Source organism: Colias eurytheme, chromosome 14, assembly GCF_061535395.1.
Source record: "Colias eurytheme isolate Ceu_HAF_F1 chromosome 14, ilColEury1 Martin Lab GWU primary, whole genome shotgun sequence".
NCBI classification, from domain to species: Eukaryota; Metazoa; Arthropoda; class Insecta; order Lepidoptera; family Pieridae; genus Colias; species Colias eurytheme.
In genome coordinates this window covers 6,491,098-6,548,676 of record NC_142993.1, presented here as the reverse complement: position 1 = coordinate 6,548,676, position 57,579 = coordinate 6,491,098, and the positions used below count along the sequence as shown (strand labels likewise).

The window sequence follows — 57,579 nt, the reverse complement described above, 5'->3', positions numbered from 1 at the left end:
AAATATATATAAAACAGTATATCCCTGAGTTTTAATTCTGCTACCATGGCAGTCGATAAAATTACGATAAGGTTCCCATCACTATTTTTGAGAAAATAGTTGCAATATCCCGCCCCACAGCTAAAAAGTATTTTTTTGCGAAATTGGTCTTTATTTCAAGAGCCTAGATATCATAATCCTATGAATATGTTTCAAAGCTTGTTATTAAAATACACGCGCAGAAAACACACATAGAAAAATAAGTAAAACAAGCAATTAGTTGCAATTACCCGCCAGGACGGGTAATTGCAACTATTGCTGTCTTTTTAAGAACTTTTGGAAATACTTTTTTATTCTTCACAGTTTTTCGTGATTATGACGGTGAAATAATATCCGCATTAAATTTACTTATTCACAAATTTTTAAGAAATATTTTTTTCCGTATATTTATAGAATTATGTTGAGATGAAGTAATGACTCCAATATTTTTAGTTGCAATTACAAGACTCCACCTTAAACAAAACGCTTAAAGAAAATTAAAATCACTAAGTATACTTATAAATGCGAGAAATCATAAAAAATGCAGTATTCCTTAAAAAAGCAAGAAATGGTTATAGTAATAAATTTTGTGCTTGTATTTATAATGGGAATGATAAATTAAATCAGAAGCAAATTTATAATAATTCAATTATAGGATGTATTTTTTATCACCAACTGTCGTTTCTTGGTGGTGGGGGCCTGAAAAGACAAATATCACAATTTTAACGCATTGAATTAAATAATAATCTAGTAAGTAACATTTATAACTACAATTACTAATGTAATACAAATTCTTATTTATATCGTTTTATCTCATGATGATAATTCCCTAAATGTGCTACTAGGGAAATACGAAAGACCAGATTATTATGTAAACACAATACAAAGAAAAGAGCTTTTTTCAGAATCTTTTATAAAAAGTCGAAAATGCTAAATATTTAATGCGATGCCGTAAGAAGGTATACAAATTTCAACACTTTATATCCATATAATACGATTACTATTATAATCATTATATTATGTAGTATGAATTTAAACGCATAAACACAATACAAACCCTGGAGCAGTCCAATTGCCGTCGTCGCAAACAGCTGTGGCCGGTGTTCCTTGCTGGCTGTTAAATAAATCAATCTTTTTATGGTCCTTCACTTTCTCTATGTTTTCCCCATGATTTACTTCTATGAGTTATTTCTTTTAGCAAAGGCGTGCGAATCAAGTGTGTGTCACATGTTATTTACTGGAATAAGCCTTTTCGCTCTGTTTTGTATAGGTTGTTGTATAGGTTACCTACAAGATTTGTATACTTTTCCATGACAGTTAAATTTTTATTTCATTATTTCAGCTTTTTATTCTTAGTTTAAAAAATTAATTTGTAATTAAAATAGTTAAATAGTTGATTGATTTCTCAAATTCAAGGAAAAGAAATATAAGACTGCTTAATCCCGATCTATTATACATCGCGCATCGTTATAAAATAATGGATTTACAAAATGAAATTAATTTGTAACAATTATTTAATCTACCGAGCCCACTGACAGTGCTCGTTGTAATGTTTGACACATCAATGTAAATATCGTCGTTGGTAAATATGATAAATATTTGATAATCGCATCGTTGTATGAATAAATCCATTGCATTATCCCTTATTTACAAATAAACAGATCAGTCAAATAGATTTAATTCGTTAAAATAAATTTTTTAAATAGTTAAAATTGGAAATTACTTTCCCTATTTTAATGTCAATTCTGTGTTGGCAATGCCATCTCGGCTTTTATCGCGTGTAATTACATCAATTATTTATGATATTGCCAATGCTATTTAACTTAGGAATTCCATGTATTATTAATTTTTTAATAACACATACATTCAGTAATATAAGTTATTCCACATAACTACATTATTGCTAAAGAATACGAGTAGGCGCGAAGGTTCTTATTACTTTTGAATGACTTTCGTAAATATATCGCAAAATAAATGTCCTATTAATAAATTGCAAGACGTATATGTTATATTATGTAAAATAGATTTCTTGTGATTAATACTATATTGATTAATTTGAAATTATTTCAAATTATTACTTTTATTTTTAAAACGTATCACTTCCTGATTTGATCATTATCCAGATACCCAGGTCTTATTTAATAAACAAAATATAAAATGAATAAATTTAAAACTTAAAGGTTCAAATTTAAAGTATAGACTATACGTACAATAAGACGTCTTACCTCAAATTGGTGAGGTTCAAAGTTTCCATTGCTCTGATCTTTTTGCCAAACGATCTCCAGAGTTTCACACAGAGCGGTGTGAGTGTGGTGAACCAGAATATTCCCAAAAGAACGCCACAAAACCACCAGCCGTGCTGAAAAAAATTACATTCAATTTCTATAGACGTTTTATTAATAATATTATATACTTCTATATAAAATCAAATTAAAAACATATACACAATGATATTATAAGAAGAAAGGTGTAGATAGGTTACAAGCACTCCGGGAGTGGCACGTCAAGATGTGGCTAATTAGCTATCTACATTCTACTTCGGTTGCCTCTTTTTTGCTGACGATAGTTAAAATACTAATCGTGTGTGAAAATCGAATGCTGTGTTGGACAGTGGGTGACCTATCTACGCCTTTTTACCAAAAATATCGTTGCAAATACATAGTATAATATACCAATCATGCTTATTTAATAAATATATTAATTTGGAAATGAAGGGTAAAGGATATAAAACACAATTTATTCCCGTGGTCACCAGCACTTGACCCTTAACTCTTTGGTTAAGTGTTCGCACCTTTGGGGTGAAATAATATAATTAATTAAGCGTGTTTTAAAACCTTTGGTTATTTGTAGTACCTATATTAGAATAGAAAATTAACAGTACGCAGTGGCTTAACTCTGTTTGGTCTCACATGTTGCTCTATATACTTAGAGCTTTCTTTTTTCCAGGTAATGCTTACAAAAATTTATAAGTATATAATTTGGGAGAAATAATAGTAATGTAATATAATAAGAAGGAGACGATATATTCCCTTTGTTTCTTTATATGAATTAACCTTTGATAGTAGTTGCTTTATATTTTACTCACGCATGATGCTACACGCTATTGTATACTTTTATGATATAGTATTATAAATACACATTGGATAGATTGTCGTTGCAGAAATTTCTAATATAAATTACTTCTACAAAATTTAGTAATTTAATTACCAACTGAATGCCACACAATTTATTACATTCACTACGCAACGAAAGTTCCAGATTTAGTAAAGTTAAGTGAAAATCATCAATTACTCTTGACACGTTCATCTAAGGACCTATATTATTAGGATATCGAAATCAATATTGACAAAATGCCACGTTCAAAATAATATTATAAGAAACTGTTTATCAATAAGTTTTGTAACTTTCCAATTTGGTCTAATTGGTCATATAGGTGGTGTAATTTATTAATAAAGGAATTAATAATAATGTAATACCTGGTATGTATTTGATGCACTAAAAACAATCAGAACTACCAAAATAAAGCTTATTATTGAAATATCGAAGTAAGTATTCATTTGACAGACGAATCATTTTCAGAAAGCTCGCTCTACCTTCCCTGGAATTGCGTCCTAATTTCTTATCGTATGTAATGCGTATTTTTAATGTTCATAAATTCAAAAAAGAGAAAAATTGCAAATTACTGTATACAAACACAGAGAAAGATAGACAGAGTATTTACTATGGTATGTATGTATACATAGTTCAAACTATAAAGAAAACGAGATTCAATCCTTAGAAAAACATCAGGGCTACTTTTTCATGATAGCCAAATTATATATAAAAAATACACTTAAAACCATACCTATAATCGTATGGTATAACCACCTCACCAATAAAACAACATCTCTTTCAACCTGTGTTCGTCCACTGTTGGACGTAAGTCTCACCCATGGACCACATGGACCCATCACCACGCCCTATATTGTTGGTTTCTTGCCGTAAAACAACATATTCAATATAGACATATTATCTATAAAATATCTACCTATAACTATAGTCTTATTTCGCCGGGCTCAATCGCGTGCCATGTCTGAGGCCTATGTCCAGCAGTGGACAAGCATGGGCTGATAATGATGATGATAGTCACATACTCACCAAAGAAGCAACATATTTAGTACACAGCAGGGACCGTACAGCGGAGTACACGGTGAAGAGCGGTCTACATCTTCCCGCGTGTTTCCCCGCGGAGGTGAGCACGTGTGTCCGCCAGCCGGCCGTGTGCGACACCAGCCGCGATACGAACGTCGCCGCTTTCTGTGGTAAATGGTGTTTTTGGGTGACGGAGGTAGTTCTTGTATTGTATGCTTTTTCAAACTCAAACTCAAACATTCATTTATTCAATTAGACTACTATTTAGTAGCACTTTCGGATCGTCATTACATTAGTATTTTTAACATTTACCACCGATTCGGAAAGCAGTATCTATGTTATTTTTTGAACGAAATTCTTGGACAATGAAGGTGGTTCTTGTATTGTAGGTATTTAGGAAAAAAACAAAATTTTAACTACGGCTCAACAACTGTACGAACACTGCCAAAGAACACAGGTCCAATAACGCAATAACACATTCGTATTCAATTTTAAGTAAAAATTACCGATCTTATCGGTAAAATGTATATATGCTGACAATACATTTTATAATTAAATTTTTGGAATATTGGAATGGCCAATTTTAGTCAAAATTTTATAGTTTTATGACAAGAAATGAAGATCCTTATTATCCAAGTTTCCACCTTGGTGAGAAAAATTAACATTTTTAAGAAATATTAAAAAAAATATGAAATGTTTTTATTTTTTATTAAAGACCTTAAAATGAGCTAAGTATAATTCTTACAATATCACAAGATTCTCCAAATATCCATAGACTTTGTTGATGTGTGTAGGTACTTTCAGGGATTCAAAAGATAATTTTAAAATATATTTAAGTACTCAGAAGACAGATTTGAATTTGTATACTATTGTCACAGAATACTTAATATTAGCTAAGGCGCTGACTCCACGAGCGAGAGAATCGCGACGAGTCCGCCCTTATATCGTCGGATAATCTCCACGAACGAGCGATAATTCCGCCGCGTATCGTCACGAGTCGTAACGGAATCGCAGCGTTTCCGCGGCGACTCGTAACGGTATCTGTCACGTTTCCTTGAAGAGAACTACGAGAAGACCAGAGGCAACGCTGAAATGACGCTGCGTTTGACAGCGGGCCCGCCGCGCGCTCGTCGCTAGCCCGCTGCTAGTCGCGGCGGGCTAGCGACGATGTAATGACGTTTCGCGCGCTCATTGCCACTCGTCCTATCGCGGCGATAATATCGCCGTGTGGAGACGGTTCCATAGAGAGTGTATAGAAATACGTGGCACGACGATAATATCGCCGCGATTCTCTCGCTCGTGGAGTCAGCGACGCAACTACAATAGTAACGAGTATTAAAGTGGTTCATCGTTATGCAATTCCAAAAGTATTAATAATCGCGATCCACTATCACATTCATATCAATGTCGCACAACGAAATGTGGTTAAATAAATCTCGGTTAAAATTTGATAAAATTTAGCTCTATTCGAGAGTGGACCACAAAAATGTCGTTTCAACTGCGAATAATAGTCGGCACGTATGAGCTTAATTACTTTGGCAGTGCTATCTCTGTTTATTGTATGAGGGAAAGAAAATGCAGTTCCTGCATTTGTGATACGGAATTTTGTTCTTTTAGAAACGCTAAGTTGGAAATTACTTACCTGATGAAAATACGAGTAAAATGTGCCGTTACTTTCTGGGTCTATTATTGTGATTTATAAACTTTATTTTTAATGTTATTGTTGAGTTTGCGAATAAAATCTTGGAATATGTTTTTTTTTTTTTAATTTTGATTATTAATATTAGGTACCTAACTAGTTATCTACTAAAGATACATTTAAATAAAAAATTTAAGCTTACAATATCTATTCGTTTTATAAATTTAAGTGTTTAATAGCTTTTGTATTATGAGTTATGACCTAGATATTCAAATACAACATGTAGAATGAAATAGCACTACGTCCATGTAGTCGGTAAGTGTCTGTTTTTGTTTTAAAAGGCTAAAATTGAAATGTTGGATATTTGTATGTACTTGGGCAGCAAGCCATTCGAACACACAGTTTCTATTTGCTTTAAATTGGAACCCTTCAAATTCACAACCCTCAAAAACTATTTTTGTAGTTCTAAACCAATATTATTTTTAACTCCTCTATGATATATCTGAGCAAAGCTCCTACGAACAAATTTTGCTTGTGTTATTTTTAAATCAAGTTTTTATCGTTCCTTTTATTTTCCTTGGAAGATAACTTAACTATTTTTAAATATCCGTTCTGTGCGCCGCGACAACCGGATCTTAGTAAAGTTTGTTTTATTACCCTGGTTTTCCGTTTGCATCGCTCTTTTAAAAGTTAAGTCGTTTCTCACCACGCTTCTTGTATATTAATATGAATGGGAAAAAAAGTAAATTCATTAATATCATACATACTGTTGATTCAATTTTTATCTCATTTTAATTTAGGTTGAACAAGTTATTTGGCTGTTAAAGAATATGATTAGATATTATGAAGGCACGTTTTTCAAATTGATTTTCCGAATGTACCAAAATCTTATGTTCTAATTATGTATGTGTGTGGAAAAATTAAAAAAAAGTATTCAAAACAATGTGTAATCGGTATGAATAGGGATGATTTTTTTAATGGTTATTTTTACGTTTTAGCCTTTAGGTATAATCGAGATACAAAACTACCTACTATTTACTAATACTATGCATAATACACAAAAGCTTACCCACTATTAACATTCGCATTCGCATACCTTCTGAGCAATAACATCCCCTTGGTTATTGATATAAAACTGAGCTGTATGAATGTGGCTTAGTGATATATTTAATTTTCTTCTAAACGGTATCAATTGTAACTCCAACTCAGTGAGTCTGAACACTAAGTTGGCACGAAGTTGTTCCAGTGGTTTTATATTCGCGGTGTGTAATTTTTGGGTTCTTGAAGCTGAAAGAAAACGCTTTGTTGTTGTAATCAACGTTTGTGTTGCCGACTGAGAACACATGTTAGATGTGTTGTGTGTATTTAGAAGTCGCTTTTGGAAAAGCCAAACAGGAAGGCGTGAAAACTGTATATTTAAATTTTCTTTGATCTTTCTTTGAATAATATTTTTCTTTGTTTGGATAGTTGTTCGATTGTTTTTAAAACAGTCTTCATTTTATTTCTTTATAATTGTCATGTAATTTTCAGTTATTTACATTGAGATATACATATGGAGACGACACCGCCTACATCACTTATGTTCCGCTCAACATACGCCATATGGCGTAACTGTACGCTCATTTTTTATTTGTTTTAAAGTGAAACGCATCAAATATGCCTTCGTGTGTGTTACGATATTGCACAAATAATACAAATAATACGGAAAAGTGCAAAGGAATAACTTTCATCGGTAAGTAGGTACCTAACTAGATAATAATTTTTAAAACTTAGTTAGAGCAAAAAAATGGCGCACAGATTTTGTTCGTGGTGTCTCCTCCATACGTAGTAATATTATCTCAATGTTTATTTAGGGGAACTATATTTTCTATCACCAAAATTTATATTTGTCATCAAGTTGTATCACCTAATAAATAGATCTATCACCACGAATAATTTTCGTTCTCAGATAAACAAAAATTGTTCCCAGGTATGAATTATCAAATTAATGTTAATATATGTGTAAAATAAGAGATCGATAACCAATAAAATTATATTGAATAACATGAATATAAACTTCGTTCTTATAATAACAGTTTTGTTACTTAAATAATAGCTCTGTGCTCAGAATGGTAGATCTGTCACCAAATAAATCGATTATCAATCCCTGACTGCGACTCCTTTTTATTTGATATTTTGTCACCAATACAGTAGTAACATTTTATTTCGTTCAGATATTAAATTAATAGTATTCGTTACCAATTTAATACATCAATTTATAATTTTAATGAAAACATGATCAAAGGGGCGGAGACAAATTGGCGCGCTTTAAAAATTGGTAATTTTAACTTTAATTAAGTGTTTTATCTACAATTATGCTAGCCATATAATAAGCCAGCTTTTAAACCAGAGCTGATTGTTCAGTGGTAATTATTTTAAACAATAAAAATTGATTATTTTGACTTTAATTGTTTTATTTAAGAACTACTCTGCTAAAATTTTTATTTAAATATAATTTAGTGGAAATTTAGAACCTTGGGAGTCTAGTAAAGTAGCAGAATCTTTTTAGTTGAAACGATGATGACAACCCTAATTTTTTATTTGAACTTAATGCAATTTTCTAGTAACATAATATGATTTATTGGTGATCTCTTTAAATTAGTTTGCTTAAATACTTATTAGGACACACCTATTATAATACATACAAAAACATTTATTTGGTACTAGACCTTATATCTCAGGATTTTATTTGATTTATTGTGGAACTGATTTTGCATTGTTTGGTGACTACATTTTGGTGACAGATCTACTATTTTGAGGACAAACCCTATTATTTAAGAAACACAAAACTAATTTAATTGGTGATAGCTTAAATGATACCCTTTATTTAGGGTTATTCGTAATCTATGTTATTACAAAAAGAAAATCATCAACTACACTAACGTAACTACACTAACCTACTAACGCAAATATACCTCAAATACTCTATAATCGTAAAAAGTTCACTTTTATTATTTTTTTTAAGTTTACCTAATGTTTCCAACCTTCCCGCAGTGGACAAGTCGGTGACTTGAGCCGCTACGTTTTCCAACTGGTCCAGTAGTGAAGGCAAATCCTTCCCTACGACAGGTCCGTCGTATTCTAACCTTGAACAAGTACGAGTTTTTCTTTATTAAATTACTGGGTATGAAAATGGGGGAAAAAGTTAAGATATATTAAAATGTGGAATAATAAAAAATATCAAATAAATTGATAATGTAGTAAACAACTGAATTTTGTTAATAAAGATCAGTAGTTTAAGCCACTTCTTCAATTATCGTAGAAGATAAAATCAATTGTAAATTAAAATTAACAAACACATAGATCATGAATTTTGCTTTTATATCTGGACAGGCTAAAATTATCTTTCTATAAACTACTAGCGGTCCGCCCCGGCTTCGCCCGTGGTACATAATATTTACGTTTTCTCTACATAAGAACCATCCTCGTACTTCAAGGAATATAATAAAAAAAGAATTATCGAAATCGGTTCAGCCGTTCTCGAGTTATGCGCTTACCAACACATTTTGCGATTCATCCATACTAATATTATAAATGCGAAAGTAACTCTGTCTGTCTGTCTGTCTGTTACTCAATCACGCCTAAACTACTGAACCAATTTGCATGAAATTTGGTATGGAGATATTTTGATACCCGAGAAAGGACATAGGCTACCTTTTATTGCGAAATATGTACCACGGGCGATGCCGGGGCGGACCTCTAGTTTTTATATATAAGATAGAAACGAACATTACATTAAAACTCAATATTCTTAATACAAGCCCCAATATAACATACCTGTATTTGGTCATATTAACATCGGATATAACAAGTATATCGTGCAATAACCGATTAAAGTTAGTCGATATCGTCTTCAAGAAGCCGACATCGATAGAAGCGGATAATCTGTCCAGATCTACTTGCAGCTCCTCCCACTCGAAGTATGACGTCTCTTTGTTAACGTCTAACATTTTGTCTAGTTGAAATACTACGTACGCGGGATGATTTTTTTCGCAATCCCTGTAATATATTTTTTAGATATTTCAACAGCTAAAATGACCCTTATAATTATAGATGTTTTAATATAATTTGTAGGTAGTTAGATACATTTGTTATTAACATTGTCCATAATTTGTGAACATTTTCAGTATTTTTTGTAACATTAATTAGGTACCTATTACACTTTCATTCATATGTAGTAGGTATACCTTAAATAAACCTCGTTTGCTTCATGCAAGCAAATAAGTTAAGTTCTCCTTATAATAAAAACTAAAGTTCATAAGCCAAACACATAACCGTTAACTGATAAAATCACAAAACACAATAACTGACCTCAAAACATCCCTGACGGAGACCTCAATCGTGACATTTTCTAGTTCACGCAGTAGCACATCGAAAATACCCTCATTATGTGGCAAAAGAGGTGAGGGTCGGTCCAACAGTGAGGACAGAGTGCTATACTGCGGGGAGTCCCATAACGCATGACATATGAATACCTGCGAATTTTTGATGGACCTTTTGACCGGAACGTATTATTTTGTACACGTAGTGTAGAGTTTTTGTGGTTGGATTTATATACTATAGTTGTAAACTATAGGTAGCGTTTCATAACGATTTCACATTGCCTAATAAATTTGATTGTTTGATAAGAAACGAATAATTAGTAATTATTACTAGGTATACTTATTAAACAAATCACTTTTGTCTCTTTAGAACACTATTGTATAATCTTTCCATGACAATGAATAATTAATCACGTTTGAAATCCGTTGGAAATCATTAATTTCTATACCGAATTATATTGTAGTGTTGATATAAAGTTATTAGAATTTTTAATGTACGAGATGGATCGATTTATATTTCTCATTAATTCTCACAAGCAACAGAAGATAAAAATAATGTTTGGCATACAACGTATCTATAGGAGACATATTTTGGAACACGTAATGATCAATTACCTACAATATTGCTGCTTTTAGGTACACGTACAAAACATCTTTTATCAAAAATAAATCGAAGTAATTTTCGTACTCAGCACATTATCATTATCTCACCAAAGATTCACCTAAATTAGACGCCAAAAGAATATTGAATAAACATTTCTTCGGAAATAAAAAGCATAACTTTACCTCAGCGTGTCCTGCGATAAGGAATGTGGCGGATATCACGCACCATAAAACAAGGGAAACGAAGCACAGCCACAATGAAGATCTGTAAATGTCATTTGAATTATATCAAGACTTTCCAAGTGTGTCTTTTTTCGTTTTTTTCCTTCTTTATAATAATTTTTTCTTGCGTTAGAGAAGTCAATGGACGCCTAATTTCATTTTTTCGTAATGATAAAGGTTAGTTATAGACACAATAATATAATATAATTATTATGTACATAGATATGTAGAAATATAAGTAACATAAAAAATTCCATCGTTGATTCGAAACTTTAACATCAATAAAACCACACTACACCACAGATATAATAATTATAATACTATATTAACTATACGAAAATAAATTCGCCTGACAAAAACCGTAGCAAATATTATTTTCTATGTAACAACTAAACACAAGCAAAAGCCAAAAATACAGCTGCTACAAGCACTTATACAAACTTTGAATTAAAAAAGAAAACAACATAACGCGCGTAATTTAAATTTAGAATAATAATGCATAGACATTATTTTCGTTTTATCGGTACTGTATATGTAATCTATATCACAGACAATAAATATCAATGAACATTAAAAAAATATGACGATGACTTATTTACTTTTAAAATAAAAAATTATAAGTATAGACAATAATTATAAAGTTGCCACTTACATTTGCAATGTTCTCTTTGCATGGATTTTTGCGTTCCCACAACCACAGAGCAAAGCAAGGAATATGAGGACCATTACAAAACCGAAAGCCACAGTGCATGCTGAAATTAATCAAGAAATGTATTCAAATCTTATAGTTGAATACGTAATCATTTATAATATTAATTAATAGGTATGGAATTTTACAATGTACGTACTTACAGTAATCTTATTATAATATTTAAATCAGTTTAGTGGTTAGTGCGTAATGAAAAATGTAGATATACAATTTTTTTTGCACTATTAGGTAAGTTTATTTGTATTTTTTTAATTAAGCGTTTTATTATGTGTTAATTATATGTTAATGATGTATTCAAAAGATTAAAATTTTAATGACAGCATATTTTAACAATGCGGAATCTGAAATTATTACGATTAGGTACGGTAACGAACAATTAAGCACAATTGACTCATTTTAAAACGTTTACACCTTCCAATAATTTATTACTGATTAATATTTAATATACTTAAAATTAATGTTTTATTTTTTCTTACCCAACATTAAAATCCATCTCCAATAATCATATCTTTCTAATCTCTCCAATCCACGCTCCAATTTTCTTGACAAACTATGCAATCCAGATGTTAAATGTCGAACTATATTTTTTAATATTTTTGCTGAATTATGAACCATAAGCCGTCGTATTTCAATATCTCGAATAACATCTGAAATAATTAAATTTAAAACACGCACGCAGTGAAATATTCGCTTTTTATTTTTTTTACAATTTTTTTTTAATTCAACCCACACCGCCATTATTTCCAGCCAGCTTCATTTTTTTTTAAATTTCGCTTCGGTCAGTTGTGACAGAAAAATAATGGTTGCCATTCATGGGTCTTAAATAGACTCATTTAAAAAATGTAATTTATACTAAATTAATTTTATATTAAGTTGACTATAAACTGGTGTTCCTGTTATAAACTCCATACTTTTAGTATTAAAGTTAATAGACTCATAGACTAGCGTAGTCGCGAGAACTTGCTGTATTATATCAGATTATATTATATAATACTGATAAGCTAAGTGCCTTTCTAAAAGTCCTAATGAGAAAAGTGCTTCACTTTCATGGTACTTGCCAGCGTATAGTTTTAAACACTGGATATGTTTTTATTTTATTTTATTGTTACATTGCAATATTATGGAACTAGTTTTGAAAGACATAATAAAGTGAAATAATAACAAAACGTAATATTTAGCAATGTAATGAGTTTAATAGTAGAACGTGGCAAGGGCTACCTCAATAATTACGCAAAGCCCTTTATTTTGACATACTTTATGTTAATAATTCTTGACATGTAGTTATGCAATATGTATATTGTATATCTTAAATTAACTATTTCTTTACCGTCGCGTTGTAATATCGTATATAAAATATAGAAACGAATACACATGAATCTTCTTTAATTATAACTATGTGCGCTATAGAACTTCATAATTGTAACTCGTTAAATCACTATCCTCATAAACAAATAATTACCGTCTCGAACGCTTTCCGTCTGTGAGAGTATCGCGGAAGGTAAAGTTTCGAACTCCTGTCTCGCCTGCGCTATCGCTTGTGTCAAGTTTTCTACGCCGAGTGTTCTAAGCTCCAATAATTGAGGCTCTTGTAGTATCTGTGGAAGAGATAACTACGCGTTTACTTGTAGTAGACTAGAGTAACATCGTAAATTGAGTATCTGTGCTTCTGGCACGGCTTCCTTCATACAACTAAACTGACTGCTATGGAAAGTTATGGAAAAGGAGCGAATTAGGTGACATGTAAGACAGTGTTATGGCACTTAGTACGTAAGTATAATCTTACCAGTAAACACACATGCAAAAAACAAAGTGAGGTAAGATCGGGGATGCAGGATATTGAATAAAGTTTAGATCGTTATGTCAGCCCCTTTAACACCATAATAATATATTATGATGCTACACTATATTACTTTCAAAAACATTATGAATTTAAACTTTCTGGGATATATTGTGTTCTCAAAGTTTGTTCAAACGTCTCAAAATAGTTCAATCACAAACTGCAGAAGTGACCAGTTGTTCACGTAGGTACTTATTATATTTATGGGATATAACAAAAACTCGGAAAATATTATTCTAGTTCAAAAAAGACCTTTATGCAGTATAAAACAATGTTATTATTGAGTGAGTGAGACTTGAAAGATTAAGTATATGTTATCTGAATTCTAACATGTTTTATAAGCCGTAAGATTTACCACAATTGCTCTAAACTTAATACAATTACTGCATAAACCAATGAAAGCCCACAAAATGGCGCGTTAGTTTAATCTGAGCTTAGCACGATTCTCAGTTAAATTCAATTTGACAGTTATCTTTCATATCGAAGCAAAATATTTAAAATTGGATCATGTTCCATTACTTTTCTTAATTCCAAAAGTAAAAAAATATTATAATTTGAATTGCTACATTGAAAATATTCTAACATTATTATTTATTAACGACTAGCAAACCGGGCGAACTCCGTTTCGCCACCAGAGACACCTTTTCTTTGCTATAAACCTCACGGAGCCCGAGACCTTTCCAACAAATTCAAAACCGTGGAAATCGGTTCGTGCGTTTTGGAGTTATAGCGTCAGGAAGGAAAACCCGACTTATTTTTATATAGTAGATTTATTTATTATTACACTATTATAAATTACATACCCGTATAGACCCAAGCTCCTAATATCTCCTAATGTTTAATTTAATTATAGCCTCATTGTTTCTAAAATAAATGGATAATCTTTACCGAATCAAACTGCATCTGCAGTTTCAACGTATTGGTGTTGATCGTATCACAAAGGGGCGCGTCCTTGCTGGAGCACAGTTTCTTCAGATTGTCTATTTGTCGCTTCAGCTCCTGTATTCTGTCCGCGGCCATTGTGGCTAGCGTCCTCGCCTTCATTGTGTAGTTCCGGAGGGAAGTTATTTTCGTCGATATTTCTTTGCTTTCTGGAATGTTCCGTTCATTTTATTTCTCATAATAATAAAGAACAATTAATTATCTCTAATCGTACATTAAGTTTGTGTTTGTTTTTTGTTTGTACCTGATAAGGTATTAGCGTATTGAATTTGAACATGTAGAATGTTATTTTTTTTGTTACATAGATGTTTTAGAAGGTGTAACTAATTTTCTTTACTACTTAATACATTCTGGCAATCAAGGTTTGAGTACCGTTGCAGATTGAATAGGATATATTTTATGTTATAAAGTAAAATATATATGATTATACTTTATAAATACAAACTGTTGTACCTATCACAATATCCATTAAAGAATCCAGGACGAAATCGATGCCGCTCTCTGAAGAAATCGCTTGTTGTATGGGATCTCCCAATAGCGTGTCCACGTCTGAAAATAATTAAGATTAATTTATTATTCATTTTAAAATAGAAGTACTAAGGAATCGTATTGCTAAACATTTTCAGTTGCTAGTAGAAGATTAAAAGCATACTTCAATTGGTAAATCATGCTTATCGGATGTGAAAATACGTTGTCTACGATTTTAACAAAGAATGCGGTTTACTTCCATTTCCGTATTTTTCTATTCTTTTATAAATTATTGACTTATTATTAATTATAGGTTATTTAATTAGCTGATTCAAATTCTGTTCTCTTATTTTAATTAGATTTTATTTTAATAGCATTTTTTGGCCATTAATTTTACATTATACAAAACACTCACGTTTCAAATCATTCCTATAAGCATACAGCACCATGTCAATCGGTGGTACAAGACCCTGGTGCAGCTCCCTGGCTGCAGCTGAAAGCCATGCAGCAATGTCGGCACACGCACAACTAACTACGTTCCGACTATCAGACGCAGCTATTCTAGATTGTTCGCTGCTTAGCACCATACCTGATATGAGAGATCTGAAAAGAATTTGTTATAACTCTAAATAAGTCCAAAGTAGAAGGTAATAATAGATAGTTTGTAGGTATGGAAAGTCAGTGTATGATAAAAATAATAAGCGTAAATTCAATGTTCGCCTCAAAATTTAAAAATTAAAAGTTGTTCGGTACTCTTTCGACATATCGAAACGAACGTAATTAGCTGTTAATATGACCATTATTTTGCAATATCTGAAAATTTTTGACTATTTTTTTTACTTAATATTCAGTTTAAATTGGCACATAAACAATGCATAAAATTGCGGTCACGACGATTAAGTGAAAGAATTTTATGTCGGAGCAAAATGTGCAAAATCAAATTAACAGGGTTTGACCTACTGCCCGCTGATTGCAAGGGTTGTCACTAAGAGGGTTCTCTTTAATGGTTTGCGTTTCAATGAATTTCACCTGCGGTCCAATCGCGTTAAAAGCTCTCAATCGGATCGAAGGTAAAGTGCCGCTTTCGGTGTGTTGAATTCGCTTTCTATTGTAAAGTAAAGCGTATGTGTCAACGATTTTTGGTAGCCCTATTGTGAAAAAATTTCGAACGTGAAAAAATTTTTGGTAGTAAATATAAATTGTTTTATAAAAAATGGTGAGCCATAATTGTTATAAATAAGGAAATAAAGCCTATTCCATCTCTTAGCTAGTTGTAATAAAATATAATATAATTTTATATGTTTACTGTGCTTTTGTTATTGTGGCATAATTTACTAAAGTATAAATGTTAAATTTATGTATTCTAGTGAAAAAATAAATGGTTAAATAATTTATCGCATATGTACAATGTCCAAATTACGAATATAAGTCTACCATTTTAATGAAAAAAAAAATACGTTAACAGCGTACAGTAAAATAAATGTAATTCTAGGAAGACGATAATATAACAAGTTTTTAAAAAATTTTAATTGCCCTATTTGTTGTACTTACCATGTATTTTTGTCCGGAAATATAATATTTCCCAGAATACAACAACACCTTGACAAAGTACGTATAAGGATTTGCCGCGTTGTGATATAAAAAAAGAGATCTTTTTAAGATTTTTTTTTATAGATAGATTAACAATTAATTTAATCAGTTCGTTTCCTTACATTCGTTTACTATTATAATTAAAACCTACTACAGCCAGCAGATCGATGAAAGCTAAAATATACCAACTATATTCGGGACAAAAACTGATTAGCTTTTGTCCAAATGCTTGAAAATGAAATCACATTTCCCTTAGTACTGTACGGGAAGGAAGCACGTATTATTTTTTAAAAGACTACCTTTGCCCTAGCGGACTATCCTATACTTATCCTATCTAGCGACATAATGAAAAGTTAAATTCACTCTAATTTTTCTAGTCAGCTTCATTATTTATTTCCTTTCAAACATTAAAAAAGCTTAGTGATAATCAGTCTATGCTCTTGTTTATATTTAGTACAATCACGCACTATCAAATTCACTCAATTAAACAATATAATATTTATTACTAGGTTTCCGCCCGCGGCTTCGCCCGCGCAGATAAAGAAAAACCCGCATAGTTCCCGTTCCCGTGGGATTTCCGGGATTGCGTCATTTTCCCGGGATAAAAAGTAGCGTATGTCCTTTCTCGGGTATCAAAATATCTCCATACCAAATTTCATGAAAATTGGTTCGGTAGTTTAGGCGTGATTGAGTAACAGACAGACAGACAGAGTTACTTTCGCATTTATAATATTAGTATGGATAATATAGCATGACTGTTGGCTACACCAGTCTTGGAATTTCCCTGATAAGTTAAAAATAACCTGTGGTAGAGAAGTCCCGAAGAAACCATAGCCTGAAGCAAAATACCAAGTTCCATTTCGCTCTTAATACTAATTTAATTTTAATGGCATATGTACTTACCCACACAACAAAACAACCAGAAACGTCACGATCACCAGACTCTTATCATTGCAGTCTGGCTCAGCGTCAGGGAACAGGGCACCAGACTCCAGCTCGTCCTCACGGTTGGTGCTCGACAGCAGGGATAGCAGACCCAGGATCAGAAGGTACATGGGTATGACTAGCGCGAAACACGCGAAGATGATGACGAAGGCTAGGAATGTTGACTCCATTTTGATTGACTGCGGAATAGTATACGTTTAGAATTGGAATTATAAATTAAACAGATTAACAATGCATGGATGGTAAAGGTCAAAAAATCTATAAGCTTGTTTCCAATGATTTTTTTAACTCAATTTAATTTTTTTAATCATAACATAATTTATATGAGCTGTGTCTTTGGAGTAAGTACAATATAAAGGGTGGTTATATATTCAATACTACTTATCAGTGAATATCCATTATGTACCTATTTAATATTTATGTTCATTGCTTCGATGTGAACCAATTTCACAGATACTTACCTACTTAATAATAATAGTTAGGTACTTTATAATTAACCTATATTAAAACACTCTATGATCGACGAGGAAAACAAAAAATGTTGTAACTTAAAAAAATAACATACCTACCTTCTTATGTCATGTGTTTTGCTGTTTAATAAAGAATTAAATTATAATATTGTTTTTTGTTACGATGTATTTGTGACAAAATATTTATAATGGGTATTTAAACAAGATTAGGTATAATAAATGTGGAAGTTTTTTCAAGGTCTTAAAAATATCCTAGTTTTGATTCAAGTTTAATCGACTAGCTTGTTTTTATTATCAAAAATATTATTTTCATATTACGTCCGTATAATATCCGTATTTATCCAGCTAATAAATGTGAATAGCACTTAAACCCGAGGGCTTAAAAATTGACGTATAACAATACTATCGCCTCGTAAAATTGGACTCAAAATTTGGCTCTACATTTTTTAAAATGTTGACATGCTCATTTTGAATTAAAAACAATCTAATTAGGTACGCTTCTATTTTACCTGCATACATTTTACATACATTACCTTCCTGGATAAATTAATGCGATAAATTAATCTGGATTGAAATTTAGGCTGTTTTTACGTAGAACTTCCGTGGCAGGCATATTTATTTATGTTTGTTTGGTTAAATGCGCGTATCCCACTTCCCAGAAACTACTGGTTCATATTCAAATATCTATTTTGGGTTATATACCTATATTACTAAATAGTTACAACGAAAACAATGACGACCTACACGACGCTACGACTAATTAAAGTAGAGCAACAATGTAAAAATATTGCAAAATTAAAAAAAAATCCTCTCAAGCGAAGGCGAAGTAGGGTCAGCTAGTCTATACTAATATTATAAGGCAAGGTTTGTAATTATGTATGTATGTATGGTTTTCACGCATAAAATACTGGACCGATTTCAATAAAATTTAGCACACATATAGAGGGTAACTTGGATTAACACATAGGCTAGGTTTTATCCCGGAAATCCCACTGGAACGGGAGATACGCAGGTTTTTCTTTGAAAACGCGGGCGAAGCCGTAGGCGGAAAGCTAGTAATAGATAAAGAAGATATAAAATCTTCAGCAGTACTTAAGCGTTCCATTAATTATGCTAAGGAGTGTCCGACACAAATAGATGTCTAAAACAAGTGCCGAATTATGTTTATTCGGTCATTACTATAATGAAAACACATCCAAAGCAGTCGCCAGCTTTATTTATGATTGTAAATGACCAATTACATTTGTTTGTATTCTGACGAAATAAATAATTTATACGTAAAATTTCTAAGTCTATGGCATATATTTTAAGCTATATATTATGTTTTTAGATTGCATCTAACCGTTATTTTAATGATTGTAGGCACAGAATTTAGGTTTGAAGATCGTATCTTTTTCTTACAATTTTAGTAGATAGTTAACGAATTTTTATTTGATTTTTCTATAAACCTATAAAGGAAATCTCAATGAATCACCTATACTACTAATATTATAAAGCTGAAGAGTTTGTTTGAATGCGCTAATCTCAGGAACTACTAGTCCGATTTGAAAAAATGTTAGATAGCCCGTTTATCGAGGAAGACTATAGGCTATATATCATCATACTAAGACAATCAGAGAGGAGCGGAGCAATGCGGGTAAAACCGCGAGGCTCAGCTAGTAAAAAATAAACGTAGGTAGGTACATATCACAGTGTATCAGTGTTTAAAAATATTGCAATTGGTCAGAACTGTGCACCTGTATCACATTTCACGTTATCAGATTGTCGTAATTTAATTTATTATAAACAAAATTCCGTGATAAATATTTATTCATATATTCGCAAAACATATGGAAACAGCAAAACGCGGTCAAGGTTGTTCCGAGGCTTAATACAGTTTTGGTTATAACAATGTTGTTATAACAGTAATCTTATTCATTTTTCAATTATGCCTTGACTTTTAAGGTTTCGAATAAGACAATTAAATTAATACGGGCTAATGGTATTATGTATATTGTCTAAGACAAAAGAGATAACAGTCAGCTGTTTATGTTCGTGTGTAATTATATTTAATGCAAGGACCATTGTTGTGAGCAAGCTTTTAGAAGTTGGTGTTTAACAATTTTAGTTTAACAATATTGCTTGAAAGCAGCTTTAAGCAAACCTAGTTATAACTATTTTGTGACCGTTAATGATTTTATCAAAGCTATTATCAAGTTGTGTGTACTTATTTATTTAAAAATAAATGTATTTATGTTTAAACTGTTATTTATTATTTTTAAATTGTTATTTATTTTTAAACAGCTTTTCTTCAACGAGTGGATGAGATCGTCGTTGGCCCTTTTTATGATATTTGATATGATAATTGCATTCGAGAATTGAACTTACTGGCTCTTTAAATGCACGAAAAATTTCGATCACGTGGATTCAAAGCCGTCTCTCGCCATTCCAGGTTCGTATCCCGCCTCGTGATAGATTTTTTACCTATTCTTAAAAATTCATATTTGTAAAGCATTTGAATGCTATATTATTAAAACTAAAAAATCAATACATCCCGTATTATTATTCTCAGGGCATCAAAAACCACGTCTACACTAGCTATCTACGTTACTTTCTCAAACAAGGCACCTAATTTCACTCCCAAACATAATTGGCTGGTAAGCTTCGAATGGACTGAACGTCCAATTTCGTATGAAACCTAGTTCAAATTTTCATCAGGTATAAGACTGAAATCGTGGCAATCAGTATCAACGTCACGTTGATCGATCCCTCAATCAAATTGTGAAATTAACCAATTAACTGCAGACCACAAGTCAATGACCGTCCTATCTATTGGGAGGCGAATCCGTGAATAATGCTTGTATGATTTATATCCTATGGAACTGTCTTGTACTTTTATTATAATACTGCAGATGTTTGATAGTCTTCAGATTTGTATGAAATGAACGTTTCTTAACATTACTAATAAAATATGGAAAAAAATAGAGTAGGTACCAGTTTTCATACTATTACCATTTAATACATACAAAAATAATCCAAAATATATTATAAAATGTGCATCTACTATTAAATTTTTTAAATGTAAGCTTTTAGCACTATCTTGAGCTAATATCGAATATCAGGAAGTGATCCTTTTAAAATGTCAATGTCACTTCTGGCAAGGCATTATTGCCGCTTCTAGGTTTCCTATAAATAATAAAAATTATATCTTCATTGAAAATCATCTTATTATTATTGAAAATAAATTTCTTTAAAAGGAAATAATATGTTATTCATAACATACTCATACAATAATATCTCTACAAACAACTCTACAAACTTGTCATACACGACACGAATATATTACATTATTTCGATTGACAGTAAAAAGCTTTCCATAATGTAATCTGTGATGTAATGGATTTATTAACCTTGAACCATGCAAAATATTATACTCATATATAAATGATATGTTGAATATTTCGCCTTGATTTAAATAAATTAATATTGAACAAAAACACAAGACAAGCACATCTGAGGACAAACTTTTCGATATATCTAGCGTCTGAATCAGTACAGCAAAAGTTTTCGTTCATTATAATCGTGTATTAAGTTTTGTATCGTTGGAGGGAGAAAATAAAATTAATAGGACTTCAAAATGTTTTATAAACAAAGCATATTGTTTTTGTTAATTGTTATATTCTGTGATAATACTCTTGCTAAAATAGCTCGTAAGTATTATGCATTTTTTTATTTTTTTGTTTATTTTCATTATCAAATTGATTTATCGTTTCTATGATTTTTGAATTTTTTTATAAAAAATAAAACAAATAAATTAATTTTACCTATTTTTTTATTAATTATTATTATTATGCTGCGATATAAAACCCCAAATTATAATAATTAAACGATATTATTTATTCCATTTTAAAAGTTTTACGGTTTCGAATGATTTGAAAATTACAATATTACATACCTACGATAAAAATGTAACGTTTACAAAAATAACATAATGGGGTAACATAATATATTATAATATTTTATAAATATATATTTACGTAGTGATTCCGAACATTTTAAAATAAGTTATAGAACTTTTCGGTGTTAGAAAATGATGCATTCTATCATGCACTTCTTGTAGCAGTGGAGAAGAGAAAAGCACTCCCTTATTTTTCTTTTTAAACCTAATAGTGAAAAGCAAAACAAATAAGACTACTATAATAATTTGTTATTAATAACTTAACTTCCAATATCTCAGATCAGATTTGTTTCGAAATATTAACTCATTATTTATTATATCGCAATATGATTTCGAAGGCTTCGATTTTGCAATTTCATTGCCTATACTCAAAGATGGAATATGTATTGCATATTGAAAATGTACCACATGTTCGTCTTCATTATTAGTTAAAAACTAACTTAATAAAGACTTAATTTTCTTATAACATAAAATACATTTTTGAATTAACGAATTTAGATAAATATGGGAAGACGTTTTAGCCCTAATTGAGGGTATATAAATATTGAAGAAAGGATAGAACCGAACTAAAATGCGAACTTCCCAGTTTTTCAATTATATTTTTGAATAGGTAGCTGAAATCTCCCAGCGCTGAGTAATCGAATTTAGTACCTACAACAATATTTGCCTTACGAAATCTTTCCCGATAATCACTATCCATTTAAAGTTATACAATGAAGATATTTTATTGAGAAATTTAGATAAGGCAACCAAAGCAGTTTAATTTGTAGAGTTTTTTTAGTAGATTATGTATTAGTGACTTATCGACGTTATGTACCTCAAACCTTGTTAAGCTTTGTTGTTTAGAAATCTTTAAGCCACTTCGATATCCACCTCTAAAATATAAAACAGAAGTAAATCGCAAATGGTTTCCCTTAATTTTTTTCCTTGTCCCTACAATGGTAGTTAATAGTTATTTATCAAGTTGTTCAAGACCTACCGCATTCAGTACATATTTGATTTTAGAAGGTCTGTGGCAAGTTCATTGGCCCTATTCTTATAGTAAAGTGATTAGATACTACTTCAAACGTTTTAAAGTTCACCGTATGACTGGGCTCAAAAGGCTCATCATTAATTTGACCATAAAAACGTTATTGAGTAAAAAAATAAATGCAAAACGAGTTAAATTATAATACTTTACGTTATTTGTATTTGTCTCAATAAAATTATAAGTAATTCAAATGTGAGAAAATACTTGGTTTATTGGGCTTAAGGTGTGCAATAAAGCACACTTAGAATTTATTGCAACCGCAAGGCCACTGTGGAATTGTAAACAATCGTATAACATCACTATATGTCAATTTCAACTACATATTGGATCGTAAAATAATAAGATATCACACATGTAAATTTAAATGAAAAAAAAAAACAATAATATTTTTTGCATATTTGTAACTGGTTAGGTGGCTTCGGCTATAATTACCAAGGAAATGAATTTTGATTTTGTGTTTGTCTAAAAAATAATATATTATTTTATAGCTTCCAGTTTTGATTAAAAACATCATAAACATTGATTATAAACATTTTTTGATGAATATAATTGTCCTTTAATTCAGAATTTGATTAATTATTAGATTCTCAACGCATAGGACCTAAATCTATATTTTTTCCATTAGAATAATGCTAATCATTCTGTTTGATACCAGAAAATTAATTTCAGCATTCAAATCTAAATTTATATTCACGGACTTTTTAATTTCAGCCGATTATATCAAGCCATGTCCTGGTCTTAAGTCAGAATGTCTACAGAAAAATATTCAGGAGACAATCCCTTCGTTTGTAAAGGGAATCGCGGCTATAGGAATCAACTCTTCAGATCCTATGCACCAGGATAAAATAGAATTAGAGCTGCCCGGAGGTTTGAAAATCAATTTCAGAGATGGTGTCATGACTGGGCTCAGAAAATGCGTCGTGGAATCAGCTAGGTGTGTGATCTGGTTATTTAGTGGAAGTAAGCTTCAAGCGTGCAATTTAGTCTTCTTTATTAGTTTCGGATAGCTAATGTATTTTTTTAAGGAAATTCCGATTACTTAGTAGTACATAGTATAACCATTGCTAAATATATGTTTAGCAATAAATTAGGCTAAATTATCCAGGTTTAAATTTTATCCAGACAGGTGAATAATTTTGGGAACTAAATGCATTGTTTGATTAGTGGGCTCCCTAATCACACGTAACGTACATAAATCGGTTTAGAGATAGATTATTTGGAATACCTATTGAGTTTACGAGACAAACATAATAATGGCAACCTATAATTGGCTTACATGCATATAATTTGGTAACACAATTAATAAAAGAAAAACACACATTCTGCAATATTAACTACTTATTAATTATTAATGATTAATTTCTTATATTTTTGCAAGAAATTTATGTAAAGATGTACCTAATTCGTAACCATTCTTTTACAGCTACGTCGACTTGGAAGCAAAACTTTCATTGAGATGTAATCTAACGATAAAGGGAAAATATACGGCCAAAGGAAGAGTTCTAATTGTAACAATAAACGGTGATGGAGATGCCAAAGTTAAAACTCGTAAGTGTATTAGTTTATGCGTTTTGTCTGATTTAAAAGAGCTATAAAAATTTTAAGAATAATTTGAGTTTGCTTCCGTAAAACAGCTTTTGGCATTAATTATGAACCGGAAGATTTTTAGCGAATTTAATTTATTGAAATAAAATAGCGATAGAGTTTAATTTATGTATGTGACGTGTATTTACGTACTTGTTCTATGATCATATTAAATTATTATTTCATTTAATGTGTACATAATTAGTTACAAAAGAAGATAACATGAAAACTTTCTATTGGTTTAATATTTTATTGAGTATGCGTGTCGAATTCTCCTTATCGCAGCTTTATTTCGAAATGTATTCTTTAAAGTTTAAACGTAAGATAAAAATATAAATTCCACATCAAGAACATTTTGATCGTACGAAAATAATAGATCGACTTATCTTATATTATATGTATAAGTTTTTTAATACTATTTATTTAAACTTAAAACAAATTATAGAGCGTATTCATTATTTTAATACTAAGTAAACTTTATTTTATGTTTATTAATATGTAAAACAATTTCCTTATGTTTTCAGCTAACATTCATTTCGATTCGAAACTCATATTCGAAGATGTGACTCGAAACGGTGTTGTATACAGAGTGGTGAAAGATTACAAAGTAAAATATGAGTTCGGTGATAGAGTTACCTTTGTATTCACCAACTTATTTAAAGGAAACAAAGAACTCAGTAAGTATTTGCTTTTTAGCGTTTAAATATTGCGTTTGAACTTTTCTAGAGATGATTAGATCTCGTATAGATTTTATTGAAACAATAAACAAATGAAATTTTTAAAATAAAATAGAGATTTGTGTTAGTAAGGGCCGATTTTTCAATCCTTGGTTAAAATTTATCCGTCCAATAAAGTATTACACGAAAATTTTAAAATGTCACCTGTAAACTGTTAAATACGGACAATTAGAATACATTTTTGAAATGGTAGTTTAATACGTTATTCGATGAATAAGTTTTAACCAAGGATTGAAAAATCAGCCTTTATTGTAACAATTTTTAATTCAATGAATATTGAAGTATGCGAGTAGAGGTACCTTAAATAAAATTGTAACTATTCAAGTAACATGTGGATTAAGATTTAACTGTTTTTTTTTTGTTATTGTTGTACGTTGCTAATTAACTTGACCATTTTTATAATGATGATTATTCCGTCTCATTGTTAAATAATTAAAAATTATAATATAATTTAAAAAGTCGCGAGTCTCAGCTACTGTTATGAAAGCCGAACCTTGTAAGTTACATTACAACATTTTGTATTGCATCCATCTCATATAAGTATGTATAGTTTGAAAGTCAAGAGTTCATGCCAGATTGAGCAAAACAAACAAAGGAAAATCCATACTAGTTAATTATTATTATTTATGTATTGTCAGTGGGTGTGTGAGAATAGTATCTTAATATGTTTGCGAAAGTGACGGCATTTTTACAAGCACTTAGCGGTTAACCCTGACCTAAATACACTAAAATTGCTCAATTAATATTTTTTCTAAATAAACAATGAAATACTGAGTGTTGGTATTCACATCACTTGAATGAATTTTCTACTTTATTCTGCATCAAGTGTACTTAGAAAATAGAAATGATAAATTTTATCCGTATTTAGAATAATCTGGAAATTAGTTAATGTTTATGTCATTTAATTTTGACACAAGTTTATATACACAATTGGGTCTGCTTTTTACTATCTTAACTAATTATAGTAGTTATTATTAATGCTATATTATTTTGACAAGATATTTAAATCATAACATTGTAATTTTGCTAATAGGTGAAGCAGTGTTGGCGTTCTTGAACGAAAATTGGAAGCAAGTCCTTGAAGAATTTGGGAAGCCCGTCGTTGATACAATAATCAGACTAACCTTTGATAATATCAAACAGTTCTTTGAGCGTATTCCAAAAGATGAACTTATCGTAGAGTAATTTTTGCTTTTAATTTATAATTAAGGCTGCTTTCTTAGAGAATGTGTCAACTGTCAAAGCATTAGTAGGGAAATGTCCAAAATAGCTGTGATTAATTATATTAAGTAATTACCATTTAGTTAATAGATACTTTAAGGACGTGATGTATTAAAGTAAACTTGTTCATAAGATTGATTGGAGTAAATAAATTCAGTAAAGTAAAAGTGTGTTATAGTTAATAAAATTACCTGTAAAAATGAGTATGGGAATGTGAATTTTCCCCATACAATATCCTTGATAAGACCTGAGTAAAAATAATATGTTTTATAATGGTTTTATATAATCTTTACATTCAAAATATGTGGTTACTTCCAAATATTGCTACCTATAGTAAAATTTACTATAAAAATATTGAATATTAATGATAAAGTTAGTTACTGCGTCCTAATATTGAAATAATAATACGGTTAATTATTTATTTGGAGGTTATTTTAGTCTACATAAAATTGAAAACCACTTACCGACTGGAAAATCGAAGGGGTATATCATCGCAAAAAACTTTGACATAAAACTAAAAGGGTGAAATCCCTCTTCAAGCTTGAATTTTGGTATCAAATAGGTTTGTGTCTGAGGCATACTAGTAAATTTTATTTTCGTTCTGTCCTCCTCTTCGAACCAATCTTCAGTGTAACTCGCTTTGATGTTATTTTCTGTCACAAGCACATCGAGAGTCACATTATAAGGCTCAGGGTATTCGTATTCCTTCAAAATATCTTTCGTAATTGGAATGATTTGTACCGAGTTCATTTCAATCGTGTCGATGTCTATGAAGGGCTCGTCTGAATATTCAGTGGAGGTCGACGGAGGCGTTGAAAATGTCTCCGCTTCTTGTGTTGAAGTAGTCTTCCAACCTGTTATGGAGTTTTTCAAATTGTTATACTTTTCTAACCAAGTTTTAACAGCTAAGGAATTATTGTTTTGTAGAAAATCCCTCTTTCTCAACATTCCACCGTTTTCGATCTCCAATCGATGCGCGTTTTCCATGTCGTAATGAACCGGCGCGTTGACTTGTCGATTATCTCTGTATGTGGTCTCGTAACAATTATCCCACACCAAATGGGAGGCGTTCGATGTGTTATTTCTATCTTTATTTTCATTTTTATTTTCCATTCGCGGCGTGGAATTTCCTTTACGAAATGAAGGGGAATTTTTTGCTACGTCTCCATCAGTTATTTCAACGTTCGTTTTTTCAATCGAGTAAATTGGTGAGATTGCTCGGAAATTTTCTTGTCGCGCTTCCAGCGTCTTGTCCGGGTCGGTGGGAGGAGCGACATCAAGATTGTATCCGGACGACACTGCGGGAGTCGTTTTTGAACTCGGCGCCGTTTCTCGCAAGGGAAAATCGGATTCGATCACGTCTTGTAACGTGTTTATCTCGTTCACTGGATTCGGAGCGGTTTGCGACATAACCCGACTTAGCAAGATTATGTAAATTATAGTGGATTTCATCTTTATGCCATATTTCACTTCTTACATCACTTCGCGACGTTTCATTACAACTATCGATGATGAACTAAGTTGTGGAGTAGGGCATTGAACAGGGTATTTGGAGCACTTAGCAGTCTGCCCGACGTCGCAGCACAATCGTATCATGTCGACTCCGCTGCCTTTACTGGATTATAGACAGAGTAATGAGAATGAAATGCTTCTCAAACGATTATTGTCAAAGGAAAAATTTTGTATGGAAATTCAATTTATCTTCATTAAGATGAGCATTGAATTAAATATTGATGATAGAGCTTTTTTAATATACAGGACTGTTTCAATAGATGCTAATTACTTAATAGCTTAATAATTAACATCTATTTAAACTTGTAAACATTCTGAATAAACCTTAAATTAGACACAGAAAATACAGTTTGTTTCAATATTCGTTTTTTTCTGTATACCTAGGTGTCACGACTCTTTCGACGTTCATCACCTTAACTACAATCTGTTTCTCATTCAAAATCGAAGCTCATTTAATTATTACCTAACTCAATTAATATCAACAAGTTTATTTTGGAATACTCTACCATAACTCTTAATTCCCTCGAATAATAATCGATTGAGAACAATTCAACAAATCGTCAGTAGTTATATCTTCAGTAATAATAAATGAATATAATAAAACACTGGACATTACCTATTCTATGTTAAGAAACCGCAGCGGATTTTATCGACAATTTCCGATATGACATAAATACATGGCCAACAATATAAAGTAACGGGGTAATTGAGTTACAACTACTGAATACCATTCATTATCTATTATTATCTATCTTAAAATAATATTTCTATTCCAATTTTTACTAGAAACAATTTGAATTATTCGTAAAAACTTAACCTTAGCCCTTCCTAAACATTTCCGAGAAGGTCGTAATCACCCTTCATGCACAAAGTAATGTGACCCTTAAGTGGAAAGGTGTCAAAAGGTTTAAAAGTGTATTTTCGTTTGCGGCTAAAATGAGGGCACGTGCCCGTTAAGAGCCGTATGTGTGTTATGTCAACATACTGCTTTCTTTCGGGTTGAGGTTTCCGAGATTTTTTAAGGTAAATTGACTGGTCGTGCTAAAATCGGGTCAGCGGGTCTACGCGTCATGGAACCAGGAATGCATTTGGAGAAATTCTTTAGTTTATCCGAGTTAACTTGACCTATAGATAATTCCAGGTGAGTTATTTGAAAATCGAGTTTGATATTTTCTATTATTACTTACCAAATGACAAATTAGTACGCCTTGTTTGAACAAAAAGCTCATATAAAAGTGTCAGTTGAATGATAGAAAAATGATTACCTATCATAACTTGCAAACGTTTTTATATCACAGTCAATAACAAACATTTTTAAAACTAAAATATGTTTTCAAATACTAATTCGCAGGAATTCACAATCCCCATCTAGATAAAAAGTTACCATTAATCTATCTATTAATTTACAATGGAAGCAAGATTACATTATTTATTAACTTTTACCCAACTATGGAATTACCATAATGTCATGACATTTAAAGAAAATGCAATTGCAATCATGTGAATTATACCTCGAACTCTTCGAAGGTAACCTTTCAACAAAGTAAACATAATAACATTCCGATCGTGCATTAATACATATTATTTCTATTTTTATTTAATTTCTAGACTCAAAACATGTAGGTAAGAATCCTTTAATTTTTTAGCACTTAGAAATGTTTTAATTATTAAAATTGACACTATAAAATTACGCTGTAATATTTTTTGACATATTTAAAGTTTAACGACACCTTAATTATATACTCTAGCACGAAAAACTTCATTCAAAATTATACCTTAAATCCAGTCCATTAAGGGCGCATTTCAATTAATTATCTCAACAACTAGGGCGCGCTTCATCTTAGGTAGCCAGCGCTTAAAAGCCATTGCAAGCGACACCTTTTAGACATAATTGCAGGAGATCTGAGCAATTTCACATTAGAGAGCGGCATAATAAGCTTCAAGTTGCGGTGGAAATTTAATAAACAGAATCATTTTACAGTTTTAAATTTTTTATGCGTTCATCTTGTAATAAATTCGCATTAATTCCTATTTCTGTTTTGTGGCATAAATGAATGATTTACACTGACATCACTGAAATGGCATACATAATATAGTGCTAAAAATACGGCAATGATTTGTATATAATTATGTACTATAATTATACTTAGGTAGTAATATGCTGCTGATATTTCAATAATGAATTACATATATATTAAAATTTAAACCGTACGATTTCACGTGGTATGAAATAATATCTAATATTAGGACTCTATTAGTTTCCGAAGTAATCTCCTTAAATCGAGGCCGTAGAATTAGGAAGTTCCTGCAATTTATGCATCAGTAAATTCAAATTGGCGTTTGAAAGTAATTAAGTCTTGAGCCGGGAATGACCAGTGATTTACAGGCAATTTCCTTTAATATCCCCGATCTGATGAAATTGATTTATTCCAAGATATCTGAATATTAATGGTTATTTATTGAATGGTGTTATATTAATTTGTGTTTATAAAAAGTAGATCAAACGAATTTTTCATATCTATCAGATTAACGTTAAGTTGGTGCGATAAATGCATCTTCGTTGGTTTCCTTCACGTTTCAATGTAGCTCAAAATTTGATAATTTCCTTATCGATTCTAACAACCCTTAATTGTGTGCACGGTATTAATCAAACATAAGCATCTGTTCTTATTTAATATCTATCATCGCAATACGAAGGAATATAGGTACGTGTACAAAAATATTCATTAGAAGACAAAGTCCTACTACGTATTAGTCCACGTATAAAGTTGGGAATCGAAATTTGTAGACCTTTAAGTGCCTTTAAGTTGAGAATCTACAGGTTGGAGTTACCAATTGAGAAGTATGATTTATTCATTCGAAATGTCAATAATGTTGTATTCGTAAATACATATTTTATTACATAAAACATTTGCTTGCTGCATTTTATTGGCTGCTTAGCGACTGACCTGTTTCCCATTCAACTAACGTACTGTGATTTGAATATTGTATTTCATAGATTTTATCCATATGGTATACCTATAGTATTTTCATGTACAGGATTATACTTATTAATTTTACCTGCAAATGTCATGAAAAAACAATGTTCATTTTAAATTAAGTTAACTATCATATTCTATAAGGTCATTACAATTCAATGTTATGTTTTATCAAAATAAACAACATAATTTATCCGTGATAGACAATAAACCTTTTTCTTATTATGCTGTGGATGATTTTAATTATGCAAGTAGGTAATCAACAGTTAAGATGCTCTACTTGATCAAACTCAAACATATTTTTTTGTTCATTTAAACTTTGACAAGTATTTATGAATAACCAATTTGATCAATGATAAAGCTGTAAAAACATAAGACCAATTCAACAATGCATATCCTATTCAGATTTACACACGTGTCAGAAGTGAAACTTATTTGGCAAGAAGATATCAAAATCGTCGCCTTACTCCATGTGACGTGACGGTATTGTCTTGACGTGACCTTGAAATTTTACTCTCAACGCGACCAAAGGAGTTTCGCTTCAAAAATAACTTTTTTCGTATGAAAAAATAATTTTCCATTATTCCAACATATTCTAAAATTGTTGCACGTTTGAATACAAGGAGGATGCGAGCTAATCATCTCGCCAAAGTTATGTCAAATAAAACTTTTCCCACGTATACTTTTGATGGCAATTTTCCACGGCGAAGTTATAAAATCTAATATGGGAAAATGAAATAATATCAAAACAGTATACAGATAGAATTTATATGTGAGTTGAATATTTAGATAACCTATTTATGTTATTATTGCTAATAATAAATTAATTTATGGGGCTAGTGACAAGTTAAGAGACTAGAGAGATATTCAGACGAAATCTGCGTAGCGTACAAAACATTATACAATATAGATGGTAATGAAACTGATGTTTTAAGAGATTCAGAAAACTAGAACATATTCTGAACTGGACATAACCTCTTTGGTGGTGTTGTTGAATCAATAAAAGTAATAACATAAAACTAGTGAAGAACTTTTTCCTCCAAGCTGTCTTAGCTTGCATGAAAATGTAATTAGAAAGTTAAACATTGTGAGGAAACCAGACTTAATTAGAGTTCTCTCTCCGGGCGGTGGAGACGCTCAATATCACAGATGTAAGTGAAATATAACATGGATTTAAATTTAACGTTATGCCATTTCACATCGTGGAAACGTGTCTTTGATGTATGTAAATTGTCTTACTTTCATTCAAAGTCTGGGAGTATAATGGAGGATTGAAATAAATGTAAGCCTTTTCAAAAATACTCATATTATATTCGTAGTATAATATTATGTTGACATAATAATCTTGCGGAGTTTAGAGGATATGCATTTCCCATCAGTTTAATGATTATAATCCATACTAATATTATAAATGCGAAAGTAACTCTGTCTGTCTGTCTGTTACTCAATCACGCCTAAACTACTGAACCAATTTGCATGAAATTTGGTATGGAGATATTTTGATACCCGAGAAAGGACATAGGCTACTTTTTATCCTGGGAAAATGATGTAATCCCGGAAATCCCACGGGAACGGGAACTATGCGGGTTTTTCTTTGACTGCGCGGGCGAAGCCGCGGGCGGAAACCTAGTTTATAATATTATATGGTCCGTCAACTTTAACTTTAATATAAGTATCTCTGTAGAACCTATAAGCTATATTATTAGTAGGATGTAATAACTTTATAACGAGCAAATGTGCAGATCAGCGTAAAACAAAAATTTTAAAGCCGTTGCTTTTACTTATGTTTGTGATTTTCAAGAGAATCGAAGAAAGTTATTTATGAAATAATAATATATTATAATAATATTACAATTATCATAAGTTCAACATTTTTATATTCAATCATGTAAAAATACATGAAAATTTCGCATACAGGTAAGTAGCTTTAACAATTTATACAACTTTTCAGTTTTCATATAACAGCATGTTTTTCTCAACTTTTAATAACGGCTATATTGTAGGCTATTATGAGTGTTTAAGATAGTTGAACTAAAGTTTTGAATATAGTTGTAAGTGTCTCGAGTAATTATGACAAATAATGTTTGCCTAGAGGCCGTTATTATACATGACTTTTTATTTTTAATGAGAGCATTTGCTACGTCGCACTTATTTAACTTGGTGTTCCATTTTAATGAATAAGGTGAAACCTTAATTTTATGTAGACTTAAATGATACTATGTTTGAATTTTACTAGATTTGGTGATCATTTGAATATGAATGGTTTTCATCATTATATTTGTTGAAATTTATATTCAATTCTTTTAGAAAATATTGAAGTAGGCGCTCATAATTATAATATACTAGATGTGCCGCGCGATTTCACCCACGGACGAACCCGTGTGTAAAATCGAGTACTTTTAGAAATTAGAGCTCATATTTAATTCTGATGTATTTATTACCTATATTCCTGTAAAGTTTCATCCAAATCCGTCCAGTAGATTTTTCGTGAAAGAGTAACAGACATCCATCCAAATTAAACACTTTTATAATGTTAGTTAGTATGATCCGGTAGAGTTTTTAGGAGTTTTTGAGGACTACCTCTACTCTGAATACTAATTCAGCGGAGCTGCGGACAATAAATTGGTAGCTATGACGTATTATACATATATATTATGTCTGCAATAATATGGTACAGTTAAGTCCAAAGTTATACAAGTTTAGTTAACTTCCTACCGTCTCCATCTAAATCTCGTACATCGTGTAGGTATACAAATAATAACATTATCTTATCTATATAACAGATAATATTATAATACTGGTACCTATACAGGGTGTCCCACAATCGGTATACTAAGCGCGAAGGAAATTGTAGTCTTGTATACACTAAACACGTAAAAAATACTTATAAAATTCCAGACACACTTTTAATTCAAATAGATGAATTCTTAAAACTCTATGTGTACCCATAACAAGCAAACCGCCCAACTTTGCCACCCGCACGTAAGCTATCGTTTAACATTATGTTTTCATAGACAATATGCTCACATTTGCGAGCGTTATATACCGGCTGCGCGAAGCTAGAGAAGAAAACATGGATTTTCAGGAAAAATTTAGCAAAAATTTTTTCACGTAATTTTGTTGTTTAAGTATTTTTTACGTGATCAGTGTATGCGAAACTACAAGTCCCTTCGCGCTTAGTATACCAATAGTGGGACACCCTGTATACAAATAACATAACTATTAATAACATTGATTAGTCTATGTTTTATTAAAATGTCCTTTTAACAAGGTAATTTATTAGGATTCTTTAAGAAAATAATATAAAAAAATCCTTTTCAGCATGTGTTTAGATAATATTGAACCATTATTCTAGTCATGGGTTATCTGAAAATCCATGTTCACAGCCATCACACGTGAAGGCTTTAGAAGCAGACTAGATAATATCCTATAAGATAGAAAAATGTCAGGTTCAAAAGGCATCAAGACGGAGATTGGTTCACGTGCGTCTTATTACTACATGACTTTGATAGAATGGGCACATAGGTATTCTAAGTCTAGTTGATCTTGGCCACAATGTTGGTTGCATTTTAGTAACAAAAGAAAATATGCTAAAAATATCTACTTACGAATCCAATATTGTATGGTTAATTGATTTAAATGTAGAGATAAAAATAAAATAAAATATACTTAGTAAAAAATATTTTTCATGAAACATATAATGAGATGACGGTAAATTTCATAAACATTTTCAGTTCTGCTTAGTTGTAATCTATCGTATAAATAAAAATAAATAATATTTAATTTATCAGTAGGTAATCATTATAAGAGCCGTTTTTTAAATCCTTGGTTACAATTTATCCGTCTAATAAAGTATTATACGAACATATTAAAATGTCACCTGTAAACTGTCAAATACGGGCAATTATAATACATTTTTGAAATGGTAGTTTAATACGTTATTCGACGGATAAATTGTAACCAAGGATTGAAAAATCGGCCCTAAATGGAATACTATAATTATCTAGTACTTTGAGGTTCATATTGTATTCATGACAAATTATTTCAGTCGATACACCAATGATTACATTGAGATCGAAACCATGTTTAAAATATAACAATTAGTAATTAAAGTGTAGTGTTATGTTGATGTCACTAATTGACTTTGCGTGACGTGAAGATCTTAATTGCATTACTTAATACATTAATCTCTAATCTACGTGTAACAATTATAATAACAGCCTTTCAATGTATGGAACTATTACTGCTTGATAGAAATGCTTTACGTATACAAGAACATGATCATGAAGATAACTGCGTGTAGATATAAATTCCGCCAACGCCTGGAAGACGCGGGTTTGCATCCCGCCTCGTGGTCGAATTTTTTCTATTCTTAAAAAAAATATAATTTTACACAGTTTTTTTAATATATATATATAAAGGCAATATATAAAATTCAGATAAGTGTAAGTTATTCATCAAACAATCTGGCTTCAACATATTATTTTTGCAGCAGTAGACCTCATACCTATACATGTTTTACCTAAATTTTTTTGTGTCTTCCTTAAAGCATTCAAAAAGAACACAGTTCTTATAATAAACTCGTTTAATATAACATGAAAATGTGTTACACGTTTGCCTGATTACAGTATTAAAGGCTTTGTCAGATAGGACGCGTATTTTAGCGCTGCGTAGTAGCGCTACAGCGTCCTGTTTTAACGTCGCGCGAGGCTTCGTCAAACAGAACGCTTTAGCGCGCGTTAGGACACAGCAATTGATATTATTAAAGCTGCATGTTGTTTACATAATTATCACTTACGAACAAAACAAGGTACAGTGATATTAACTCCGGAGTCGGAAGAATTTTTACTTACCAGTTTCATTAATTTCTTCTCCGATTTGTGCCCACAATTTTGCCTTCATTGTTATATATTTATAGTTTATATGATCTATCCTTCGTATTATATAAGCATGGATATTTTCTAACCAATTCTATCAAATTTTCGGTCATTATGCAGCATTTTATTATTATTTTACGCCTATTAACTCCGACGCTAAAATAAAATTTGTAAAAAAATACAACACCCGACGTTAAAGCGTCCTAACGCCGCGACAGAGCGTTGCGTACTGCTAGCGCCGGCGCTCTGTTTGACGGTATTCTACGATGGTAGTAGAACACATCTTAGCGTCATATCGCGGCGTCAACTTAACGCTCTGACGCGCGCTAAGTACGCGTCCTGTCTGACAAAGCCTTTAGAGAGCGAGGACCCGTAATTCCGTGAAACTTCTAGAAGCCAGACAAGTTAATATGGTGTACCCACACATGATAAATTTAGAGACTGGTATCTCTTATAAATAATATTATATCCTATTATACCATATAGGTATAAAATGGATTTACGGATTAGCATGGAGACATATTAATAACTAGATTTGACGTACAAAGATATTCTTATCTCATGAACTTGTTAACCATGTTTTTTATATGTTGATTTCTTTATAAATGTTATTATGAACTTAGGTATTTTTCCCGGAGCTAAGACAAGTGTAGAAAATAGACCACCAAACAATAACGTATTTATTGTATTAACATAGTTTATACATATCTACTTGCATGGCCACACACGCCCACTTGTTTTTCTTTTTTTCTTGTCGCATTCCAGCTCCTATTACACGGAAATTAATATTTCAGTCGGCGCCTATTCAATTATCTGCGGTTCTGTATAAAAATTTTAAAGACATTTCGATGCCCTTCCTTTTACATTTAGAGCAAATTTTCATTAGCACATTAATCTATTTGACTTAGAAAATTAAGTCTCTTGGAACTGATTGGAATGAAAACATGAAACACTCGTGTAAAATCATACACAGGAAAAATTGGCATAAATGTTTAAATTCCATTTAATAAATTATAGAAGTGACACGATTCTAGAACGCTAAAACATCGTTACAAATAGAAAATAATTTCAAAAACATCTGCAAATATTTTACATAATAATACTTCGCTGTTGATTGCAGGCTAACATAGGAATGTGAAAAATATGTTCCACATATCGAGAGGTTTAAAGTACCGGGTTTCCTATTTGTAGTCTCGTTCAATACTTACGAATGGGTACTGAATATTCCGATGAATATGTACGGGATAATGACGTGTGGAAGCCAGGGATATGAGTTTTAAAATACTTCCTTCGTGAACACGTTTAAATGATGCTTTAGTACATCTACGCGTGACGCGCCAGCTTCCCTCGTAATTCATAAAATATGTTTTCAAATGCGATTTTAGCATGGTGTGGGAATGTGAACAATTATGGTGGTCGTACAACATATTTTGAGGTATTTTAATTACACAGTGAGTGTTGTAGTGTGTTGAACAATGTTTTATTTTGATACAATAGCTGGTAGGTCAAAATCAATTCAGAGAGACTCTACGCTGTAAGTATTCTACAGATAACTCATAGGATTATTAAATTGACGTACAGTACAATTTGGTGATAACCTGTTTATTGGAATACATGTTCATAGCACTGATCCCAAACAATTGGAATATTTAGATTTATTAATTAAAATGATATACAACCTTTGTAGTACAGGATATTATATTCAATGAATGCAATAATATATTTGATTATTTCAATAATCAAATTACATACTGTTTTTACATGTAGGTATAGTTCATTCGGGAAATTCCGGAAAATTGTGAATACAATTTCAGAGCATTGTTTTATTCTGAGTATCGTGAAGGTATCGCATGAAAATAAACGGGTTTGATAGTAAAAGCATTCATATTTGTTAAATCAATCACTAATTACGTATTAATTTAAAAGATATTATTGCATTAACCCTGACGGGGTAATCGGGGGTTCGGAATTACCCTAATCACTCATTAGTGAATACAATGAAAGGTATCTTCAATGCATTCATTGAAGGTACATTTTATTGTTACGATTCCTAGATACTTACAAAGGCATTCACAACACACACGTGTGCTCTAGTTTAAAATAACTCAAATACAATTGAGGCCACTAATAATAATTGCAAAACCATAATACAATTAGTACGCAAGGCCATCCGTTTATTTAACAAATTCAAATTCAAATTCAAATCATTTATTGCATACCAATACATTTATACATACATATTAGCAATCTTATACAGATATTGCAATACAATAGGTCATATTATATTAAAGTTAAGTTTTCTGTTAATTCAATACTAATACATAATATAAAGATTTGCAGTTTGCACCTACGCGCACTTAATAATTAGACAATATAAAAAGAACGAAATTAAAATCTTAAGACATGCGCATACTATAAGACGACAAAACAATATTATACATTTATTCTATTATTTTTAAAAACTCTAGGAATGAAGCTTGACTACATAGTATAAAACAAAGTCGCCTTCTATGTACCTATGTATGCCCAACTCTTTAGAGCCACGCAACGGACTTCGATGCGATTTCCTAATAGATAGAGTGATTGATTCAGTAGGTTTAGATAGTTAGGTAAGTATAATTTATTTTTGTTAGTTTCAGTTACATATAATAATTTGAGATAGGAAGAACTTAACAACACGAAAATTCAAGTTTGGCGTAGTTTAGCTTCGAAATATTCATTTATTGAATAAAAGCATTTTTGGATTAAAAGGAGCTTTAGTTGTTTGTTAAAAGAATAAATAGTTTTTTGGTTTTTAATTTGGTCAGGAAGTTTGTTATAAATTTTTATAGCCATGTGATAGGGGCTTTGATTTAACATTTTGATTCTTGAGAATGGTAGGTGTAATCTATTTTTAAAGCGCGTATTTACTTCGTGGTGATCCTCGACTCGTGAAAATGTATTAATATTTTTATAGACAAATGTGCAAATTTCATGTATATATATCGATGGTAATGTTAATATGTTATATTTTCTAAAATGTGGTTTACAACTTTCTGTGTTTTTTATTTGAGCTAAGATTCTCACGCACTTCTTCTGCATTTTAAATACATCATTAGCATCGACGCTGTTTCCCCATAACATCACACCATATCTTAGCCATGAGTAAGCGTACCCGTAATATGCAGATAAAGCGGTGTGTATATTTGTGCTATGTTTTATCTGGAATAGGGCATAGGTAAATTTCGACAACTTAGATTTTAAATATTCAATATGTGTTTTCCAATTTATATGTGTATCTATGTTTATGCCAAGCAAGTTAAACGTGTCTACTTCTTCTAATGGTGTATTCTGATATTTTATATTTATGGCAAGAGATGGACTTTTATACGTTTTGAATTGAATTATTTTAGTTTTATTAAGGTTTATTTCTAAGTTGTGGTCTTTTAGCCAATTTGTTATTGTATGGAGTGTAGATTCGATTACTGGATTCGGATTATCGGGACTTTTGCATTTTATTAATACGGACATATCATCCGCAAAAAGTATGGGCATAGTTTCATTTCGATCGAGTATTTTCGGAAGATCATTAATGTAGATCAGAAAGAGGACGCAGCCCAATACACTTCCTTGGGGAATAGAACATGTTAACTCCCTAGCGGATGATCTGATAGATTGTATCGTATTATTCCCTTCGTCACTATATTGTATCTGAACACCGTGACACACAAAACCGTGGGTTGTGTACGTCATAATCTTCTTATGGAGGATCACACGATCAAGTGTATTGTCCAATTATGGTTATGTTATAAGATTTACTGTCATTGAGAGAAGTACTAATAATAAATTAGTGAAAAGAAGAGCGTATGTACCGCGCACATGTGTCAGAAGTGAAACTTGAAGACATTAAGTTAGAATTTTTAACACCTGTAATGAATGTTTTTATGCTAAAAATCCATGATTGTCGAGTTTTGTGAATGTGCATGGAACCGATGACAAAAGTAAGTGTAGAATTGCATGAAGGACTTTTAAAATAAATGTATTTTTTGAGATTGCGATTAATAAATCCAGGCTTTAATAACCATGTCAATTAATAATACAAATCCATATAAAAACAATTAATATCTACAATGTTGTGTGAATTCAAATGCGTAAAAATACACCACTTATATAAGTCATAAAATATATAATTATTACTGTATATAATATCGTAAACGTCTTACATAGAAGCATTACTCAGGGTACAAATAATAGGTAATAATCCTGTTATTTATGGATAAGATAATGATGTAGGGTTAAAAGTCATGGTATTCAGCTCTATTAATAATTCCATAGTTATTACAGTTGCTCCTACGTGATATGAAATTGAATTGCATAGTAAATTATGGGGATATTTGCATAAAATTCACGTTAAATTAATATCCTTGATCTGTTTTTTAATGGTCGATATTAATAAATTAATGCCTGTAAGTTGTAACATTTTTATAATATGGAAACTAGATTTGAGCCTGCGGCTTTACGTAGGTACTTTTCTCGTTTAGGTGCTAAAAAGCTTCTACATACAAATTTACAGACTCTCATAAAGGTTTATAAAGTTCCGTCTATCAATGAGGATTTTATAATTAATGTTTGTGTGTTTGTATGTTAACACACAATGTAGGTAAATTTAATGACCTGTTTGTGTTAAATGATTTTTCCTCAAATGCAGTAAGTAAAGCATTTTTATATATGTACTAGATTTCCGCCCGCGGCTTCGCCCGCGTTTTCAAAGGAAAACCCGCATAGTTCCCGTTCCCGTGGGATTTCCGGGATAAAAACTATCCTATGTGTTAATCCAAGTTACCCTCTATATGTGTGCTAAATTTCATTGTAATCGGTTCAGTAGTTTTTACGTGAAAGAGTAACAAACATCCATACATCCATACATCCTTACAAACTTTCGCCTTTATAATATACTAGATTTCCGCACGCGGCTTCGCCCGCGTTTGCAAAGGAAAACCCGCATAGTTCCCGTTCCCGTGGGATTTCCGGGATAAAAACTATCCTATGTGTTAATCCAAGTTACCCTCTATATGTGTGCTAAATTTCATTGTAATCGGTTCAGTAGTTTTTACGTGAAAGAGTAACAAACATCCATACATCCATACATCCATACATCCATACATCCATACATCCTTACAAACTTTCGCCTTTATAATATGTATTAGATTAGATATTAGATTATGTAGGTACCTACCTATAGTAAGAAACTATATTACAATGTAATATTAAAATATTATTATATAGGTAAGTGTTTAAATATGTAGTTGAATTTGCTTCAATAGGTATACAGTTTTGATTCCAATTTGATTCCTTTATTCCCGATAAGATGTCAGATAACATAACCTAAATGTATGTGAATGTTGGATTGACAAATACTTGGAAAAGGCGTGACGCCTGTCCTTGCCAACTGTGACAAATTGTCATAGATACAAGATGTACTATTTGGAGATTTTTGAGGTTTACCACTTTCGATAAAATATACAATGTTTGCCCGATCGACTCCATTTGCTTTTGAAAAATAGGGAATGAATAACATTAACTTTGTAACTTTTAAAGATGTTTGTTAATTTTTTATCTGTGCTTAAAAAGGCTCATAGGCAAAAAGAATATTATACTCTACGAAGACTCTACGTGATGTACAATTTACACAAGGAGGTTCAGTGTTTGTAATCCACTTTTTTTTTTGTTTAAAAGTAATTTAACTCAAATACTATTTAAAATAATGAATTTCTTAATGCTTATCACGTTAGATAAGGTTGTTAAGCTTAAATACCGATAAAATTGAGTTGTTGGCCGCGACCGGCGTGTTGACCAAGGACAAACATAAATTTAGAAAATTCTAGACTCCGCAAGATGTATTTTAACCAGTACATTTTTTATATACTATGCCAATATGTGACATTTTTATTAAAGAGCATTGGTCGCGATTAAAACTTAGTTAGGCTATTATGACTAGCGTTATTCTGTGCTTTTACAACAAAAAAATATTATAAAAATATAAATATAAATTTCCGAGTTTCATTTGAATAATAAATGCTTTTTTTGTCTATACATTGTGCAAAGTAAGCTCCGAAACAACGGGATCGAACATAAAAATTCTGCGTCATTTGAAAGCTACATTAATTCTTAGAAATAAAGACGGGAATTATGAAATAAAACACCAAGTAAATATGCTGTGATAAATACAAAAACGTATTCTTAGAACTTCGTATGGTAAAAGATCTCCAAAAAAACCGTAGTTATTTTATATAATTTATTTAATACAATTATAAAATACATTTCCATTTCCGCTGACTTTGGTTATTCTATAAAATAAAACTTTACACAATATAATATTATGAGTATGAACTAATCCTGAGGTATAGGTATATTTATAAGTTCTTCATAAGGTACTTCTACAAAGAACTTCTCAATGGTTTTTATAGCTAAATCAACTGCGTAATCTACTATTGGCTTGCCGAACTCCTCTGCTACAGTCTTCCAGTTTTCGTTGAGGAAATTTAATACTGTTTCACCTGGAAAACAAATGACAATATACAATATATATTATACAAGTTCTGTTGAGGATTATTTATTAACTTAAAATTTTTCGATACGTACCTATCGATATATTGTGCAAACAATTTAAGATGAAAACTATACTAAAAACTCCATGTCTCTCTATTTCAACTAAAATTAAATTAAATTTCCATACAACATTTCAAAATAATGAAATTTCATGTTTGTAAAATTTTTCTTACGTATAAATTACTTTAAATATGCGTCAAGGTAAATTAACACATTTTTATTAGAGGATATAATATAGGAAGTCTAACCTAACTAAAAGGTCAGGTCATTTAGCCATTCATAGCTCTAATAGTTTATGGCTGATTTATAAAAAAAAATGCCACCTTTATTTTTAAATAGTATTGTGCTCGAATCTAGGTAACTTATAAAGCAAGTAACTTGAAATGTAATTTACCTACTGCATTGTTTTTCTTATATTATATCTGCGAAAGTAAGATATTGTAATTTAATGTGCAATTTTCTATTAAAAAAAGGGTTTACACACGTAGTATATAGTAAATCAATGGTTTACATTCCTCAAAATTATTCGGAAAATAAATATCATCAAAGCCTGCTTTTCAGCGCCATGTTTTCAATATGGCGGCGCGGAGAGGTGGCAAAGTGGAAATTTGCAAAGAAAACCAAAAACAACCGGATGACTGGACTATCATAATACCATTATGATAATAATCCCAAATAAAGCAGATACTTATTTAAATCTTCATTCGTTTATTTTTTTTTAATTTTTGCGCAAACACAGGCTAGGCTACCTGCTAACTAAGAGAATAATATAAATGTTGCCAGTCAGAAAATGAATTAAGTATTATTATGCATTACTCGTTAAAATACATAGGAGCTTTTAAAAATATAATTTAAAATTAATTTCAAAATAAAAATGTAAATGCCTTAAGATTATCGTTAATTATATTTTTAAACATGGCGCGTTTGACATACATAATTAATTTTCGAGGTGCCCTTAGTCGACACCCTTATAATTTTATTACGAGCCACGCAGGCCCATCTGTTATGACTTAATTAAACACGTTTCAAGATATGAATCTATTATGGCTTTCCTTGTGAATAATGTTTAAACCATATTATATGCAAAGATAATTAAGTATTAAAAAGTAAAATAAATAATTATATTATGACGATAATATACCTATACTTAATTGATATACTTAATTAAATTTTGTATTTAGAACATCAAAATAGTTTAAACAAGATATTCTCAAATATTTTATATTGTATTATAACTACTAACAAGAGCCTTATTTAATAGTAAATAAGTAAGATCAACAAGTTTGTAATTTAATTTTTGTGAGCGTTGTCATGGTGACGGCTGTGTGAGATATTGAAAATATAATTTGTATATTTCAACACCTTTTTAGGTGTTTTAAATATATTTTATTTGTTATATCCATGTATAATAGTGTTTAAATTATATACATATATTTTTTAACATAACCTCCTTAGAATCTTCGAATCGGAAATTTTATATTATCTGTGGAGGCTGAGAGCGCGGGAATATAAAAAAAGAATGTAGTTTAACTTATTAATATTTCCCTGTAATTTTGGAACATATTTTTTTCCGTTTTTTTTCAGTTTTACAACGAATTTATATACATAAAAAGGAAACGTTAATTCTTCAGGAATTAAACAGTTATAATAATTATAAGATTTACTTGAGGAAGAAAGTAAGCGAAAGTAATTAATTTGCAACATTACTTTTTATCTAATGAGCTGCCAGTTTTTTTAATAATCCCTAAGGGCGGAATGTGAGGACGTGTTTAAAAATTCGAGGTAAATATTTAGTAAAAACATATTTATGTCTAGAAGTTTGTTATGTTTTGTGTTTTGTAAATACAACAATGGGAACGACCCAATTGTCATTATTAATTCGGAGGTATCTTAACAGCTAACATAAGTAAAATTTTTAATGTGTTTTTAACAAATGTATGACAATTTTCAATACCTAATACCATAAATTATTAAGTGGTACATATTAGTAATTTAACACTAATGAACTTCACTACTAGTGACGAACTATGAAGCTTAAATTCAGTTTAGAGCGATAAAATTTCGCAGAGCTGTTTTAGGTGTATCAATATACAAATAGCACCACTCATTATATTTGAGTAGTACTTATAAAGACAAAATATTCAGTAGGATACTCACTCAATTCCTTGCTTTCTTTGAACAAATTCTTGAGATCAAAGTACACTTTATCACCGTAGTCAAAAGTGTATTTATAATTCTTTAACGCGAAGTGGTTATTTCCTTTGTCATCCTTCACATACTTTGTATTGATATCCACCTTCATCCTTAGATTTGCTGGAAAATTATTCATATTTAGTTAAAAATAAGTAAGTTAGTAAGTAGGTACATTGAAATACTACTGATATACTACTTATTGACGGAGTAAGCTACGTTTTGCGTAGTATTGGTACACGAAATTGGAATTTTATAATTGACCCAGCAAACTTTATTCTGCAAGAACGATAAACTTAGATCGTAAAAATGGTACTAATAAGTAATCTATAAGTCTCAAATCTGCTGAATGTATACAATAATTTCATAGAAATCTAACAAAACGTTGCGGCGTTTTCGAGATTTTCGTATATTTAGATTCCACGGCAAGTCTACAAATTTTTGAGATAAACAGCCTATCTCTGTTATAAATTTCATCCAAATCCCACTACAGTACTACAGGAGTCCTTGTGCGAACTTACAATAAATATCTATACAAACTTTAATAGGTAAAATGTAGATAATCTATTATGTTTATGATAATAATATCGCAGTGCTTCCTATAGAAATATATGAATTTTGTATCTTTTCTACTCGTATTTACAAATAATATACATCTTTGTCAAAGCATTTACCATTCCATTAATTGTTTGTTTGCAGGGTAATAAAGTTTGAAAATCAAATATTTAGTTATACAAGTGCGTTTTTACATACAATGCCATACACATAAACTGCAATATTTAAAGTTAGATAAAATAAATATTGCAAAACTAAATTACTTAAGAAAATAAATGAATTTAATGCAAATTTTGATTGATCAATAGAATAAATGTTCTCTAATAACAGGTAAAAAGTTATAATAAGAAGATGAAATACTTACTCAGCTTAACTTTAGCGTCGCCTTCTCCGTTTATAGGGAAAAGTAAGATTTTTCCGACGGCGTCATATTGTCCCTTTATGGTTAAATTGCAATGGAATTCCAAAACAAAATGACGTTTCTCCAATTCAGAACTGGAATAAATTAAAATCATGATTATTATAAAGTAAGTATTATTTGTTTTATATCTATCTTAGCAGTTTTAGTTTGTACAAGAATTTTTCTATATTTTCTAGTGACATTTTTAAGTTTTCAAAAATAATTATTAAGTTTTCATATTGTATTTTAAATATGTTAGATGTTGGAAGCAATTTGATGTTGGTGTTTTGTTTGAAACACTGCGATTTTTGAAAGTAAATTATTAACATTATGTACATGACTTTCAAAAAGTGTGTATTACACACTTAAACTAAGTAAATTAACTCGGTTAACAAGATTCTTTATAAGATCACATAATTATCATCGCGTAAGTCATCATTTAAGAAACATTTATAATGGATGTGTTTTAGGCAAAGTACACAAAATTGAAGCTTCAATTAAATCAGGAGACGTTAATATAGAAGCTATTTATCTTCGTAAAAGTTTCGCGGTTACATCTCTCGAAAGCTTTCAAGATTAATTTAATTAAAGGCGAGATAGAGGTAGTTTCTGAAGAAAATGTTATCAGCTGCCTCCGTGAAGTATATAGAGGAACTATCTATACTAATGTTATAAAGCCGAAGAATTTGTTTGTTTGTTTGAACGCGCTTATCTCAGGAACTACGAGTTTGATTAGAAAAAATCTTTCGGTGTTAGATAACCCATTTATCGAGGAAGGCTATAAGACTGTATAATATCATCACGCTAAGACCAATAGGAGCGAAGTACTGCGGGTAAAACCGCACAGCACAGCTAGTATTTAATATGCGTATTCCTTGACCATTTTGATCATAATTATTATTGTTGTTTCATTGTAGATTTCTGTAGAGTGTAGACTGTACAGCTATATTTCAAGTATGTATCTTTTTGATGTCATAATTATTCATGTGCGTGTAAATTAATTTCAATTGCGCTTATTTATTAGGTACTATCAGTAACAATTATACCAACTTAATTTGATCTGCCCGCAATACCTATTATACAGATGTTTTAGAGTAACTTCTAAAACTACTAAGTAAATTTCTTCAAACTTTAGATCCAAAATTTCATTTTACATCTGCATTTACCTTATCGCTTTTCTGTTTAATTGAATATTCAAGAACATCCCCAACATAAAAAATATTAACTATCTACATATTTATAAATATTATGCAATCATCCATTCTTAATATTATAAATGCGAAAGTAACTCTGTCTGTCTATCTGTTACTCAATCACGCCTTAACTACTGAACCAATTTGCATGAATTTTGGTATAGAGATATTTTGATACCCGAGAAAGGACATAGGCTACTTTTTACCCCGCGAAATAGGATAGGTTTTATTCCGGAAATCCCACGGGAACGGGAACGGGAACTATGCGGGTTTTTCTTTACTCCGCGGGCGAAGCTGCGGGTGGAAAGCTAGTGTTATATAATTAAACAATCAGGAAGTAAAATAAACTCACATTACGTTGTCAACAACGCATTTTCTGAAGCCAGTCACTTTGCCTTCGTAGAATGTCACTTTCAGTCCCGTGAGGGGTATGGCGAGCTTTTCAATAACAAAAGGGTCCAAAGAAGGTACTCCGAGATTCGGGATACCTTTAACAAATTCTGGTATCGCGTCCTGGGTTGCTTTTATAAGGCACTCGCTTGTTGTAACGTTGCATGGGTGAATGAAGTCCGCTAAAAATAATAATATATAATTTATGTATTATTAGTTTTACAGTGTGAAATTACCCAATGCATTTTGTTGTTTGACTTATATTCAACGGATTAAAATGAAAAAGAATAATAGCATTGTTTGTTTTCTCTGGTCACAGAATACTTAATAGAACTCCATTGGTTAAAACTTCAGGGGGAAAAACACTCCTTAAATTATTTAAACAGACATCATTGTACAGAATCTGCCTTTATTTCTAAAGACTTTTAATTTATTCGTTTCTTATTGAGGATAAAATATTTCAAAAGGTCAAGACATTGTTTAAATTAATCAACGTCAAATAATTATTTGTTTAATAGCAGCGTCAGATATCAATTTTGCGTATTAAGATTTCAATCATTTTATACGGAGGAGCGTGTGTAACATAATTAGCAAGTTTTTGTTGCAAAGGTCAATGCTTTTAAAAAACGTTAACACTGGGTCTTATTCAGAACAAAAAATACGCAGTATTTGAATGGATATAATACACCGACGAATCGGATATAATCTAATCAAAATAATAAATAGGTATGTATGTGAAACAATCTGGCTGTTAATGAGTTTTCTTTCTTGTGTTTATCCCCTGAGCTGAGTCAATTACTTGCAAAATAGAACAACTTGAAGTGGTGGGAATAAAATCAATGGATTTTGGGCGCTTCTGTCCAAAATAAATACGAAATACAAAGACAATTTGCTAACGGTTAGCTTTTGGTATGTGTTAGAATAAGTGTCGTTAAAATGTTTGTTTTCGTAAATTAATATCTCGATTCAGGAGTTATTTTAGTAAAAACTTTAAAAGTTAAAATTTTGATATTCAACAAATCAATATTTTACTTGCGAAAATGTAGCTACTCAGCGACCTTTGTCAAAGACTTTTTATGATAATAAAATTGCTAACTTGGCAACACTTTAATTAAATATAATTGAAAGCAAGTCCCCGTAACGCAGTCTAATTGTATAAAATAATAATTAACTAATTAAATAAAGTAACATGTAAAATGCATTTTTAGTTTATTTTTCGAAAATTGAAGTCACAAACAATAAAATACTCTCTTCTTTAATTCTAAACTTCTAATTTTACTGTTATGTTTTATAACTATGTATAAGCATTTGTGTTTCATATTTTAATTAATAATTCGTTGATAATTACTGTTTAGAGCGTGTTGCTATAACTAGGTGACTAAATATATCGATGTTTTCCCTGAATAGTAATTTTATTAAATGTAGGTACATAATGTTATAGGCATGGCAACATTATAAAGTCTCATACCCGTAATAGTACCAGTAGGTAAAACGAAGAATGCAAACAAATTAATTTATAAAAATAAAATCTCTAACGATTGATTATTATAGCTAAACAAGCTACCTTTAAAAACGAAAATGATCGGAATGTGTCAACTAAAGGGCATCGAAAGAACATTCAGTTATGCCCTGAATGTGACTAGTGCGAGCCTAACCCAAATTGTTAGATTAATTTTCGTCTTTCTAAAGGAGAAAGGATTGTACGTACCATTAAGTTTAAATTTTAATTTTGTCGATATTCATACAATGGTTCATAGACGTTTTCATAATGTTCAATACAATTTAAAAAGTCAGCTGATGCTCCTTCGATAAAGTCATCTTCGATTCTTCGTCTGAACGATAAAATATTCCTTTTTAACGCATCTATATGTAACTTAAACCCTTATTATACATTCAAGAGGTCATTTTGTGGCCTCAATAGCTAGACGATATCTGATTTTCTTGTTGCTAATTGTCATGAAGGAGGAAAAATCATTTATATTATAATATTATGTTATGCATATAGCATAAAAATATGCAGATATTATATGATATCAATCATCTTTATTGTAGTGTGTAAAGAGGTTCAGGGCCAGGTTGAATTTGTTTTTTCTCTTTTAAAAGTTAATCAAAAGTACGTAGGTTGGGTTACCTGGCCTTTCTGGATAATTTCTAACCACAGATATCCAACCAATAAGTATCTACCTAAATATTGTTAGATATTTAATCACATTTCGTGCTTTTCTAGTTCGTGACTTCTCTCTGATCTCTAATGAGCGACAATAATACTGCAGCTGATAATAACAATTATAATATTTTTTTTATTTTTATTTTCACATTTTTTGCACGGTTAGATCGGATTGTTTACAATGCACCGCTAAAGTTTATTTTAAAATGGAAAAATATACAAAAAAACAATGTAGTGTTCAGTCAATATAACGTACGGAAACAATGTAATTACTGAGATTTATAAGAATAAACAATTCAGATGTTTGTAAACAAAAACGGGTGTTAAACAGCATGATCCTTCAAGTTATAATTATGGTACATAAAACACTGAATGTAAATAAAAACATGGTATTTAAATTAGTGTACATGTGTGAATAGCGAGTTATTATTGTACATACTATTGACTTAACCAGGATTCACCTATTATCGAAGAGAATATAGGAGATTGAGAGCTCAGCTTAGAACAGTAAAACTCGACCCTCCCCTTGAAGAACAGAGCTCATTAAAGAAGCTGTGGCACATGATTTTTCTGCCTTACCTATTACACTTATAATATATGGAATATACATTTGAAATAATACTGTGTATAAAAAATTATCTCAATAAGAAGCAGTTGTAAATATTATTTACTCGTACAAAAAGTTATAAAAAATTATAGTATAAAAATAATGGTCAAGTGCTAATAATAATAATTTACATTGCGTTTTAAATGTTAGTTAAATAAAAAAATCCCAGATAATATTTTAGTCATAATATGGACGTAGGCTTAGGACGTAGGCATTAAAGCCTATTTAAGCAAACAATGCCCATAAAAGTCTAGAGCGATAAAAAATATCAATAAAAGAAGAGTTTTAAAGTATCTTAACGAGTTATAAAATTAAACGAGTAAAAAGAAAGTTTCCCTTATCATCAAAATATTCATCTTCATTAGCATATTTTCGAAGTCTACTCAGTGAAAATTAAAAACTCAATCTTCCCGCTAGTGAATCAATTTTCAATTAATTTGAAGAATGTTAGAGAACTATACGTTGGTTTTGTGATCTTCATTAACAAAATCTTGATTATAATAGAGCAAATATAAGTTTAAGAAAAGCCAATATGATGTGATATGATATGAGAAAATATTCTCAAATCAAAATCATATTTGGAGAAAACAAAGACATTATAATATGCATGTTATCTATAAAATACGATTATGAAAGGCTAATAATATAGTATTTTATTTTATTTTTACTAGCATCGTTAATATAATTGTTTCACCGGTATATTATATATTATAATCTTAATTGTGGCATTGGATATTAATCTGCGAATTTTCTAAATGTTAACGATACTTAGAAATTTATAAACAATATTAGGATATTCGCAACTAACCCAAATATTTAAGCATTACAATCTTACTGTTATGTAATTAGATGATCAATATAAATTCTCAATTATTCGTGTTTGTTTTAATTAAATTTTCAGCAAATTAGATATGATTATAATCCATAACTATTTAGATCACACAAAATATTCAATTTTAATCAACTGTTTTCGAATAGATATTATATAATAATATCTGTAGTTAAATTAAATATAATATGTAAGGACATATTAATTACTAGCTTTCCGCCCGCGGCTTCGCCCGCGTTTTCAAAGAAAAACCTGTTCCCGTAGGATTTCCGGGATAAAACCTATCCTATGTCCTTTCTCGGGTATCAAAATATATCTATACCAAATTTCATGCAAATTGCTTCTGTAGTTAAGGCGTGATTGAGTAACAGACAGACAGACAGAGTTACTTTCGCATTTATAATATTAATATGGATTATGGGCATGAATAGACAAAAACACTAATTTTATACCTACGTAATAAAAATATACATAAACGTTTCTTTGTTTCTTTTTTCACTGGATATTTTCTGTTTTTAATGTTTAATTGGTATTATTAAGATTGCGGAAATGTAACATTGTGTTTGAAGTACTAATAAATTGTAAGTAACTATTTAATAAAAAATTATTTTTTTAGTAGGTACTTAATAACAAATAATAAAAATTTTACTTTTGTAACAGTGATTACGATTAGAAGCTGTTAGATTTTGCTTAAGATTTAAGTCCCAAAATTAAACTACATTATTATGTTAGTGTGGATATTTCATTTTCTAAATAAGCTACGACTCAAACACTCAAGTAAAAATATTTTGACACGTTATCCTTTCTACATTAGGAAAAATGGGCGAAAACTATTTATATATATATTATTTAGATACTGCGTAATAAAAGGTACCTGTATAATGTACATACTATATGTACCTACCTACATAAGTCCGTAGCTTATATTTTGAAACAAAATTAATTTAGTACTTTAACATTTACACAAGTAGTGATTGTAATTGGTCATGGGCATTATTTAATAAAACTGTCATTTTTCATCTGATAGTATCTAAATGATTTAAAACAACGTATAATCAGCTTAGTGCTATTAAATTACGGTATAATATTACTGTCTATTTATTTAACGCATAAATTATTTTGGTATTTATCATTTCATGCTTATTTACTTAGACTGAATGAATAAATTAATGAATAATTAAATAGAACAGGTACGCCATGCCAGATATAATATAAAAGAAAAACTTATTACGTACCTATCTTTTTCGTTTAAGTATAATCTATAGTAGGTAATATTATAAAGCTGAAGAGTTTGTTTGTTTGTTGGAACGCGCTAATCTTGGGAACTACTGGTCCAATTTGAAAAATTCTTTCAGTGTTAGATAACCCATTTATCGAGGCTATACAATATCAATACAATAATATAAGACCTCGAACTCTAAGACAAACAGGAACGGAGCACTGTGGGTAAAACCGCGGAGCACAGCTAGTGTTGTTATAAAAGCACGAATTCTATGAATATCTGAATATATTATTTATTTATGTGTCGAAAGTGTTTGTTAATGTGTTTGGCTCTCAAGAAAAATAAATCATATAAAATGCGTATTGAAAATTATTGTAATGCCTTGTATAATCCCTACACCATCTATCAAAATTGGAGTAAGGTGGTCAGGATTATGTCGTTCGTTCAAAGTCATTATTTAAATTGTTATTTATAATATTACTAGCGGTCCGCCCCGGCTTCGCCCGTGGTACCTACATGTTTACGTTTTTTTTTCATAAAAACTATCCTATCTCTCAAGTTGGATCGAACTGCACATGGTGTGCGAATTTTATTATAATCGGTTAAGTGGTTTAGGAGTCCATTGAGGACAAACATTGTGACACGAGATTTATATATATTAAGATGAGTAACTAGGTATGATACTTTTAAATAATCCTTATGTAAAATATCGATAACACACAAGTAATAAATATAATAAAATACTCTGAGGTAGCAATATTAGAATTGTTTCAAATTTCACAGATGTAATCGAAAGCTACATTATTAAAATTATTTATAAGCGTGGGATATTTGGTCAATTTAAGCGTTCATCACGAGATATATTAGATCTATTAATTATCAACAACTAAATTTAACATTTTGTTCCTATAGTATAAATTACGAAATTCACAAAACTTACATCAATAGTTCAAAAATAGTTTATTAAACTATGGGTTCACAAATAGATTATGATTACTATGAACAAATAAAAAGTTCACTTACGTGCCAACTTTGCGTGGCCCGAACCGCAGAGAGCCAGGACACACAGAACAACATATTCGTATCGCAGTATCATGATTACGAAATTTTATTGTAGTGTGGAATCACTGCACCGGTCGAGTGAGGAATAAATGCTTTATATCATCTAACTTAATACGGTATACCGGACCTTCAGGCTGACATTGTAGTCAACCGGTTGCCGCTTTAGTGAATATCACCGCTCGAATATATTTTTTTTCATAATTTTTTAATTACGTTACCGATGTAAACGTTTTGGTTAATTTGATTATGTTTTTGCACTGATATTGGAGTAGAATTTGAATTTATTGGAATTAGAACGAAGCTATTATTTGTTTACGTGGCGGTATTCATCGCTTTGATATGACATGTTTGATGTTGAATGATCGTAATTTATACAAAACTACCCTCAAATTTTTAACATTTCTAACCATGTTATCAAACTCCATTATATTAATTTAAGCAAGTAAAAAGTTTAATTGTTTATTGATTGAGCCATTTATTTTGGCGATTGTGTGAGCAAGGTGTTACATATTTGTAATTATCTATCAGATAAGGCAGACAGATAACACGTCTCGCTTGAAACAATTCCAATCTCAACGCTACGAGAAGAAAGTCTCTTGGTGGAAGTGTGAATATCATAATATTCGAAAAAAGTTGCTAAATTCCGTACAATTAATAAGAACCAATACAGGTGAGTGTAATCTTAATCTTAAAACTATTATAAAGGCAAAAGTTTGTAAGTATAGATGTATGGATGTATGGATGTTTGTTACTCTTTCACGTAAAAACTACTGAACCGATTACAATGAAATTGAGCACACATATAGAGGGTAACTTGGATTAACACATATAATAGGTTTTATCCCGGAAATCCCACGGGAACGGGAACTATGCGGGTTTTCCTTTGAAAACGCGGGCGAAGCCGCGGGCGGAAATCTAGTGTATGATATTTTCATCATATTGTTCGATCCACTGGCATACAAATCTATCCCTATAGGTGATGTCATACTAAGTTTCCACTCGCGGATTCGCCAAGATAGTCAAAGAAAAACCCGCACAGCTCCCGTTCCCGTGGGATTTCCGGGATAATAGCTATAGGTATCATATGTCCTTTCTCAAGTATAAAACTATATTTGTGTGGTAAAAATTCTTTTCCAAATCTTTTAAGTGATTTAGGCGTGAAAAAGATACAAATAGAAAGACAGATTAGTAGGAATTTCATTACACTTTCAAGCTGTGACTTTGTGAAAGCGGTTAAGGTTAGGGCTAACTGCATTATTACAATGTAATATTCATGATATAGATTACATGTATTATATTTTTGAACTGAAAAGACTTGGATACTAAGGTAAAATAATTGTAGGTTAGACAGAACATTGTATAAATACTACGTTGATTATCAGGCTTCTGTCTCAATAGTCTTGCTCGTGTAGAATAACATCAATTATATTATTAAGACTAGCCGTGCCGCGCGGATTCACCCGCAGACGAACCCGCGTGTAAAATCAAGTATTTCTAAAGCTCATGCGTTATTCTGATGACCTATATTCCTGTAAAGTTTCATCCCAATCCGCCTAGTAACAAACATCCATCCATGCATACTTACACACTTGATATGTAGCATAATACCTGAAAGCTTCAGCAGGTAATTTTTAACGTTTCAATTAACAGAAGTCACATTGAAATTTCACAAGAGACACTCAATTAAGGATTAATATATTACAACTAGGTAAAAAGTGAACTCCCATGTCCCCATGTGGGCCGTGGGGTAAGGGGCAGATACATCATACATCTGTTTCACTGATCGATTTTCTTTAGGGACAAGTAGGTGATCAGCCTCCTGTGTCCTGCCAGACCAAGACATTTTTTTTTCTTCGTCTCGACCGGGAATCGAACCCAGGACCCCTCGGTGCCTCGCTCACGCGTCAACCACTGTACCAAGGAGGCGGTCATTAAAACTAGGTAAATTATTCCATTCAGAACAGTACAGTGATCATGAAATTGGAGAACTAATTGACTACACTAGATTCCTATTTGGATTTGTTTGTTCCTATTTTGGTCCCATTGATTGATAGGATATGAAGTTTAAATTTTTATGTTCATATAATATTATGTAAGTAGATTGTTGGTTCATACTTACATAATAACATCAATTAGAGATAAATAGGTTTAACTATTGCTATGACCAAGATTATTATTTTAGGATTTTTAAAACTACGCAACAGATTTATTTATTAAAAATAGAAGAATATTTTACTCAATAATTTACCTATTTAATATATTGAACTTATGATACAGACCTTTAAAAGCTTAAAATGCTCAATTTCATTTAAAAATTTCGATAATATACCTACTTCATATATAGTATATACTCAATAATTATAAGTATGACTAATTGCTATATTTAAAATCAATCTACATTTCTCATACATTCCAATAAAATTAAAATAGCACAACCAAAAACAGAAAAAACGTAATAAAGACCAATATCCTTGATATTTGAATTATTATTTATTAAGAAAAAATTAATTACAGTCTACTTGATTTGAGTTGAGTTCACTTCAAAACGTAATTTTATTAAGGTTAATTTAATGTGATGGTATCTCGAAATTAGTAGCCAAGCGAAAAACAAAAAATTCAAGGAAGTCTAATTAGTTATCTAAAATTTATGGCAATTCTGTATAAATCGAAGTGTAATCTCCCCCGAATTGTTCATGAAAAGTTGAGTTTGAGTTATGCAAATCTTTTTCCTTGTGCACATATTAATATACTAATCGATAAACATCATAACCATTTTATATTTAAAATATTTTCCGAAGGATCTAGAATCTAGATTCTAGGTTTATTTTTGTCGTTTATTTAAATACTATCCTATTTTGAATTCTTAATTGGACAACTTTTAAAATCAAGTTATCTCTATAAATAATAATTCCTAAGTCTGGTTTTCATCACTTAGTCAGTTGCTAGACAAACAGCGATCTCCCGGTAGCACATATTCGTACAACACACATGGTTTCAAGCGGGGGAAGAAAAATCTATATTATATTAACCAAGTTTAAAGACAGATCATCATAAATACCACCACATCTTCGCTTACGAGCTGACGGGATCGTGGTAAAGTCGTTCGTCGTTCCCTGTATATTGTATAGAGCATACGTGTCAGATGTGAAACTTCTTTGGCAAGATTCAAAGATATCAAAATGGTCACCTTAGTCCATGACGTGACGGCGTTGCCATGACGTGACTTTAAAATTTTACTCTCAACTTGCATAAAGAAGTTTCACTTCAAAAAAAGTTCACTAATGTACAGTAAATTCATAAAACCAAATCTCATTATTTTTTTCAATTATGAAAACGATAAGGTCATCAACTTATCATAGAATATATTATTAATTACTTAAAACGTAATAGGTAGAAACTATATCAGATTTAATTAGATAAGTGTGCGTCCTGTTAGGTGCAACCAGGCGTAATTTACACAGATATTCTAGTGCCATATTGCATTATATTATCATACTATGGTTTACATTTCATCTCATTCGTAATTATTAAAGCCATGATTTTCTTTAATATGAAGAAAATTAAATAATTCGATTAATTTTATAAAGAGTATCATAATCGTTTAAGATCTCGTTTAACTAAATTTAACTTTAATTTGTATATTGACACCTTGACCCCGATTGCAAATTAAGTCTACTTTAATTTCCGTATTTATAAATAAAATTAATTGTTTAAGTATATGGGATATGTAACACTTTTTTTTTCTTGTGGATTGGAAATAAACGGGCTTTTTATTTTTATTTATTTTATTTATGGGATATACTGTTATAAAAAGTGTTATTAAGCATATAATTTTGATTTGTCTATTTTCTGAATGTCTGCTTTCATTGCTCATTTAGGAGTTAGGACACAGTCGCAGTCTACTATTTTTCTTAGAAGCGTTAAAAAATATTAGCGTTTTTAATTTTTAAACGCAGACAAAGTTGCGTGTAAAAATCTTGTATTTAAATAAAACAATACACAGAAAATCAAACTCTATTTGGTTCTCTGGTTAATTATATTGTTATAGTCTATCAATTATTTTAATTTTAGATATAATAATCGTTGTATTTTTCCTGTTATATAATACCATAGTTTTAGTATGATACAACGAAAAAATTACCAATGCCATATAATCATTTAAAATCATAATAGATTATATTTCGACCTCCATTTGTTTCCGTATGGTTTCTAATTTTGTCTATATATTTCTGACACAGTAACACATTCAACGTCTATGTTCTCCAAGGTCAGTATATGGCAGTAAATCTATTGTAATTTTGATACGAACACACAAAACAAATAAGCAAACTGCATCTCTTTAAAAATGTTAAAAAGGAAATCATCACTATCACTTCACTACATAGTATTTAAAACAAAGTCGCTTTCTCTGTCCCTATGTCCCTTTGTATGCTTAAATCTTTAAAACTACGAAACGGATTTTGATGCGGTTTTTTAATAGATAGAGTAAATTTAGAGGAAGGTTTTAGTATATAATTAATAAGGTTTTAGGCAAAGCGGGCGAAGCCGCGAGCGGTAAGCTATTT

The 57,579-nt window shown here is 30.9% G+C and overlaps 3 protein-coding genes across 7 annotated transcripts; 1 reads left to right on the top strand and 2 right to left on the bottom strand.

Moving 5' to 3' along the window:
* Positions 1-499: 499 nt before the first annotated feature.
* On the bottom strand, positions 500-28,030 carry prom (prominin). Of its 5 annotated transcripts, XM_090109150.1 has the most exons (18): positions 26,909-28,029; positions 26,636-26,691; positions 17,424-17,644; positions 15,346-15,533; positions 14,916-15,011; positions 14,409-14,611; positions 13,143-13,278; positions 12,160-12,330; positions 11,627-11,726; positions 10,936-11,017; positions 10,139-10,302; positions 9,605-9,826; positions 8,798-8,913; positions 6,885-7,075; positions 4,156-4,314; positions 2,244-2,377; positions 1,076-1,132; positions 500-717 (listed from the first exon to the last, which is right to left on the bottom strand). In XM_090109150.1, the coding sequence occupies exons 1-18, from the start codon at positions 27,894-27,896 to the stop codon at positions 687-689; spliced, it is 3,315 nt and encodes a 1,104-aa protein (XP_089965276.1). In that variant the 5' UTR covers positions 27,897-28,029; the 3' UTR covers positions 500-686. The 5 variants fall into 5 exon arrangements, 3 of the variants coding, with proteins under 3 accessions (XP_089965276.1, XP_089965278.1, XP_089965277.1); XM_090109152.1 differs by lacking the exon at positions 4,156-4,314 and having other exon boundaries at positions 26,909-28,030; XM_090109151.1 differs by lacking the exon at positions 1,076-1,132.
* LOC149902945 (protein takeout-like) lies at positions 21,463-26,626 on the top strand. Its single transcript, XM_090109154.1, has 5 exons — positions 21,463-21,624; positions 23,614-23,836; positions 24,326-24,450; positions 25,011-25,163; positions 26,257-26,626. The coding sequence occupies exons 1-5, from the start codon at positions 21,552-21,554 to the stop codon at positions 26,406-26,408; spliced, it is 726 nt and encodes a 241-aa protein (XP_089965280.1). The 5' UTR covers positions 21,463-21,551; the 3' UTR covers positions 26,409-26,626.
* Positions 28,031-42,068: 14,038 nt separating the features above from the next.
* Positions 42,069-53,105, bottom strand: LOC149902943 (circadian clock-controlled protein daywake-like). Its single transcript, XM_090109358.1, has 5 exons — positions 52,976-53,105; positions 47,090-47,309; positions 45,509-45,639; positions 44,557-44,712; positions 42,069-42,347 (listed from the first exon to the last, which is right to left on the bottom strand). The coding sequence occupies exons 1-5, from the start codon at positions 53,046-53,048 to the stop codon at positions 42,181-42,183; spliced, it is 747 nt and encodes a 248-aa protein (XP_089965484.1). The 5' UTR covers positions 53,049-53,105; the 3' UTR covers positions 42,069-42,180.
* Positions 53,106-57,579: the final 4,474 nt, after the last annotated feature.

Coding starts and splice junctions, on each gene's coding strand:
- LOC149902943 (XM_090109358.1), bottom strand. CDS start 53,048: ATGATACTGCGATACGAATATGTTGTTCTGTGTGTCCTGGCTCTCTGC. Junction 47,310..52,975: donor GGGCCACGCAAAGTTGGCAC/GTAAGTGAACTT, acceptor TATTATTTTTAG/CGGACTTCATTCACCCATGC. Junction 42,348..44,556: donor CAAAGAAAGCAAGGAATTGA/GTGAGTATCCTA, acceptor TTTGTTTTCCAG/GTGAAACAGTATTAAATTTC.
- prom (XM_090109150.1), bottom strand. CDS start 27,896: ATGAAATCCACTATAATTTACATAATCTTGCTAAGTCGGGTTATGTCG. Junction 12,331..13,142: donor GACGGAAAGCGTTCGAGACG/GTAATTATTTGT, acceptor TAATTATTTCAG/ATGTTATTCGAGATATTGAA. Junction 718..1,075: donor GGCAATTGGACTGCTCCAGG/GTTTGTATTGTG, acceptor TTGTCTTTTCAG/GCCCCCACCACCAAGAAACG.
- LOC149902945 (XM_090109154.1), top strand. CDS start 21,552: ATGTTTTATAAACAAAGCATATTGTTTTTGTTAATTGTTATATTCTGT. Junction 21,625..23,613: donor TACTCTTGCTAAAATAGCTC/GTAAGTATTATG, acceptor TTTTAATTTCAG/CCGATTATATCAAGCCATGT. Junction 23,837..24,325: donor TGCGTCGTGGAATCAGCTAG/GTGTGTGATCTG, acceptor ATTCTTTTACAG/CTACGTCGACTTGGAAGCAA.